Source organism: Schistocerca americana, chromosome 1 (assembly GCF_021461395.2).
Source record: "Schistocerca americana isolate TAMUIC-IGC-003095 chromosome 1, iqSchAmer2.1, whole genome shotgun sequence".
NCBI lineage: Eukaryota > Metazoa > Arthropoda > Insecta > Orthoptera > Acrididae > Schistocerca > Schistocerca americana.
In genome coordinates this window covers 1,092,740,957-1,092,813,045 of record NC_060119.1, presented here as the reverse complement: position 1 = coordinate 1,092,813,045, position 72,089 = coordinate 1,092,740,957, and positions in this window count along the sequence as shown.

Below are 72,089 nucleotides of genomic sequence, written 5' to 3'. Positions count from 1 at the left end.
AATCAATTTAATTTTAATCAATTTAATCATGATCTAATCAACTGAAAAATCCAAGCTGCTAGTTTAAGTTTTCAGCTGAGTCACAGTAGATTAAGGAATGTAAATATGATTTTGTAAATAGCTGTAAGATTCCATAAATATGTGATTTACTAGTCATTGCCGATGTACTTAGACGCTGTTTTAAGTTTCAGACTAGTACATGCGTGTGATGATGGACAGTGTTGAATTATCCACTGTGATAGTGTTTATGGACTCCTTGAGATTACTCGGGAGTGAGTTTTACCGAAAGAATTCAGTGAAACGGACGTTCTTTAAATGCTGTTACAAGGGCGAGAGCGATCAAGCGTGCCGCACAGGCGGGCGCAACAATACTGGCGGGGCGGAACCGCTGTCGGCTCTTGTGCCGCTGTCGGCTCTTGTGCCGCTGTCGGCATTGTTTGTACTTGCGAGTACGGAAGGCGGAGTTGATTTTCTTCCCGGACAGCTGATATGAAAGAATCCTGTTGTCAATATTTATGTTTTTGTCGATCTGCTGTATATTATTGTCTTCTTTAGCGTTAAGTGCACACTCATGACGAGAATATTAATTATGAAAAGTTTATATAAAATACGTATTCTATGTAATTAATTATTAATTTGCGTATTTTGATATACCTGTTTTCTATGACCATGTAATCTGATTAATTTTGTAAATAGTATTCCATTTCTTGATACTGCTAGGAATTTAGATTTCTAGAATAGCTAAACCATTTTCTATGTTATCTATGAATTTTAATATGTTGTCAACCTGTTTTATTTTGATCAAGATGACAGAGTGGAATAAGATTAGGAGTGTCTCCACTCAATTATTATCGTCTAAAAATTGGTTTATGTTTAATTAGGCGAATGCTAAATTTTGTTGATGTTTTGAGCATATGCATTTCCGCTCCTTCCTTTTTTTTTTTTTTTTTTTGGACATTTTCTGAGTCTTTTTACGTTACACGAACATCCTCAGACAATGTGGGGCAAGTGTATCGCCGGAAATGCATATTCTCCTATTTCCATCTATTGTACTATAATTTGTTTTCCTTATTTTTGTTACCTGAATATATGACATTTCTGTGTCTTTATATATTGTAATTGTTTTACTGTTTGTATATATATATATTTATGCACTTATGTCGATGTATAATTGCTTTGTTTCGTAAATATTATTTGTATTTTTACGCTGGGTCTTGCCTAGGGAAAACTGCTATCGAACGATTACATCGATGGGTCGTGTGAAGAATCAAAGTGTGTAGGATCTTTGGTAGTGTTAACTCTGCCGCGTGGAGCGCGGGCAGAGGGAGTCTGGCTGGAGTAGCGAGTGGAGCAGGTGTGTTGTGTGTAGCTACCGCGAGTTGCCGCGCTTTCGGGGTTTGGCAGCATGTAATTGCGCTCGACTTGCGATAATAGTTTCTGACATGGTGTCGCGGACGGGAAGCATTAGCTGGCGCACATCAAGAGCCCGTTTCGTCTGGTGACCGTGTTGAGAAGAACGCGCGCCAACATCCTGCTTCTGCAACAGCGACGGCCGACAATGAGTGACTGTCGCCACCTCCTCGATCGACGGCTTCAAACCTGCAATCAACCAACAAGGAAGACTGGAAGCACGTAAAGTTTTAGAACTGCATGGCAGACCTCAGCTTTTGAAATTGTTCCATTTGCCTCGCAAAATTACAGCAACTCAGCATGAACCTTTGTTGCTCATTGTCCCAATTGCATTGCCAAGCAGGGTCCCATCCTTTTCTGAAATGAACCCGAGTGTCGTTGAAATTCAAACGCCAGCATAATTCCATTTCACTGCTTTAATTTCAGAGTTCAATTTAAGAATTCATAGCTGGCTACAATAGTTAGATTACACAAGCACAAATTAAGAGTGCGAGTTTTGTTACCGTATTTTAGCTTACCTGTGACTGCAGCTCAGCTTGGTACGTACTAAATTTTACTATTGTTAATTGTTCAGAATCGTTTAATTCAAGTTCAAAGTTAAATCTCTTCTTTCTAAATTGCGTAGATTCAAGTAGCTTTAGAAATGATTGTTGAGGTAGTCCAAGACTAACTATATTTCGATGTGCTTCAGAATGAAAGCTCACTATTAACTTCAGTCACTAAATTAACTTTCGATTTTCCGGTTTCATTAATTCTTTTGCTAAATTAAGTGTAGCGAAATTTATTACTTCTGACAAACTTTCAGTTTTCACACTACACGTGTCAACCTTCAGTTGCCACGCTTCTAGTGCTAATTATATGTGTAATAACCTTTCTTTTTCAGTTATTATAGTAATTGTCCATAGGACTGGCGACCGTAATTTCCCCCAAATCTCAAATATCTAATTACCGCTATTTGATTGTTAATGTAACGGCCGCACATTTACTTTCTTTATTAACTTTATCCCTATTTCAAAATTAATTTCCACCAGTTTCACTTGCATTTTTCCTTTCATTTAGATGTAACCCTTTCCTCCCTCTTTACCGACAGGTTATCTTCGGTGACGATTGCTTTTCCAAAATTCCCATTAGGTAAACGCGGTTTCATTTTTCACTGTCATTAAGGTCGATAAGTGAGGGGCAGGTTACACTGCGATTGCCCAGTGGCGCCACCGCCAGAAACTGAGGGCGACTGCTTCACACTACGCGCTGCGGCGCGTTGTTCAAAACAGCAATTTTATGTATGGTCGGCGGTCGAACTGGAACACTACAAGACTCCAAAATACCTAGGAGTGACACTTGACAGATCTCTTACTTTCAAAAAGCACTGCATGAAATGCAAGTCGAAAGTTTCCACCAGCAACAGTCTCCTACGAAAATTCGCCGGATCACATTGGGGCAGTCAACCTGAAACAATCCGAACATCTCCATTGGCACTATGTTATGTGTGTGATGTCCTTAGGTTAGTTAGGTTCAAGTAGTTCTAAGTTCTAGGGGACTGATGACCTCAGATGTTAAGTCCCATAGTGCTCAGAGCCATTTTTTGAACCCACTCTACAACTTCTGATTACAGAACGTGCTGAATTTATATTTGCTCTCGCTATAAGCTTTTATAATTTAAAATGGCTCTGTTAATAGTAAACACTTAAATTTTACCAGTCTACTTTTCAGTGATGCACAACGATATGTCATCCACATTGGCTTCGCCTAGAAGAAATACGGGAGATGTTTGGTACCATTTTACCAAATGGAAGAAAAAGGAAAATGCCACTACTATCAGCAGATAATTGCCTTGGCTTCTGGCTCATCATCAAACCTGAAGACAAATCTACAATCGAAGCAGGCTACAATACCACTGGAAATATTTAGGTCAGGAAACAGATCACGCCCATCAATCGATGCAGAAATTCGAGAAATCATTTCTCGTGAACGTCCTCACAGATCTGCTTCTGCCTTGGGTGAAGGTATCCTCTCAGAAAGGCCAATTGAGTCTCAAGATGCGTCCAGCCCACCAATATCGTCACGTTATGGATCAAGTCCTGACTTATACCCTTTTGTGATGCCTTCACCGGCAACTGATTTTCATTTACTACAAACAATAAATATTTTTTTAATATTATAAGTCCACTCACATTAAATAAAAGTATGGCATTATATGTACAGCTTTTAAAAGTGATATGCAGACAATACCATCCTTTCTTTGTAGTGTAGAGACAGAATTATAAACGTTGTCAAACTCTCTAATGCCCAGTCTGCATCATGAGCTATCTGAAAAAATTGAAAATAATTTGACAACCGCAAAAGCAGTTTGTGTTCCATCTGTTGCGTGGACGAGTGTAAATAACATTAGTTTCTGTACACTCGCTGCACATTTCATACATAAGAGTGAACGAAGTCATACCTTTTAGAGTTCTCACTATTCAAAGACAGACACATTGCAGAAAACATCTCAAACTGGCTAAAGCCTATTATTCCAAATGAAATATCAATTTAGAAATCACTTCCAATAACGACAGAAAACGTATCAAATACGAAATTAGCTGCCATGCTTCTGAAACTTCCACATATCCCACGTTTTGCAGTCTTTAAACCTCACTGCGCAGCTTGCAATTCGGAAGTCCATACAGAAATCCGTTGACGATGTCAAATGAGTTGTTAACATTCCCTTGAGCTAACTTGCTGAAAACAAAAATTTTAAAAATAGACAGACTGAAACTGAAACAATATGTCCCAACCAGACGGAACTCCACTCACGAAATGTTGCTAACATTTGCTTTACATAAAAATCCCATACTTTCTTGTCTCGCATTTTAGGTGGAAAATGGGTCACTTTAAACTTAATAGGTACAGACTGGGAGATAATGCAACAGACTTTACAGATTTTGCAAGTTTTCGATGAGGTAATCCAAGAAGTGTACTCAGAGAAAACTGTCTCACATTTAAAAATGAAAATCTTGCCAAAATTAATGGAATGGTAATTAAAATCTTTTGAAGACAAAAATAAAGAATGTACTCAAGAAACAGAGTCATTGGTTGATAATTTGCATATAGAGTTAGCAGAGTGGTTTGGGACTATCTGCAGCAACGAACTGATTAGTCAGTCAACGTTACTGGATCCCCAATCCAAAGCCAAGGATTTTCAGACGACAAAACATTTCAAGACTTCTACATTAAGGCTACTGAATAAATGAAAACGTTGGTTGTTCTAAACAGAGGTCATTTCTCAACCAGTTACCACTGTAGCACATGAGCCTTCTTCAATCTGGGAGGAATTCAATGAGACTGTTAGCTTCAAGCAAAGTCACAACCCAGAGGGTGCAGCAATGGTCGAAGTGAACAAATGTTTAGTGAAGGGACGTTTGCCTAGAAACAGCAATTATTTAAACTGCTGGGAAACAAGAAAACTGCTTTTGTTCTACAATATTACTTTGATTGTTAACCGGCTTTTGGCTTCAGATGGCCTTGTAAGCCGAAAACAATAAAAGTAATATTGTAGAAAAAAAAGCAAACTGGGGCTTTTCATTTATTATAATGATGCTCTACCAAGAACCGACTGAAGATTCTGTTAACAAGAAAATTGCTGTGACATGCGCTGTGTTAATTGGTTCTAAAAGTATTATGTATCACAGCAACATCTGTGGCCTGTGTGGATATTTTCAAAAGCAGATAAAAGTGCACTAATAAGAGATAGAGACTTATGTCAACTACAATTGGTCAAATTTTATTTATGAATGAGAATACTGATTAATTTTCCTTTATGGGAACATATATGGTAACACTGACTGTAAATTATGACTGCTGATACCCTTCAACTGCAGCTGAAATAATGTTTATATTGATTTTTTTCAATAAAAGTATCAAAATGTAACAAGAAGCAGTCTTCAATCTAAAAACTTTCTACTTGATAAAAAATATTTGGGATTTTGTTGTAATATTTATAATTTTTAGATCAGATGAAATTTAAAACATTTGTATCTGAAAATTACTGGGGACGTAACACAAAATTATTACTCCTCTTTGTATGTTCTTTCAGAGTAGGAAAAAATTACATAAAAATACAGGTTTAGAGACCAGAATTAAAAAGGCAATGTACCTTCCATTTACTTATTTTTGTGAATGAAAGGTGAGTGCTGAGTCACGAAAAAGAGCTAGCTCATTCAGTCAATGACCAGATGTGATTTGATCTCTGAAAATAAGTTTTCCCCATCTTTAGTATTAACTGCGTCTCGCCACTGGTGTAATTTACATATGACCGTAATCTCTTGGGTTTTCTCCCAGCCGGCCAGAGTAGCCGAGCGGTTCTAGGCGCTACAGTCTGGAACCGTACGACCGCTACGGTCCCAGGTTCGAATCCTGCCTCGGGCATGGATGTGTGTGATGTCCTTAGGTTAGTTAGCTTTAAGTAGTTCTAAGATCTAGGGGTCTGATGATCTCAGCAGTTAAGTCCCATACTTCTCAGAGCCATTTGAATCATTTTTTTCCGCCAGATTTCGAGACACATTTTAGTTGTGGGAACTATTGAAAGCATATCGGACTGAAGTTCGCTCTTAATTTCGAGTTTCTGTAAAACTTGGTCACTCCTGGGGAGATGGCGTTCTTTTAAATTTGAGATGCTTTTTTCGTTGCTTTAACAACAGTGTTCTGACCCATTTGGTGTATCATGGGGAATCAGTACCATCTCTTATTAATTTATTTCGTATACACCTCTCAATTCCCATTGATCTGTTTCTTTGAATTTAAACCTCGTCTGGTTTACGCTTACACAGTCAGACTGAAAGGACTGAAGACTGTCTCTTTGGGAGGTGTCAGATTTTTATCTGCTTTCTTAAATATATGTATTTTGTGTTTGTTTTTGTTGGGTTTGGATGTAACGGTATTCACTCTAGCTACAACAATCTTGCGGTCACTAATCTCTGTGTCTGTCATGTTGCCGCTTGGACCTTGCCGTTGGTGGGGAGGCTTGCGTGCCTCAGCGATACAGATAGCCGTACAGTAGGTGCAACCACAACGGAGGGGTATCTGTTGAGAGGCCAGACAAACGTGTGGTTCCTGAAGAGGGGCAGCAGCCTTTTCAGTAGTTGCAAGGGCAACAGCCTGGATGATTGACTGATATGGCCTTGTAACAATAACCAAAACGGCCTTGCTGTGCTGATACTGCGAACGGCTGAAAGCAAGGGGAAACTACAGCCGTAATTTTTCCCGAGGGCATACAGCTTTACTGTATGATTCAATGATGATGGCGTCCTCTTGGGTAAAATATTCCGGAGGTAAAATAGTCCCCCATTCGGATCTCCGGGCGGGGACTACTCAAGAGGATGTCGTTATCAGAAGAAAGAAAACTGGCGTTCTACGGATCGGAGCGTGGAATGTCAGATCCCTTAATCGGGCAGGTAGGTTAGAAAATTTAAAAAGGGAAATGGATAGGTTGAAGTTAGATATAGTGGGAATTAGTGAAGTTCGGTGGCAGGAGGAACAAGACTTCTGGTCAGGTGACTACAGGGTTATAAACACAAAATCAAATAGGGGTAATGCAGGAGTAGGTTTAATAATGAATAGGAAAATAGGAATGCGGGTAAGCTACTACAAACAAAATAGTGAACGCATTATTGTGGCCAAGATAGATACGAAGCCCACACCTACTACAGTAGTACAAGTTTATATGCCAACTAGCTCTGCAGATGACGAAGAAATTGAAGAAATTTATGATGAAATAAAGGAAATTATTCAGATTGTGAAGGGAGACGAAAATTTAATAGTCATGGGTGACTGGAATTCGAGTGTAGGAAAAGGGAGAGAAGGAAACATAGTAGCTGAATATGGATTGGGGCTAAGAAATGAAAGAGGAAGCCGCCTGGTAGAATTTTGCACAGAGCACAACATAATCATAGCTAACACTTGGTTTAAGAATCATGACGGAAGGTTGTATACATGGAAGAACCCTGGAGATACTAAAAGGTATCAGATGGATTATATAATGGTAAGACAGAGATTTAGGAACCAGGTTTTAAATTGTAAGACATTTCCAGGGGCAGATGTGGACTCTGACCACAATCTATTGGTTATGACCTGTAGATTAAAACTGAAGAAACTGCAAAAAGGTGGGAATTTAAGGAGATGGGACCTGGATAAACTGAAAGAACCAGAGGTTGTACAGAGTTTCAGGGAGAGCATAAGGGAAGACCTGACAGGAATGGGGGAAAGAAATACAGTAGAAGAAGAATGGGTGGCTTTGAGGGATGAAGTAGCGAAGGCAGCAGAGGATCAAGTAGGTAAAAAGACGAGGGCTAGTAGAAATCCTTGGATAACAGAAGAAATATTGAGTTTAATTGATGAAAGGAGAAAATATAAAAATGCAGTAAATGAAGCAGGCAAAAAGGAATACAAACGTCTCAAAAATGAGATCGACAGGAAGTGCAAAATGGCTAAGTAGGGATGGCTAGAGGACAAATGTAAGGGTGTAGAGGCCTATCTCACTAGCGGTAAGATAGATACTGCCTACAGGAAAATTAGAGACACCTTTGGAGATAAGAGAACGACTTATATGAATATCAAGAGCTCAGATGGAAACCCAGTTCTAAGCAAAGAAGGGAAAGCAGAAAGGTGGAAGGAGTATATAGAGGGTCTATACAAGGGCGATGCACTTGAGGGCAATATTATGGAAATGGAAGAGGATGTAGATGAAGATGAAATGGGAGATATGATACTGCGTGAAGAGTTTGACAGAGCACTGAAAGAACTGAGTCGAAACAAGGGCCCCGGAGTAGACAACATTCCACTGGAACTACTGACGGTCTTGGGAGAGCCAGTCCTGACAAAACTCTACCATCTGGTGAGCAAGATGTATGAAACAGGCGAAATACCATCAGACTTCAAGAAGAATACAATATTTCGAATCCCAAAGAAAGCAGGTGTTGACAGATGTGAAAATTACCGAACTATCAGTTTAATAAGTCACAGCTGCAAAATAATAACACGAATTCTTTACATACGAATGGAAAAACTAGTAGAAGCCGACCTCGGGGAAGATCAGTTTGGATTCCGTAGAAACACTGGAACACGTGAGGCAATACTCACCTTACGACTAATCTTAGAAGAAAGATTAAGGAAAGGCAAACCTACGTTTCTAGCATTTGTAGACTTAGAGAAAGCTTTTGACAATGTTGACTGGAATACTCTCTTTCAAATTCTAAAGGTGGCAGGGGCAAAATACAGGGAGCGAAAGGATATTTACAATTTGTACAGAAACCAGATGGCAGTTATAAGAGTCGAGGGACATGAAAGGGAAGCAGTGGTTGGGAAGGGAGTAAGACAGGGTTGTAGCCTCTCCCCGATGTTGTTCAATCTGTATATTGAGCAAGCAGTAAAGGAAACAAAAGAAAAGTTTGGAGTAGGTATTAAAATTCATGGAGAAGAAATAAAAACTTTGAGGTTCGCCGATGACATTGTAATTCTGTCAGAGACAGCAAAGGACTTCGAAGACCAGTTGAATGGAATGGACAGTGTCTTGAAAGGAGGATATAAGATGAACATCAACAAAAGCAAAACAAGGATAATGGAATGTAGTCAAATTAAGTCGGGTGATGCTGAGGGAATTAGATTAGGAAATGAGACACTTAAAGTAGTAAAGGAGTTTTGCTATTTGGGGAGCAAAATAACTGATGATGGTCGAAGTAGAGAGGATATAAAATGTAGACTGGCAATGGCAAGGAAAGAGTTTCTGAAGAAGAGAAATTTGTTAACATTGAGTATAGATTTAAGTGTCAGGAAGTCATTTCTGAAAGTATTTGTATGGAGTGTAGCCATGTATGGAAGTGAAACATGGACGATAAATAGTTTGGATAAGAAGAGAATAGAAGCTTTCGAAATGTGGTGCTACAGAAGAATGCTGAAGATTAGATGAGTAGATCACATAACTAATGAGGAAGTATTGAATAGGATTGGGGAGAAGAGACGTTTGTGGCACAACTTGACCAGAAGAAGGGATCGGTTGGTAGGACATGTTCTGAGGCATCAAGGTATCACCAATTTAGTATTGGAGGGGAGCGTGGAGGGTAAAAATCGTAGAGGGAGACCAAGAGATGAATACACTAAGCAGATTCAGAAGGATGTAGGTTGCAGTAGGTACTGGGAGATGAAAAAGCTTGCACAGGATAGAGTAGCATGGAGAGCTGCATCAAACCAGTCTCAGGACTGAAGACCACAACAACAACAACAACAACAAGAGATCAGCTACGTTTTCGCAATCACTTATACTTAGAATGGACTTCTGAACTAGTTGTTCAAAATAATTTTGTGAGAAGGCATTCAGTGCGATTTCGGACGCCGTTTTATTGTTACTAGCGATTTAAAACCATTATTTTTGGCAACATATCGAGGATAGATCGAAGTAACCACTAACTATAATTATATGAGTGGGGTACTAATTTCAAATGACACTCAAGTTTTCTTTGAACTATTCAGCAGTTGTATCATCTGAGTCAGGGGGTCGGTAACAAGAACCAGTTATTAATTTATTCTGGTTGTCAACTATAGCCTCTACCCGTACTATATCACAGTAACTTACTGTCCGTTTTCCTACCTCACCGTCTCTGTATTCCTCCTCTTAAGCACTCACTCTGCCTTTGAGCCTTGTTTATTGTCATTCTGAATGAAACCTCTACTGGTAAAACAAGTCACTTAAAATGAATGGATAAACTGGTTAAGATCATTAACGTAAGGGGGAGACACTTCTCCAGCTGCTGGATCTATGTGAATAGTAGCTTCAATGACAGTATTTTGCATGGTTTTAATCTGCGAATGGGAAGGACTGCAAAGTTTCGGGAGATACAGATTGTATTCTAATCGTCATTCCATAAGCCGTAAATAGGACATTCGTCTTTCATCTTAAAACTGGTTGCGATGAGGATAACAAAAGAGCACACTATTGTGCACAAATTTTTTGTAATGTCATATACAATGAGAAAGAGTATAAGTGTGGAAGAAACAATTTGCCCAATGATAGAAATGCCGTGATATCTACGTTAAAACTGACTGTGGGGAAAAAAGGGAAAAACTCACACATCACAGCATTTTCTTTCCCGCAGTTTTAACAGATAATCTCTATATTGTTGTTTAAATGTATATATAGTCCGTCTGTCTGAATATTAGTAGAGTACTGTGTGACAAACTGCCTATTGGTTTCTGTCTCGGGTTCTTCGGCCGACATTCATCTAATGATTTTTCTGACGTTTCGCCAGCACGAGTGGCTGACATCGACTGGAGCTCCAGTTCACCACCGGCAATGGAGGGTGAAGCTTTGACGATGTCAGCCACTCGTGCTGGCGAAACGTCAGAAAAATCATTAGATGAATGTCGGCCGAAGAACTCGAGACAGAAGCCAATAGGCAGTTTGTCAACAAGTGGCCACGAAAGCCTCAACAATTTTGTAGAGTACTGTGTAAAATTTTGAAAGAAAACGCTCAAGAACGTCTCGAAATACTTGCTAACTACCTTTCCCCTTCATATATTACATAAATATGTATGTTCCATATATATTAAAATATCTTTCCTATGTCTGTCATAAGACATATTAGAGTCTGCTGTAATATTTGATGTAATTCGATCAAGAACTTTTTAGTTTCTTGCTAACATAGTTTTCCCTTTATATATATATATATATATATATATATATATATATATATATATATATATATATAAGAAATATGTAGCATATGTCCATCAGAAAGTGTATTAGATAAACCTGTAGCAATTGGAAATAAATTGGTCAAAGCCTTTCGAGATTTTTGCTAACAACTTTTCCACTTAATGTTTTAGACATATATTTATAAACCATATATACTCAAAATGAAATAGCCTATGTCCACCTGAACATTTATTACGGTAACCCTGAAAAAATTGATGTAAATTGGACAAGTGCTTTTCCAGAGTTTTTGCTGTGTTTCCCATTTATGTAGTATGTGTTTATACACCACATATAGTAAAAATATGTACTGTATGTACGTCTGATCGTTTATTACGGTATCGTGTAAAAATCTGATGTAAACTAGTCAAGAACACTTGGAAAATTTTACTAACAACATTTCACTTTTATATAGTATATATGCTTCTATATGATACATATTTTTTTTAAATAGCATGCATCTGTCTGTATATTTATTAGACGATCATGCAAAAATTTGAAATAATTTAATAAAGAACTTTTAGAGATTTCCATTTACATAGTGTATATACACTTACATGCCACATATATTTTAAAATGTGTAGTCTATATCTGTTCAAGCGATTATTAGAGAATAATTTTTAAATCTGAAGTAAATCCATGATGAACTGTTTGATATTTTTGGTAACAACGTTAAACTACAACTTCTCTCTATATAGTAACATAGATTTACGCAGATGTGCTTTCGTTTTAATACATCCGTAATTGAGGAGATCCAACAGCGTGTAGAACATGTCATAAAACAATATTACATAACTAATGTTTACAGGCAAAAAAATTCTGATCATCCACAGATCTAAACTGAAATGCTCCTCATTGATGCTGAATAAATAATAATAATAATAATAATAATAATAATAAAAGCTTAAACATATTTTCATTTAATAGGTCATATCAACGTGTCACAAAACATGTAATTATAGGATGCTTTTTAGGCTATTGCAGCCACGCTCATCAAATAAAAAATGATTTTACAACACTTACAGCAATCGCATTACTGCACTGAACTTGTACAGAAGTCATATTGTACGTAATATTTGCAGTATTTGATATTGTTAATAACAAAAACATCAGTTGGTTCTACCAAGAAATTCGTCAGTAAGTAATGCGAGTTTGGCACTACCAAATCCTCTCAGTTCTTCTTAAACTGGACTTCATTTAAGCTTTGAATTCAGAAAACCCCTAATCGGGATCGCAAATATGTTGCTAATTACTAATTTCGTCTCCTGTACAAATCATTTTCAGATCATAAAAAAAATACATTGATTAGTGTACAACTGCCGAATAGATGAGGTCAACCTGCAAGGAATCCTTGAATGTAATCACGGAATCTGCTAGACAGTTCACGCATACAAGCTGTCAACTAAAATATTATTCAGAAAAGAATGGGAAAGGTAATCGAGGATATATCGGATGAAAATCAGTTTAGCTTTAAGAAAGGTAAATGCACCAGAGAGACAGTCCCGAAATTGATGATAGAGGTAGAAGTTAAGGAAAATAGTGACACTTTGGAGCCTAGAAAATCTTTGGAAATGTTCAGAAAATACGTGTACTTTACATAGAAAATACGAGAACCACGAGAGAACATGAGGACGAAAACCATGAAAGAACAACTCGGATTAAAAAAGACGTAAGCCGAGAATGAAGTCTTTCCCCTGCATAACGAAGAAGAAATGAAGAAAATTAGAGAATTTGGACGTCAGATTAAAGCTCAGAGTGAAACAATATCAGTTATACATGTGGTATCTGTTCTGACAGACACGTCTTAGAGAACAGATACCACATCTATAATTAAGATGAGGACAACCAATTGATCACTTCAATGCAGATACAAACCACGGACATGTCTGACACAACAGATAGCATATACATATTCAAGGTGAGGTCGACCAGTTATCCACTTTAGTGCAAATGCACAACACGGTCGAACTCATAGGAATCGTCGAAACGCCGCAGGTAATGAGAATACCAGGCAATGGGCACTACAACTATAGTGTGTGAATAAGTTGAGAATTTCAGTCTCACGGAAGGCGTGCTACCGTAGTTCGTGAGTTTGCCACGAACACTGTTGTACGGATCGCGAAGTGGTCAGCGCATCTGCCTAGTAACCAGGGGACTTGGGTTTGAATCCCAGCCCAACACTAGTTTCCAAGTCTTACCACTCCCTTTAATCAATGCCCGCTAACAGCTAATGCCAATCATTTCTTTGTGTCACAGTATTAGTTATGATCGTCCTACGTTGCAGCAAAATTGTATACCCTATGACGCGCGCTCTAATTCTAACGTATTTGTGTAGCTACGAGGACATGCCAAATATGGCGACCGCGCAGTTTATGATGTAGACGAAACGCCACCAGGCAACGGACACGATCTCGTGGAATGTTCACACTCATTTGATATCTCGACACGAGAGAATTGTTTCCGTATTCCACTACATCTCATCAGGCTGTTGTGATTTTGTAGCGTACATGGATAATCATACGCGACAGTAATACAGATGTATGTATAGGAACAAATGAAATGACATGGCAGCTAAAAAAGTCGACTTTTACACTGCCAGGTTTGGTGAAAATTCTGACCTTTTTGGTATTAATTGCATCAGTGACGGAGGACTTTATCACTCTATATACAGTGTTACGCAGCAGGTTTCGGATCAAGCAGGTACAGCGTCAGTCGGGAATGATGAACAATGTCGCTTAATTTCTCTCCTGAAGAGAACATACGCTGCACGTGGCTTCACGCGGGGCGAACACGCGAATATTTGACGCTGACAAGCGAACGCTGCGGCGCTTTCATAACGTTTAATTAGTAATAGAATACAGATTAATAGCGTGAGCTATGGCCGCGCCGACAGCACACACGCCGCGGTTGCCAGGTGCTCCATAAATCGCGCCCATCCCCACCCTCCTCTCCGTACAACTGGGAGCTGCAACTTGCCCCTGGAAACCGCGTACCGCGCCGTGTTCCAGAGTCCACCGAGCCGTTTCCGGCCGGCTAACGCCGCTAATTAGTCCCTTCGGCAATTTAAACCGAAACTCGCCGTCTTTCACCGTCGCGGAACGCATTCCGCCATTTACACTGAATAAGCTTCGCCGGAAATGAGCTTCCTTTGTGCACGAGATGCCGTACAACTGGTCTGAACTCAATTTCTGCATCGCTTGTAACGAAATTGCGCAGGCAGCGTGTGATTTGTTGCCGACACTTGCAAACATTATTTTGCTCTACTACCACTTCCCCCCACTTCATTCTTAACAAAATCAGTAGATTTCAGGAGTACCACGAAGAACTGTGATAGGGCCGTTACTGTCCAGAGGGTACAAATGGTACGAGAAGGCAGTGATTGGAATATATCCAACAAGTAAATGGCACGTAGCGTGTAAGTGGTACTCTAAAAGAAAGGCAGCATCAAACAAGTCAGAGGACTGAAGGAAAAAAACCCACCTCTCCCCACCAACCTCCCATAAAAAACAATAACATGACTGTATATTTCACCTTTACATTGACGTGGACATTCGTTATACTGCAACAGTGTTTAGTTCATGTCCAACAATATTCTCAAACATTTTCGGCTCTGTCATGTCGTCCTGACATGTGAAGAAAACCCTTGTATTATAGTTGCTAGACACATCATGGTAAAGCTTACAAGAAACTTTATATTAAACCGGCTAAGAAACCTGGCGTTGCCTTAGTGCTTATTCCCGTGTTCTGTTAGTCCATCTCCTCTTCCCTCCTCTCTCCTCCTTCTGTCCATTTTGTCCTCCTCCTTCTCTCTGTCCATCTCCCTCTACACCCTCTCTCTGTAATTTTTCCTCCTATCTATGAAAGTATGTAGTTATGTAGTTCTCAATTCGTTCGAGCAATCAATCATTCATAATAGGAAACAGAGTCATAACTCAGTCACTCAAAATTATTCAGAAATTTTACTTGTTAGAATGAAATCAGGCGATGATTCTTCTTCTCTGCAGGCTCGTGCTTTGCGGCAGTCTGCTAATCTGTACAAATAAAATGCCTCGTATTTTTGGGAGCGTTGTATAATCAGTCGCGAAACCTCAGATCAAGCGTATATTTAGCTTTCATGAAGTTTAACCTTCCGAAGAAGTAATGAAGCTCTTGGATTATTAAATGCAGGTTCGTATCCAGTCTTTCGGAAGTTCCCTTCTGATTAACAACTACGCAATATATCGATGAATATCATTAATTCTCAAATGTCAAATAATGTAAATTGTTACATACCTTTTGTATGAAGGAGCAATATACATATATATATATATATATATATATATATATATATATATATATATATATATATATATATATATATATATTTCCCTTTTAATCGTACAATTTCGTATCCGTTATCTTTTGTCATAAATCTCAATATTCAGATTACAATTCTTCCAACAATGCTCAGGCTAATCGGCACGAAGACAATCTCGGAAGCTTTTTTCCTAACAACCCCCAGAGAGTGTACTCCAAAGAATAATTGTGCGCTCATGGCATAGCTATTGTATGAAACTACTTTGCGCATGGATTCTGCGAGTATGAAGATAGAAAATTAGTAAACGTCATTCAAGGGTAGAATTGTATCAGAATAATTCATCGAATATAAAGAGATATTACATCTCCATTCATCTCCCACCTCTCTACTTCCATCTCCTCCTCTCTCTCTATCCACCTCCTCTCCATCTCCTTATCCAGTCCTTTTCTATCCCCTCTTCCTCTCCATCTCTTCGCCCTCCTCCCCCTTTCTCTCTCCATCTTATCTGTGCAGTCCTCAAGCATCGACTGCACACCGATCAGAGAAACGATATCAACAGGGCGCTGACCCGCGCTCCAATTGAAACACCTCCAGGAAAACGGAGTTCAGCGCCCTCTGTCAACCTGTCAACACTGATTTAAGAGGTCGCCCATCTATGGTCGGCCCATTTCAGTGGCCGAATTCGATACCATCAGTACCGTTAGGAAGACAATGCTTAACCTGCGTTCAGCGAGTAGTAATAGCGAATAGTAATTGCTTGTAGGAGGCATAAACAGCATCTCAGGTTAAGTTATTTTTATTTTATTTTTAGGAATTAAGGGTTATATTAAGCTTCAAGTGTTGCGAACAGATGATTTGGTTCTTGCCACCAGCTGTCGCAACTTCTCTCCTTTTTTGTTTGTGTCGAAGCTGTCTCCATAGTAGCCGACACAACATTCTCCTCCCCCCTTCCCCACCCTCTGTTCAGTCTTCTTCTCCCCCTCCCCATCTTCTCTGTTCATATTCTCCTCCTCCCACTCCGCGTATATGCTCCGCTCTCCCCTCTCTGCCTCAGCATCTTCTTGTCCCCTCTTCTCTCTGTACACCCCATGCCTTAACTGCCCACGTTATTACCGCAACTTCCACACCAAATGGAGTTTGGTGGTTTTTATCCCCACAGGATTTCTTTCCAGATGGTGAGTAATATGTGTACCATGTTTGGTTGAAATCGATCGAGGAGCGTTCGAGACGCTAAAGATATGCATATGTCTAGTTCTCTGCTGCTGTTCTGTTGTGCATACGATGTTAGGTTTCTCTAGGGATGGATGATCTTAGGTCCCGAGACACGTTGACAAAATTATTATCTCACAACTGGTTGACACACCGAATAGCACAAATAGGAAACAAATTGAACTTCATTCTTCCAAACTATTCCAAGCTAGCTAAACACAGGAAATAACTGACAACAAGTCGTTTTACGTCATCCCTTCTCATTCTCACTCTCTCCCTTATTGGTAGTGCGTAATCTTACTCCCAAACTCTTTTATACATATAATAATCAATGTACTTAAAAAGTTTGGTTGAAATAGCTCAATTTGTTCCTGACTTATACTTCAATATCACTTTCATTCTCACCCCTATGGGATGTAGATACTTCTTAACCCTACAATGCTTCTTTCCAGATATTTAGTACGCAATAAACCCCAGATTCTTTAAGGAATCAGACTCTCCTGTATAAAAAAGCTTAAAACCTCAGATTACTTCACAATTGAGTTAGTACGTTACATATTTGAAGTAAAGGATGTAAGCGAGAAAAAGTTTAGAAAATATTTGAAATTATGTTTAACGTTTGTTGAAATTTGGTAAGTGCTTTCGTTTCAAAATTCACTTCAGAAAATAATTGAGATTAACTGAATAACCTTTTGATAAATTTCCATATATTCTCACATAGGTTAACAATGATAAAATCTCAGATCCTTCTCTCTATTTTTATAGAACTCTGAACCAGCTTATTTTTTACAAAATGGTGCTCAGCGATCTACAGTTATGCGCTTCTGAGTCCCATAGGTCCATACATTAGCACTTCTGTATTGCCAGTCTTTTTCCGATCGCAAAAATTTTGCTATAGACGACCGCACACCACGGAGCAACTCTATCTCTCGCTGTAAACGCATTCCTCCCGCAGGCCAAATACCCTGACTCGATGTATTTTAACAATTTTAGCTTTTCAGTGGCTCGTCAGTTGTTAATCCCAATAATAAATTGATAAACAAGTGAAATATCTCTGAGTAGCGCAGATACGGCCTGAATATCATATGGCGCCTCGTGGAAGGGTAAATATTGTGAACAAGTTTCCACGAACCCATTCTTCACTAGCTGCATCGTTTATTGTGAAACTTGCCGCAACGTTTATTGTGAACAGAACAGTAATTTAAGGAAATCTGCAGTAGTAATGTACCCTCGTCAAAAGCAAGTTCTGCGCTGCTTCTCCTCTCATATTGGATTGTGATTACCAAACACCTTTTGCAACTGGCGATTGGTATGTCCATGGCCTTGTTAAATTTCTGATCTCCCCCTGACTCCGAGGACAACCATGAAAAACCTGCGGTAAGGTCGTCCAACCTGAGTTCCGTTCACCCTTCCTTAATGATTAATCATTCTTAGTGGTTATTAAATTTTGCAACTACACCCAAATTTCACCACAGCTCAGTATAGCTCGTAATACGACTTTGCAATTGTTACAGTAGTTTGAATCTTTTGAAAAAAGATGTTATCCTCGCAGAGAAGCTGGGTGATGCAACGTCTGGGCGGTGTCGACAAATTCCTGTTATCCTCAGCAGCACTGCCACCTATAGAGCGTCGTCGATGGATGAAGATTGGGTTGGCCCTTGCACTGGACCAGGTGTCATGGACTCGCATCGGGATCAGGAATGGGGTGTGGTGGGCATGAAAAAAATGAAAAATATAACCATTTAGACCTCTTACCCATTATTCTCGTAGTCTCTTAAATAAATGGGGTTAGTGGAATGTTGTGGTTAACACGTATCTGCACTGACATGGTAGATTCAGATCGACTTTCACTTCATATCACCTGTTAGGTTTGTGTCACTCATGAAACACTAATTTGACGTCCCAAACGGCTTTTCCTTGAATTCCGTTTCCAATCACTAATATCCATTTTTTATTTATCTCAACACGACTTAACTACAAACAAAATTTCTCTTCACTAATTCGTATTGCTCATGCCCTCTCAACAATCACAGATTGACCTCGGGCACGTACAAAATACACTTCAGTCCGTAATCAACTTTTCAGGAAAAGTTACGTTTAAATGCAGTTATTTTGGTTCTGCGTATTTTTATTATTACAATACCAATTACTTGGCGGGCTTCTGTCAGAGTCCTTTCGTTAAAGTAATCTACCACTACACGTTCAATAATCATTTAAACCTGCATATCCGCCTATTAAAAGGGAAGCCAATCACAAGAATATGACATGTACACCCATGGTCTTAGTTTGTGTCAGAAATATCGACTCTTAGACAATGTGTTTAATAATGTATTTTAATACGACAGTATGCCATCATAGGCAATTTATAACACTTAAAACACTTGATAACGGCACTTTGAAGCCGAAATCAACATTGTGTTAAGTGTAAATGTAACACTGCAAATAAACAACAGTCTATTGGCGGTACTGACTTTAAAGAAATATATTACGACTGTGGCCCCGCATTATGAAAAAATTATTACTTCGGTACTTATATTCTCCAGCAGTAAAATTAACTAGCATAACTATCTTATAATTCTATAAATCTTTAGCTACATCAGTATTATCGATTTGTACAGTATACATATTTAATCTGGTTGAAAATTAATTTCTGAAAAGAAAACATGTAAATTCTACATACCTAATTATCGCCAGACTATCAGTGGTTGAATATAGTTAACGTATGAAAAAAAAAATGATTACACTGCTTAGTACCGCTACTAATCTCTACTACTAAAATAAAATCGAATTAATAAAATTCACTACACTTACTACTTAAACTTAATTTACATTAGTTCTACATTCTGGTTGTTTTTGGGGGAAGAAACCATACAGCGAGGTCTTCGGTCTCATCGGATTAGGGAAGGACGGGGAAGTCGGCCGTGCCCTTTCAAAGGAACCATCCCGGCATTTGCCTGGAGCGATTTAGAGAAATCAAGGAAAACCTAAATCAGGATGGCCGGACGCGGGATTGAACCGTCGTCCTCCCGAATGCGAGACCAGTCTACATTCTGGAACACGTCTTTAAAACATCTAACACATGTAGTGAATCAAGTTCTTACTCTGTCTCTTTGTATAGTAATTCTTTATGTCTTGGTGAGGGTAGAGTCCCTTCACTTTCTTCGTTCCTGTGTATGCTAATAAGTACGCACCAGGATGTGGAATTCTCATATCTCAAAAGGACCTAAAAACAGCATCTGCCATTTCTTACTGCGTTTCTTTGACAGTGATGCCTGTGGGTGGTTCCTTATGAGCACCATATCCCCCACATTAAAGGTATCCCTCTTCTCAAACTACTGTTGTGCTTTAGTGTCAACTTCCTGGCCTCTGCAGCCATGTTAAGTAAGGCTATTTGTATTTTTTCTTCCCAACTCGGTTTCGCATTCTGTAATTTGGGTAAACTATTGACCCACTCATTGTTTTCTTCTTTCCCAAACATTAGTTCCACAGGTGTAAATATTGTTGAGGGATGGGGTAGAATATTCACAATTTCTAAAAATCTGGTAAGTAATCTATCCACTTCGTCTGGCGATTTGAACAGCATGCCCTCATAAATCTATTGAGCTCTCGATATATCCTCACAATTGGACTTGCCTGACGGTGGTATATTGATGTTAATATCGGAATAATTTCGTTTTGGGCTAACGTTTTCCTCCAAGTATAGGAGCTAAACTTGTTGGCAGTATCTGACAAAATCTCCTGTGGCTTGCCGACTTGCGGTGCATACTATTGTACTAGCTTCCGAAGAATGGTTTTACTCGTGATTGTTTTCAATGGATATAAATTTACATATTTAGTAAATGCATCTAGGAAACCTATGATAAATATGCATCTACCTCTTGTTCTTGGTAACGGCCCGCAAACATCAGCAGATACCAAAACTCATGGCTTTTCTGGTAAAGTTGAATAGAGTAAACCCATGCTCCCTCTTTTATTTGGTGCATGATGTGATTATTCTCTGTACCTTCCCCCTCAAGTTGGGGAAATAGCAGTAAGTTTATGGTTTATTAGCACACTTAAGCATTCCGAAATGGTTCCATACCAGAAGTGTATACTGTATCTAATCAGTTTCGTAGCTTTCGGGAATACATGACCCCCAGTTATCACTTTTGGTACTCCACCTGTGGAATAATACAGGGCGCGGCAGAACCGAGTAAACCGTTTTAAGGAGCAGTAAAAAGTAATTCTGGATGTATAGAATAACTTTTTTTATTTTCTAAGTTTTTACAATATACATCTACATCTACATCTACATCTATACTCCGCGAGCCACCTTACGGTGTGTGGCGGAGGGTACTTATTGTACCACTATCTGATCCCCCCTTCCCTGTTCCATTCACGAATTGTGCGTGGGAAGAACGACTGCTTGTAAGTCTCCGTATTTGCTCTAATTTCTCGGATCTTTTCGTTGTGATCATTACGCGAGATATATGTGGGCGGTAGTAATATGTTGCCCATCTCTTCCCGGAATGTGCTCTCTCGTAATTTCGATAATAAACCTCTCCGTATTGCGTAACGCCTTTCTTGAAGTGTCCGCCACTCGAGCTTGTTCAGCATCTCCGTAACGCTCTCGCGCTGACTAAATGTCCCCATGACGAATCGCGCTGCTTTTCGCTGGATCATGTCTATCTCTTCTATTAATCCAACCTGGTAAGGGTCCCATACTGATGAGCAATACTCAAGAATCGGACGAACAAGCGTTTTGTAAGCTACTTCTTTCGTCGATGAGTCACATTTTCTTAGAATTCTTCCTATGAATCTCAACCTGGCGCCTGCTTTTCCCACTATTTGTTTTATGTGATCATTCCACTTCAGATCGCTCCGGATAGTAACTCCTAAGTATTTTACGGTCGTTACCGCTTCCAATGATTTACCACCTATGGCATAATCGTACTGGAATGGATTTCTGCCCCTATGTATGCGCATTATATTACATTTATCTACGTTTAGGGAAAGCTGCCAGCTGTCGCACCATGCATTAATCCTCTGCAGGTCCTCCTGGAGTACGTACGAGTCTTCTGATGTTGCTACTTTCTTGTAGACAACCGTGTCATCTGCAAATAGCCTCACGGAGCTACCGATGTTGTCAACTAAGTCATTTATGTATATTGTAAACAATAAAGGTCCTATCACGCTTCCCTGCGGTACTCCCGAAATTACCTCTACATCTGCAGATTTTGAACCGTTAAGAATGACATGTTGTGTTCTTTCTTCTAGGAAATCCTGAATCCAATCACAAACCTGGTCCGATATTCCGTAAGCTCGTATTTTTTTCACTAAACGTAAGTGCGGAACCGTATCAAATGCCTTCCTGAAGTCCAGGAATACGGCATCAATCTGCTCGCCAGTGTCTACGGCACTGTGAATTTCTTGGGCAAATAGGGCGAGCTGAGTTTCGCATGATCTCTGTTTGCGGAATCCATGTTGGTTATGATGAAGGAGATTTGTATTATCTAAGAACGTCATAATACGAGAACACAAAACATGTTCCATTATTCTACAACAGATTGACGTAAGCGAAATAGGCCTATAATTATTCGCATCTGATTTATGACCCTTCTTGAAAATGGGAACGACCTGCGCTTTCTTCCAGTCGCTAGGTACTTTACGTTCTTCCAGCGATCTACGATAAATTGCTGATAGAAAGGGGGCAAGTTCTTTAGCATAATCACTGTAGAATCTTAAGGGTATCTCGTCTGGTCCGGATGCTTTCCCGCTACTAAGTGATAGCAGTTGTTTTTCAATTCCGATATCGTTTATTTCGATATTTTCCATTTTGGCGTCCGTGCGACGGCTGAAGTCAGGGACCGTGTTACGATTTTCCGCAGTGAAACAGTTTCGGAACACTGAATTCAGTATTTCTGCTTTTCTTCGGTCGTCCTCTGTTTCGGTGCCATCGTGGTCAACGAGTGACTGAATAGGGGATTTAGATCCGCTTACCGATTTTACATATGACCAAAACTTTTTAGGGTTCTTGTTTAGATTGTTTGCCAATGTTTTATGTTCGAATTCGTTGAATGCTTCTCTCATTGCTCTCTTTACGCTCTTTTACGCTTCGTTCAGCTTTTCCTTATCAGCTATGATTCGACTACTCTTAAACCTATGATGAAGCTTTCTTTGTTTCCGTAGTACCTTTCGTACATGATTGTTATACCACGGTGGATCTTTCCCCTCGCTTTGGACCTTAGTCGGTACGAACTTATCTAAGGCGTACTGGACGATGTTTCTGAATTTTTTCCATTTTTGTTCCACATCCTCTTCCTCAGAAATGAACGTTTGATGGTGGTCACTCAGATATTCTGCGATTTGTGCCCTATCACTCTTGTTAAGCAAATATATTTTCCTTCCTTTCTTGGCATTTCTTATTACACTTGTAGTCATTGATGCAACCACTGACTTATGATCACTGATACCCTCTTCTACATTCACGGAGTCGAAAAGTTCCGGTCTATTTGTTGCTATGAGGTCTAAAACGTTAGCTTCACGAGTTGGTTCTCTAACTATCTGCTCGAAGTAATTCTCGGACAAGGCAGTCAGGATAATGTCACAAGAGTCTCTGTCCCTGGCTCCAGTTCTGATTGTGTGACTATCCCATTCTATACCTGGTAGATTGAAGTCTCCCCCTATTACAATAGTATGATCACGAAACTTCTTCACGACGTTCTGCAGGTTCTCTCTGAGGCGCTCAATTACTACGGTTGCTGATGCAGGTGGTCTATAAAAGCATCCGACTATCATATCTGACCCACCTTTGATACTTAACTTAACCTAGATTATTTCACATTCGCATTCGCTAATAACTTCACTGGGTATTATTGAATTCTTTACTGCTATAAATACTCCTCCACCATTGGCGTTTATCCTATCCTTGCGGTATATATTCCATTCTGTGTCTAGGATTTCGTTACTGTTCACTTCCGGTTTTAACCAACTTTCCGTTCCTAATACTATATGCGCACTATTTCCTTCAATAAGAGATACTAATTCAGGAACCTTGCCCTGGATACTCCTGCAGTTTACCAATATTACGTTGACTTTTCCTGTTTTTGGTCTCTGAGGACGGACGTTCTTTATCAACGATGATAATGTCCTCTGTGGTAAGCCGTCAGGTATTTTATCGTTTCGCCCAAGGGGGGGTCCCTCTAACCTAAAAAACCCCCGTGTGCACGCCACACGTACTCTGCTACCCTAGTAGCTGCTTCCGGTGTGTAGTGCACGCCTGACCTGTCTAGGGGGGCCCTACAGTTCTCCACCCAATAACGGAGGTCGATGAATTTGCAACCATTATAGTCGCAGAGTCGTCTGAGCATCTGGTTTAGACCCTCTACACGGCTCCAAACCAGAGGACCGCGATCGACTCTGGGCACTATGCTGCAGATATTAAGCTCAGCTTGCACTCCGCGTGCGATGCTGGTTGTCTCCACCAAATCAGCCAGCCGCCGGAAGGAACCAAGGATGGCCTCAGAACCCAAGCGGCAGGCGTCATTCGTTCCGACATGTGCTACTATCTGCAGCCGGTCACACCCAGTGCGTTCAATAGCTGCCGGAAGGGCCTCCTCCACATTACGGACGAGATCCCCCGGCAAGCACACCGAGTGCACACTGGCATTCTTCCCCGACCTACCCGCTATTTTCCTGAGGGGCTCCATAACCCGCCTAACGTTGGAGCTCCATAACTAATAGGCCCGCCCTCTGTGACTGTCGGGACCTTCATTTAGTTTAGAAAATAATGTCCTCAAGATGGCGGCCGTTAGCATCAATAGATTGTTGTAGACGATCCCTGAAGTTTCGAGCAGCTCTTGCACACATATCGCGGAGTATGGCATTTGCTTCGTCAATAATCCGCTCTTTTAACTCTGGTCACCGTGGTCTAGGGGTAGCGTCTTTGATTCATAATCAAAACGTCTTCGGTCCCGGGTTCGATCCCCGCCACTGCCTAAATTATGATAAACAATCAACATTGGCGGCCGAAGACTTCCGGCACAAGAAGTCAGCCACATTCTGCCAACGGCCTTGTCAAAGAGGGCGGAGGAGCGGATAGAGGTTCAGGGCACTCTCTTGTCCTAGGGGTGGGAAATTGCCCCTAAAGGCGGAAGAATCAGCTATGATCAAAGACATGAGGATGCAGAAGGCAATGGAAACCACTGCATTAAAGACACGTAACGTGTATCCACAGGACATGTGGCCTGTGATTGAAGAAGTGTCATGATGATCTCTCCATTGGCAAAAGATTCCGGAATAGTCCCCCATTCGGATCTCCGGGAGGGGACTGCCAAGGGGAAGGTTACCATGAGAAAAAGATTGAATAATAAACGAAAGGATAATGTTCTACAAGTCGGGGCGTGGAATGTCAGAAGCTTGAACGTGGTATGGAAACTAGAAAATCTCAAAAGGGAAATGCAAAGGCTCAATCTAGATATAGTAGGGGTCAGTGAAGTGAAGTGGAAGGAAGACAAGGATTTCTGGTCAGATGAGTATCAGGTAATATCAACAGCAGCATAAAATGGTATAACAGGTGTAGGATTCGTTATGAATGGGAAAGTAGGGCAGAGGGTGTGTTACTGTGAGCAGTTCAGTGACCGGGTTGTTCTAATCAGAATCGACAGCAGACCAACACCGACGTCGCAAGCTGAAGATGAGCAGATAGAGAAAGTGTATGAGGATATTGAAAGGGTAATGCAGTGTGTAAAGGGGGACGAAAATCTAATAGTCATGGGCGACTGGAATGCAGTTGTAGGGGAAGGAGTAGAAGAAAGGGTTACAGGAAAATATGTTCTTGGGACAAGGAATGAAAGAGGAGAATAATTGAGTTCTGTAACAAGTTTCAGCTAGTAATAGCGAATACCCTGTTCAAGAATCACAAGAGGAGGAGGTATACTTGGAAAAGGCCGGGAGATCCGGGAAGATTTCAATTAGGATACATCATGGTCAGACAGAGATTCCGAAATCAGATACTGGATTGTAAGGCGTAGCCAGGAGCAGATATAGACTCAGATCACAATATAGTAGTGATGAAGAGTAGGCTGAAATTCAAGACATTAGTCAGGAAGAATCAATACGCAAAGAAGTGGGATACGGAAGTACTAAGGAATGACGAGATACGTTTGAAGTTCTCTAACGCTATAGATACAGCAATAAGGAATAGCGCAGTAGGCAGTACTGTTGAAGAGGAATGGATATCTCTTAAAAGGGCCATTACAGAAGTTGGGAAGGAAAACATAGGTACAAAGAAGGTACCTGAAAAGAAACCATGGATAACAAAAGAAATACTTCAGTTGATTGATGAAAGGAGGAAGTACAAACACGGTCCGGGAAAATAAGAAATACAGAAATACAAGTCGCTGAGGCATGAAATAAATAGGAAGTGGCCGGCCGAAGTGGCCGAGCGGTTCTAGGCGCTACAGCCTGGAACCGCGCAACCGCTACGGTCGCAGGTTCGAATCCTGCCTCGGGCATGGATGTGTGTGATGTCCTTAGGTTAGTTAGGTTTAAGTAGTTCTAAGTTCTAGGGGAATGATGACCACAGCAGTTAAGTCCCATAGTGCTCAGAGCCATTTGAACCATTTGAAATAGGAAGTGCAGGGAAGCTAAGACGAAATGGCTGCAGGAAAAATGTGAAGACTCAGCATACAGGAAAGTCAAAACAACCTTTGGTGACATTAAAAGCAACGGTGGTAACATTAAGAGTGCAACGGGAATTCCACTGTTAAATGCAGAGGAGAGAGCAGATAAGTGGAAAGAATACATCGAAAGCCTCTATGAGGGTGAAGATTTGTCTGATGTGATAGAAGAAGAGACAGGAGTCGATTTAGAAGAGATAGGGAATTTAAAAGAGCTTTGGAGGACTTACGGTCAAATAAGGCAGAAGGGATAGATAACATTCCATCAGAATTTCTAAAATCATTTGGGGAAGTGTCAACCAAACGACTATTCACGTTGGTGTGTAGAATGTATGAGTCTGGCGATATACCATCTGACTTTCGGAAAAGCATCATCCACACAATTCTGAAGACGGCAAGGGCTGACAAGTGCGAGAATTATCGCACAATCAGCTTAACAGCTCGTGCATCGAAGCTGCTTACAAGAATAATATACAGAAGAACTGAAAAGAAAATTGAGAATGCGCTAGTTGATGATCAGTTTGGCTTTAGGAAAAGTAAAGGGACGAGAGAGGCAATTCTGACGTTACGGCTAATAATGGAAGCAAGGCTAAAGAAAAATCAAGACACTTTCATAGGATTTGTCGACCTGGAAAAAGCGTTCGACAATAAAAAAAATGGTGCAAGCTGTTCGAGATTCTGAAAAAAGTAGGGGTAAGATATAGGGTGAGACGGGTCACATACAATATGTACAACAACCAAGAGGGAGTAATAAGAGTGGACGATAAAGAACGATGTCCTCGTATTAAGAAGGGTGTAAGACAAGGCTGTAGCCTTTCGCCCCTACTCTTCAATCTGCACGTCGAGGAAGCAATGATGGAAATAAAAGAAAGGTTCAGGAGTGGAATTAAAATACAAGGTGAAAGGATATCAATGATACGATTCGCTGATGACATTGCTATCCTGAGTGAAAGTGAAGAAGAATTAAATGATCTGCTGAACGGAATGAACAGTCTAATGAGTACACAGTATGATTTGAGAGTAAATCGGAGAAAGACGAAGGTAATGAGAAGTAGTAGAAATGAGAACAGCGAGAAACTTAACATTAGGATTGATGGTCACGAAGTCAATGAAGTTAAGGAATTCTGCTACCTAGGCAGTAAAATAACCAATGGCGGACGGAGCAAGGAGGACATCAAAAGCAGTCTCGCTATGGCAAAAAAGGCATTTCTGGCCAAGAAAAGTCTACTAATATCAAATACCAGCCTTAATTTGAGGAAGAAATTTCTGAGGATGTACGTCTGGAGTACAGCATTGTATGGTAGTGAAACATGGACTGTGGGAAAACCGGAACAGAAGAGAATCGAAGCATTTGAGATGTGGTGCTATAGTCGAATGTTGAAAATTAGGTGGACTGATAAGGTAAGGAATGAGGAGGTTCTACGCAGAATCGGAGAGGAAAGGAATATGTGGAAAACACTGATAAGGAGAAGGGACAGGATGATAGGACATCTGCTAAGACATGAGGGAATGACTTTCATGGTACTAGAGGGAGCTGTAGAGGGCAAATACTGTAGAGGAAGACAGAGATTGGAATACGTCAAGCAAATAATTGAGGACGTAGGTTGCAAGTGCTACTCTGAGATGAAGAGGTTAGCACAGGAAAGGAATTCCAAAAAAAAAAAAAAAAAAAAAAAAAAAGCGTGTGAGGGTGGCTTTTGAAAACCTTTTCCTTCAGATATCCCCAAAGAAAGTAGTCACAAAGACTCAAATCTGGTGACCGCCCAGGCCACCCGACATCACCCCTCAAAGAGACAGGACATCCCGGAAACATTTATCTCAAAACATCAAGTGAAATTCGAGCTGTGTGACCAGTAGGTCCATCCTGTTGGAACAACAAGTCCCCCAGTCCATCTTCTTCAGCAGTCTCGTCCATTCTGGGTTGCAGAGAATTTCGCAACATTGAAATATAACTTGTGGAATTCACTGTCACGGTCACCCCTTCCTCTTCAAGAAAATAAGGGCCTACCACGCCAAACTGTGATATGGCACACCACATTGTCACTTTAGGAGAATGTTGCTGTCTTTCATGAATAATACGGGGGATATTTTCAGCCCAGTAGTGAACGTTTGCTTATTCACGCACTCACAAAGATGCAAATGTGCGTAGTCACTGCTGAATAAAGCTGTGTTCGGAGGGATCTGAGAAAGAACTTGTTCACACAGATTTTGACGGTAATTCTTGAGCAGTCATCATTTTGAAAGGGTGGAACTTCAAATCGTATTGCGGAATCCTTCTCAAACCGCGGTGTGAAATCCCCAACGCAACAGAATGTCTTCGAGCAGAACGCTGCGGCGATTGTTGAACTGCTGTTCTCAGCCGTTACAAATTTTCTGGCGTCGGCCATGCGTAACTATTCTTAGTGTGTTACCAGTTTCCTCCAACTGCCGAACCCAGGACCGAATTGTGTTTGCATCAGGAACGGCATTGTTGCGTGGAATGTTGAACCGTTGCCGAAAAGTTCGATGTGTAGCGAGCACAGATCTGTTGTTTTCGTAATAAGTGCGAACGGCAAAACTGCGATGTACACCGGTCCAGACTATGTTCACTACTGAAATGGAGTCAACGACTGAACAAAGGCAGACCACGTGCTACTGCCTACCCCCATCAGAGTTCCAGCGGTAATCGATGGAAACCGCTTAGTCGGTTCTGCCGCACCCCCTACTTCGTTTGATACCTCAAAATACTGCTTTAAGTCTCAATACTGGGGTGTTTACAACTTCTTTTGTATACCACGCCAGCGTTAATCCCTTTTTTTAACGATGATACATCCTGACATAGTTCTAAATAATATCTCCTTGCTGTTTGTTCCTTCATCAACAATACTGGAAATTCTCCCCGTCACTCATCCTATGTTTTTTCTTGCTCTAATCCCTCAGGAAGTCTAGACAGGGCAACTGCGATTTGATTCTCCTTTCTCTGGATATATTGTATTGATACATATACCCATACAGCGCCATTGTCCAACCTAATGGTCTCGGTGTAAGCAACTTGCACAGCTTAAGTACTAAAGGCTTGATGATCACAGTATACTATTGCCTGTTGTCCATATAATAATAATAAAAGTTCTTAAAGGCCCAGACAATTGCTAAACCCTTAAGTTCGGTACTTGTATATACCCTTTCACAGCTTGTAAAGGCTATAGGACAGGATGTTGGTTGTCCCTTAATTGTCTAAATTTGAAACAGACACGTTCCTAACCCCACATTTGATAAATCAGCCATCGAGTGAAATTCAATTTCCATATCTGAGTGATATAGCAATTTTGCATTTTCTAAAGTGTATTTAACCGCCTCAGATGCATTCTGACATTCAGTTGCCGTTGCCAAGAAATATTCTTAATACCATTTGTGTTAGCGCTGTCATGTAACATTTCTTTTTAGTCTATCGTGTGGCCCACAAATCTTCTCAATTTCATCCCAAAATGAGATTTATAAATTAGCCGTTATTCCAAATCTCCAAAAACTTTCGAACAACCGGACTAGTTAGTTCACATGCCGTTCCCAGAACGCTGCAGCTGTTGATATGTCATCCACAAGCAGTGTTTGCTGACTTCCCAGCTCCAGCCCCAAACCCGCATCCAGCGCCATTGTAAATATTCCCGTACTTACATTCAGCCCGAAAGTCCTTACTTTAAACTAATAGCTTCTTCTGGCCTATATGAAAGCTGCATATTTGCTTGATTGTTGGTCTAGCTGGATCTGCCGGTATAAGACCTGCATATCTATACTTGTGAAATACATTGCCCCATGAAACTTTTCAGTCATTTCGTAGATATTCTCTGGGTGGGTTCTCACTGATAGAATAATTATATTTATGACCCGTGCAACTAATACCAATCTTACTTTCCCTCCTGATTTATATACAACTATCATTCTATTTATTTCTTCATCTATATATTTCTTCAGTTATCACGGAATTGGAAACGATTTGTTACAATATTTCTTGTTTGGAAGTACTTCTAAATGGCTTGTAAAACCACGGATAATTTCAGGTCTTTCTTCAAAAAGCAGACTATACTTTTCCACAATTGTTGACAGCTGTTCCATTTGTTTGGTCTCTATTACATCAGCTTGCTATGCCTTCTGTTCTACCGTTCATACATCCCAAGTACCTCCCTCCCATTTCCTTTTTCTGGACTCTTCCGACATCTTTCCGCGCTGCCACGCGGGATTATCCGAGCGGTCTCAGGCGCTGCAGTCATGGACTGTGCGGCTGGTCCTGGCGGAGGTTCGAGTCCTCCCTCGGGCATGGGTGTGTGTGTTTGTCCTTAGGATAATTTAGGTTAATTAGTGTGTACGTTTAGGGACTGATGACCTTAGCAGGTAAGTCCCATAATATTTCACACACATTTCAACATTTTTTTTTAATTCCACGCTCAGGACAATACTTTCCTTGGCTTCATTCCTCACTGATAAGATCCACTTATGCTACTTTCCTCTGATAGCAAAAACTGACTTTACCCTCTGAGAAGTCTATTTTCAAGTCCTTCTCTCTCATTGTCTTCAGTCCAATGATTCAACCTTCAATTAATTTGTGCATTACCAGGAACACGCACAAAATCTACATTTCCCTTTTTCATTTCTAACATGGTCTGGATCCAGATAGTTGACAAGTGGGGACCTACAGCTCCAATGAACTTACAGTTGTGTACTGGTAACTCTGTTTTCCGGGATAATGTTTTAAAGCAAATTGTGGGATAGGGCGTTAACTGAAGCTCCAGTATCCAGTATTACTTTAACAGGGAACTTAAAGATTCCTGCATGTATAGCCAAGACCGGTAGTGTATTAGAAACAGGCTCACATGCGTTCACATCAGTAGGGTGACAAACTTTGTACGAGCCCATTTCGTTAGTGCGGGTTGCCTATATCAGGGGCAGGTATGCACTCAAGGGCAAACCAATTGTTCTCCTTTGATTGGCAGGTACTTAACCCATTGTCCTCCTTTGACTGACAGGTCCTTAAACAATTGTTCTGTTATCTGATTTTCCATGTCACTGCACTTAACCTATTGTCCCCCCCCCCCTACTCCCCTTACCACTCAGCAACCACCCTTCCTCGCTGCTACAGGTACACTTTCTGATCTGAGTTATTGAAATAGCCACTGTCACTACTATTAGTTTGATTGACTACTTAATTAACCTCTCCCATCTGGTAAACCTTTCCCCTCCCACCCTCTCCTCCTCCCCAGCAAATGGTGGGAAAAAGACTTAGTTGATCAGTCATTTGAGGGAAATCGTTTTAGCAGTTTCAAAGCAGTGTATGGAATATATGGAAAGGGTTTATTGTTTATATATAAAAAAAAATCAGTTTGTGGGGATCGTATTTCTCTTGCTCGTCATTCTCTGCTGTTTGTAAATTTGTAGAACAGTTCTGAGAGTGACAAAGGTCCACTTAGGGTGCTCTGGTCACCCAACGGGCATGGTTGACCACCGGCCTTGCTGGGAAATATGTAGTGCTGCAACAAGTATATATATATGATGCTATCTGTCTGTCTGGTATATGTATGAATGATGTAAAAGGGATGATTTTGTATGGAACAGCATAAGAATTGTATGTTTACTACATCAACATGGTGCACAATGATATATTGCTGGGCTGAAGATCGGTTTTGTGCTTCAATATTCAAGCTCCTGTCCTCAGTGGGATAGCAGTGTAATTGAGTAAGAGTCTTTCCATATTTCACGGTGTGTAGGGGCACTTTGCAAGGTTTAATTGTAGGTACAATATGGCGATCTGTGTAAAATAGTTTTTTCTCACTGAATGTCACGTCTGCAGAAAGACAGAGGCATCAGTAACTTGGCGCGTAAATTAGACAAGAGCAAATAATAACGCTCAATTCATTCACAAGACGTTATTTGTGCTGGGATACAGGAGTCTCTACATAGCGGTGGGAACCTTTATGTGTGTTGAAAGCAGAAAGGGTAACATGTGATGGACGGGGTACCATGTTAGGACAGAGAGGAAGACTGCATTCCATGTTATTCTGCGCTAGTTTCATAAACACATTCTGTTAGGGGAAGAATTTCGGTGCATACAAGCTGAGACATCAAGAAAGCGAGTCTTTACTATTTCTGGGACACTATGCAATTTCCCATAGGTCGTCGACTTGTTTCTTATTTGACATAGCCATTCGACATCAGTATAAGATTGAGAAACTTGTTAGATGCACTTCTGATGGTTTGTACCTACACGCACACACTTTGTGGCATTGTGTCAGTCACACTGAGCAGTTAAGCACAGTTAGACATGTCTCGCAGATTGCGCTAGGATCAATGCACCCGGTGGTATTCTGGGAAGCATTGCAACATCTCTCGGCACTGGACCTGCATTGCAGCTATGTGCCATCGCTCCAACAACAGTACCTAGGTGAACACGTGCTTCGACTAAGTAGTCAATCAAACTAATAGTAGACAGGAGCTATGTCAATAACTCAGACCTGAAAGTGTACCTGTAGCAGCGAGGGCGAGTTTTCCTGAGGGGTGAGGGGACTGGGATGGGGCAGAGGAACAATAGGTAAAGTGTGGTGACATGGAAAACCACTTAACAGAGTGATAGGTTATCTCAGGCCTGAAAGTGTACCTGTAGCACTGTGTGTGTGTGTGGGGGGGGGGGGGGGGTTTCGAGAGGGGGAGGGAAGTGGGGGTGGGGGACAATAGTTTAAGTGCAGTGACATGGGAAACCACTTAAAAGAACAATAAGTAATGGACCTGTCAATCAAAGGACAACAATAGGTTAAGTACCTGTCTGTGAGTGCATCCCGGCCCCTGAGTGCATACCTGCCCCTGATGTACTGCCCTACTATTCACATCCTTGGTTAAGTCTTCTATCATAGTCATATCACTGTTGTACCTAAAATAGTTTACAAGTTATTGTTCACCCCTCGTAACTTCTTCATCAACTGAATATGTGGGGTGTGACCTGGTCGTATTCAGTTTAAACTTCTGTGACTATTTGGGCCAGTGTCACCTGCTTCGGTTATTGTAGAGGTTTCCTCCCTCCTTGATCGGTTACCTGTTGGTCTAGGCTCTGGAATTATTTGGTGTCGTTATGCCTGATTATGGTTAACATTATATACGATATTGTACCTCCCTATCGTATCTTTTCTGTCTGTTGTTATTGGATCTGAAACTGTTATTGTCACCCTGCTGTTTTCGGCTGTTATTCAGCCCATTAATATAACCGTTATTACTGTTGGCCTATTAACGTTATTCTCCTTCCTCCTGATTTTTCTTCCATTACCACCATTTAACTGACTCATCTATTCTCTTGTGGGTGAAAGCCATTATAATGTATTTTCCCTCTCTGGTCTTCTTGCAAGAAATCTATTGAATACACTGCCAACATAAAGTCTTCCCAATTGTCCTCAGATACATGTAATAATCTCCCCCGTATCTCCATCAGAGAATCGGCGTTAATGATAATTATAGCACTTTCGTGATCGATCAGTTCGTTCAAATATCGTGCCTTGTTCAAATAGGTTACCATTGGCTGCCATTTTTATACGAGCATGGCTCTGGTTATGAACTTCCTTTTTCAACCTCTATTGTATCCCTCTTTACCAATAACGATTTACGGACGCCTTCTAAGATTCTTCAAATGTTCGACACTTTTCTATCACGTCCGTTACCCATAAACTAATGTCTCCGTGGATGCATTCAATATCTTGCCGGTCTGACCGTGCTCGTGGTAACAATCCCTTAAATCTCCTTATACATACCGACGAATTAAATGTTCTTTTCTCGGGGAAAACTATCTGAAACTATCTGTTTCAACATCTTTTTCTCCAAGATCGTTTTTGCTTAATCATTGGATGGCGACATACTTTCGCAAGTATGTTCGTTCGGCCTAATACATTGGTATTGCTCCGCACCTACATAGTCATAGACAGATCCGTGACTCGGGGATCGCGGTCTCCATTATTGGCTGATTTCATTCCTACCTTCCCTAGTGACCCCTCGCATTTCCTCCAAATCTTGTGTACATGATTGTATATTTTGTGTGATTTCTCCTTTCCATTTATCAGATTCTGTCCCTAATTGGTTACGTACTTCCTTCATCTCCTGATCAATTTTATTAGGTATGGGTAAGCCTACATTTGTTATATTCTCCAGGGCCTCTCTGGTTCAAAACTTGCTGCTCATTGTTTGACGCCCGGTCTTCCAACTGTTAATTAAATTTCTTGTTTTGTGCTTGAAACTTTTGTTCCATTAGCCCTTCACGTCCTGCAGCTACGCCCTTTACCGTTAATGGCAGATTCTCCCCTTCTGCCTCCATCGTCTCTTATCTTCCCTGCACAGTTTCGAATTCCTTGTTTATCCCGTTCATCTTTATCGGAAATTGTTCTTGAGTTTACTTTAAGCTCTTTATCTCCCTTTTCATTTCCGCTTCTTTATTGGTCAAAGTAGTAACTTCATCTAATATTTTGGCAAAATCTTCCTTCGCATAGAGCCCATCTACCTTTTCTGACAAATTCTTCACTTTGGTAAACCACTTTATTTGTTCTGATACTAAATTATCGACCCTGGCCACGGCTGTAGCCACAATGTTCGTTTGCTCCTTAACAATGGTGTTCTCCGTTATTACCAAATTTGCCTGCGCAGTGGCTAAATTTTTCGCTTTTGTCGAAATATTTGCGCGTGTAGCTGATATATTTGACTGTTCCGTGGCTAAATTTGTCACCGTAACCGTTAAAAGATTCACCGGATTTAATAATTCCGACAAGGATCATTGCCCTTTCCTTGTCTCGCCCCTACTAGTAGCTATAAATTGGGCTACTTGCCAGTCTACATCTACATCTACATCTACATTCATACTCCGCAAGCCACCCATCGGTGTGTGGCGGAGGGGACTTTACGTGCCACTGTCATTTCCTCCCTTTTCTGTTCCAGTCGTGTATGGTTCGCGGGAAGAACGACTGTCGGAAAGCCTCCGTGCGCGCTCGAATCTCTCTAATTTTACATTCGTGATCTCCTCGGGAGGTATAAGTAGGGGGAAGCAATATATTCGATACCTCATCCAGAAACGCACCCTCTCGAAACCTGGCGAGCAAGCTACACCGCGATGCAGAGCGCCTCTCTTGCAGAGTCTGCCACTTGAGTTTGGTAAACATCTCCGTAACGCTATCACGGTTACCAAATGACCCTGTGACGAAACGCGCCGCTCTTCTTTGGATCTTCTCTATCTCCTCCGTCAACCCGATCTGGTACGGATCCCACACTGATGAGAAGTACTCAAGTATAGGTCGAATGAGTGTTTTGTTAGCCACCTACTTTGTTGATGGACTAAATTTTCTAAGGACTCTCCCAATTAATCTCAACCTGGTACCCGCCTTACCAACAACTAATTTTATATGATCATTCCACTTAAAATCGTACCGTACGCATACTCCCAGATATATTACAGAAGTAACTGCTACCAGTTTTTGTTCCGCTATCATATAATCATACAATAAAGGGTCCTTCTTTCTATGTATTCGCAATACATTACATTTGTCTATGTTAAGGGTAAGTTGCCACTCCCTGCACCAAGTGCCTATCCGCTGTAGATCTTCCTGCATTTCGCTACAATTTTCTAATGCTGCAACTTCTCTGTATACTACAGCATCATCCGCGAAAAGCCGCAGTCGTTTGACCATTAGCTTCTCGTTTCCCCTGCATTTTAGTATATGATCTAATCTTCACCATAAGACGCAAAAGTTCTTTTAGTCCTCACCTATGTGCTCTTAGATTGCACAAAACCCCGCCTTATTGCAGAAAATAGCAGCTACACGAAGTTTCCTATATGCTATTATCCAATTTTCCAATGACCAGTGTCAAAAACTGTGTCTATGTATAACAACTTTATAACTAATTATTGAAAGCAGAACTTGCCATCTAATTCAGGCCTCGGAAAAAGTCTCTACAAAGACAAAATTGGTGTAGGTAATGAGGTAGCCTGTCATTCTTGTGCTTCCCTTAACTCCAGACTTGATCAATGTGAAATTCGATTGCGATGGACCCGCTTCGTCGTGGTTGACTGTGTGACTTGGATGCAGCTTACACACAATAAGCAGATCTCCACCTGTAAAACATGAGATTGTTCAAAGACAAGTATTAATACATACACTATTCATTCTTAAAAATAACAATGTGCAACACATATTACGATACTACAACAAATAAAATAATTTACGATAGTGAAAATAGAAATCCGCTGTTTCGAGTCCTGTGACGCCTAATCCACTTACAGTACATGCCTTATCACTTTTGTCTATTTTTTATGTGTATGTGGGGATATATTTTACTGAAGGTGCAATTAATCGTGAAAATAAAACAAACTTGAAATAATAAGTTGAAGCTAATAGAGATCCACTAACGTCTGAATCGTGTCTACTGCTCTACACTGAGAAAATTTGTGTCGTGAATAAGCAAAAATTCCTTTGCTAATGCTTAGAAGAGTCAGTTACTAGAGCACGAATTACTGTTCTTATAGTACCTCCACAGTCTTACAGAACATAACCATATATCATTAAGTCTTCGTTGAAAAATGTCCGGTGATAAGATTTTAACCTAGGAAGACTATTAAATCCGTAGTGTTGAAATCTCGTTAATCTTGCAGAGCAGAAGCAACTGCTCATATCCTTCGGTCGCCTGTAACACTTTTATTGTTCTTAAATAGGAACTTGTATCTGGTACTCGGATACTGGTTCTGTACGACTCAGTCCACATTTGGTTATATGATGCGTAGCCGCTCGTAGATTTCTATTAATAGCACGGAACACTTGTAAACTACCTTGATCGTGCTTGTTGATCCACCAGCAAACATCATCAACCAAAAGTCAGACGTTCCCATAGAAATTGTATACAATTTACTTTCTCAGGATTCACTTCATAAAATAACTGAGATCGATTGAATTACCTTTTACAGAATTTCGGAATTACTGAAGAATGGGATACAACCCGTCGGCTTTGTAAACTGACGTCAGAAGTTAACAGAAATGCTGTATTGCACAGATTTAACAGCAAAGATGAATGTTGAGAAACAAAGGAATGCGGTTCAGAGAAATCAGATGGTAGACGTATCACGTACATCCACACTTCGAACATAATGTTAAGTATATCGCTTCTTTTAGTCCTGTTCTGCAGTTGACCTATATAGCTTAACTGAAGAATGAGGTACTAGTGCAAAAAAGAAAGAAGAGAAAAAACGAAGTAAGGGTAGCATAGAATACCTCAGTTGACGTAAATTACTTGTATCCCCAACTTCAGTTGATCTGTACAGGTTAAATGCAGTAAGGGATACAGGTTTAATGTATGTCGACTTTTTCACCTTCGCTAACACTAGTGTCCTATTCCTCAGTTGACTTATATCGGTAAACTAAAGTAGGGGAAACAAATTTTCGTATGTTACTCTTTTCCTATTCGATAGTACTAGCACGGACTGAAGAATATCTTAGTAATATTAGTTCTAGCGAAGGCGAAAGAAATTGACAACTATAAGTATTCCCTGCTGCTTCAGACGAACCATACTTCAAGTCTTCCATATTCATGGGAATAGGTAAATCCACGCCTACAAACGAAAATCAGAAAGTAAAAATTGTACAGAATGAAAAAATTCTTGAAAAACTTCTAAAACTCACTAAGAATGAAGATAACTACCGAACGAATTGGAATAAACAAATGATTTAAATTAATACAACCGACAAAAGACGTAGACAGTGCCTAGCCCTGTATTTTGAAAAACATATTCATTTATTTCAGTTGACACTGAGACACCTCGCCGCAGATGATAACAGATTTATTATATGTTGTTGTTGTGGTCTTCAGTCCAGAGACTGGTATGATGCAGCTCTCCACGCTACTCTATCCTGTGCAAGCTTCTTCATCTCCCAGTACCTACTGCAGTCTATATCCTTCAAAATCTGCTTAGTGTATTCATCTCTTGGCCTCCCTCTAGGATTTTTACCCTCCACGCTGCCCTCCAACACTAAACTGGTGACCCCTTGATGCCTCAGAACGTGTCCTACAAACCGATCCCTTCTTCTAGTCAAGTTGTACCACAAACTCCTCTTCTCCCCAATTGTATTCATTAGCTCCTCATTAGTTATGTGACCTACCCACCTAATCCTCAGCATTCTTCTATAGCACCACATTTCAAAAGCTTCTATTCTCTTCTTGTCCAAACTATTTATCGTCCATGTTTCGCTTCCATACATGGCTACACTGCATACAAATACTTTCAGAAACGACTGCCTGACACTCTGACACTTAAATCTATACTCGATGTTAACAAATTTCTCTTCTTCAAAAACGCTTTCCTTGCCATTGCCAGTCTACATTTTATATCCTCTCTACTTCGACCATGATCAGCTATTTTGCTCCCCAAGTAGCAAAACTCCTTTACTGCTTTAAGTGTCTCATTTCCTAATCTAATTCCCTCAGCATCACCCGACTTAATTCGACTACATTCCATTATCCTCGTTTTGCTTTTGTTGATGTTCATCTTATAGCCTCATTTCAAGACACTGTCCATTTCGTTTAACTGCTCTTGCAAGTCCTTTGCTGTCTCTGACAGAATTACAATGTCATCGGCGAACCTCAAAGTTTTTATTTCTTCGTCATGGATTTTAATACCTACTCCGAATTTTTCTTTTGTTTCCTTTACAGCTTGTCAATATACGGATTGTATAACGTCGGGGAGAGGCTATAGCCCTGCCTCACTCCCTTCCTAACCACTGCTTCCCTTTCATGTCCCTGGACATGACTGCCATCTGGTTTCTGTACAAATTGTAAATAGCCTTTCGCTCCCTGTTTTTGATCCCAGCCACCTTTAGAATTTGAAAGAGAGTGTTCCAGTCAACATTGTCAAAAGCTTTCTCTATGTCTACAAATGCTAGAAATGTTGGTTAGCCTTTCCTTAATCTACTTTCTAAGATAAGTCGTAGGGTCAGTATTGCCTCACGTATTCCAATATTTCTACGGAATCCCAACTGATCTTCCCCGCGGTCGGCTTCTACCAGATTTTCCATTCGTCTGTAAAGAATTCGCTTTAGTATTTTGCAGCCGTGACTTATTAAACTGATAGTTCGGTAATTTTCACATCTGTCAAAACCTGCTTTCTTTGGGATTGGGATTATTACATTCTTCTTGAAGTCTGAAGGTATTTCGCCTGTCTCATACATCTTGCTTACCAAAGGGTAGAGTTTTGACAGGACTGGCACTCCAAAGGCTGCCAGCAGTTCTAATGGAATGTTGTCTACTCTCGGGGGCCTTTTTTCGACTCAGGTCTTTCAGTGCTCTGTCAAACTCTTCACGCAGTATCGAATCTCCCATTTCATCTTCATCTACATCCTCTTTCATTTCCATAATATTGTCTTCAGGTATATCGCCCTTGTATAGACCCTCTATATACTCCTTTCGCCTTTCTGCTTTCCCTTCTTTGCTTAGAACTGGGTTTCCATCTGAGCTCTTGATATTCATACAAGTGGTTCTCTTTTCTCCAAAGGTCTCTTTAATTTTCCTTTACGCAGTATCTGTCTTACCCCTAGTGAGATAAGCCTCTACACCCTGACATTTGTCCTCTAGCCTTCCCTGCTTAGCCATTTTGCACTTCGATCTTATTTTTGAGATGTTTGTATTCCTTTTTGCCTGCTTCATTTACTGATTTATTATATATGGCTCGAAAATAAAGACATTAATATCTATGAGTTACCTACGACGGCATTGGTCAAAGCCGAAGGGTTATATCCCATTCTTCAGTTGACCCGAATGATGTGCAATACCAATTACTTGCACAATAGACAGCCAAATAAACAAAAAAAAAACAAAGAGAAGTTGGCAGCTTCCAGCTCCTCTCTTACACATGCATTAATGTTCCTTTCTCTGCCAATACTCCGGTAATCCTACCATTTACTGCGTTAGTTATGTACTGTGTCAAAACTGCCGAACCGTAGTTTCGGTAGAGCGCAAATCTGTTACCCATTTTAATAATTAACTACTCAATTTATGGACGTTTTCGATTTGATGGTTCAGCGCTTGCTATATTTCAACCATAGGTGCATAAGTTTAATTCAGACGGCTCTGTCCTGCCGACTGTTTTACTTGTACCACATCTGCATTTTACTCCAGAGTACACCTTTTTATCACGTGGTTTTAACGCTTCAGAGTAAAAATAGACAAGGCTGAACAGTCAGAACTCAGTCACCAACTCGCCTTAAAGATGGCACTAATGTGATCAGCCGAAATATCTGACGATGCTTCGAGATGATGGAATATTCGATCCGCCGGGAAAATTTTAAGAGCAACATGAGTCCTGCTATGATGATTAATTTACCACTTGGTAACATCTTGTAGGCTACAGCATGTTATAAAAATAATGAAATCTGGGCTCGCAGGACAGAGCGGATCAGGTTATAGTTGTGGAAGGGGACAAAATCCGTTATTGTTAGTTGTACAAAACACACAAACTTCATTTTCCTAAAAACACTTAATCACACATGCCCTTAAAAGGATTAAAAAACAATATGGGTGAAAGCCAGAACACAAGTGATTAAAATTTCTTTAAGGAATACACGCGGCTGAAGGCCTTACTTAAAATAAATTTTATATAAATACTCGGCTAAAGGCCACACACTAGACATAGAAGAACTGAGGCTTAAGGCCTGGATAACAAGAATTTCAAAAAGAAAAGAAAATTTAAAAAGGTTTTAACTTAAGACGGCTGAGGGCCCTATTTTAAAATTATAACAAACTAAATTAATAGATGGCTGAAAGCCTCGCACAGTACTTGGGACAAACATCACAATGTAAAAACAACAGAACAATGGTGCTCAGAACTGTTCCAAGGGTCGGCCTGAGCAGGTAACTCTAACGTCAGGTTGGGTGAGATAGGCAGCCAAGAATAAGATTAAGTAATCAGATGGCAACCCACCCACGGACGGCTGAAGGATCGACCAACAACCTAATCAAATCCCTTCCGCCGACCAACGCCGCGGGCGAAGGTACCAGCAGCACTACGTCTTCAAAATTCGCCTAGGCACAATAACCACTCAAAAATACGAACAACGCCAAAGGCTGTCGAACTACACGCGGTACCGGACAGCATCATCACGGCGAGGAAAAGCACACTGCGGAGCACTACGCTAATGATCTCGCCGAGGAGACTTACACGGTGCTCTGTCCCAACCGACCGACTGCCCACTCCAGTACGCATACAGCATTAACATAACTTCTCAGTCGAAATTACACAAGCTAGACGCAGTTCCACGAAAACACTTCCACAAGAACTCGAACAACCGCAAAAGAAATCACTGTGGAACAACAAGGTCGAATGATAGTCGATACACACAGAAAACCCGAAGCGGTCGGCGACGAAATATGTACGTCGGCCGATGAGACGGCCGTCCGAACGAAAGACCAAGATCGTCCCCACTCAAGTCACGTGTGTCGGCAACGGTCGGGCCGGCCGATGTGGCCGAGCGGTTTTAGGCGCTTCAGTTTGGAACCACGCGACCGCTACAGTCGCAGGTTCAAATGCTGCCGCGGTAATGGATGTGTGTGATATCCTTGGGTTAGTTAGGTTTAAGTAGTTCTAAGTTCTAGGGGACTGATGACCTCCGATGTTAAGTCCCATAGTGCTCAGAGCCATTTGAACCATTTTAGCAGCTGTCGGACGAGTCTTGGCTTTCCGGAGCTCCCTGCAGCTCCATCCCGACTCAACTCCATGTCCGTTCGGAAGTCGGAGACACGACGACCCGAGTACACTGGCTGGGGCCCAACCATGCAGAGGTAACACAATTTGCCCATTGTCCACCCGGCGTATCTGCACAAGGAAGGAACCGACTCACATCCGGCACGGTGACCAACTGACGAGGCCCAGGAACGGTCAAAAGACCAAATACACGTCGCCCGACCGAACTACCGACCAACGGTCGTTCCCGCTCCAGTCTCCTTACGTCGGGCAGCATACGTGTGTCGCCAACGGTCGGCCAGTACTGGCTGTCCGGAGGTCACTGGCGCTGCGTCCCGACTGAACTCTGACAGACGACGACCCGGAAATACTAGCGGTCACTCCAAAGACAGTGCGATAGTGCACTTACCGATAAGCGCTACTGCTGCCACTCACGGGCAAGCAAACCAGCAACTTAGCGACGCCAGTAACTCGAATAAGAAACGAGGCGACAGTACCGTAAAGACAAGATAACAAACAATAAACAGCATGAACACGAGCCGTGAACGGCTCAAATACATACATCTTATGCAACTGAGACGCCTGTTTAACCATGACAGAAAATGAAGCTCCCAGAAGGGGAGGAGAGAACGGAATGAAACTTCATGAGTTGAGAGGGTACGCCGGCCGCGGTGGTCTCGCGGTTCTAGGCGCGCAGTCCGGAACCTCGCGACTGCTACGGTCGCAGGTTCGAATCCTGCCTCGGGCATGGATGTGTGTGATGTCCTTAGGTTAGTTAGGTTTAACTAGTTCTAAGTTCTAGGGGACTGATGACCTAAGATGTTAAGTCCCATAGTGCTCAGAGCCATTTGAACCATTAGTTAAGAGGGTACGTGATGTTATTTCAGTGGTTATATAATAAAATTTACAGAGAATCTGGCAATGTTAAGCCACGTATAAGAACGGCACTGCATCCCTTCTTTCCGGTACGTATGCACTGATCTGACTGAGGATTGTGTCGTAAGGCGGTTGTGTCTTTTCTTGTGACTAGCAGGCACGCAACTGTTGCAACACGACTTTGATGCTCTGCATACTGGCACTGCGGCAATAGTTGATGTCCGAATTGATCCCACACGTGTTCTATTGAGGACAGGTCTGGAGTCTTGTTGCCCATGAGAGCACGTCAAAATCGCGCCCTGTATAGATGAGCATTGTCCTATTGGAAAATGACAGCACAATGCTGTCACGTGAGAGGTAACACGCTGGATATCCGTCACGTACCGCTGTTGCGTCAGTGTTCCCTCAGCCACAATCAGTCGCGACTCGAAGTTTTACCTGACTGCTCCCCACACCACGACACTGAGAATAAGACCAGCGAACCTCTCTAAAAAAATTGGAAGAAGGGAACCTCTCCCTAGTTCGCCGCTATAATCCCCGATGATAGTGATCTGGGGCAGTGAAGAATGGCCATTCATTACTTACTAGAAGTCGGTGGCATGCGCGATCATGCCACCACTCCAAATGCAGCGGTGTGAATACGCGCCTACGTACTGGGTGATAATTCACTAGTCTCCGACCAACGGAATGGTAGGCGCAAATGTGAAGAGTTATGATGTGCTTGGTTCAGAATACAGTGATCAACACTTGAGGTGGTCAGACTTTGTCGACGAGAATGTTGACTACGAATATCCCTGCCTTCACGTTCCCATGCAGTCCAGCATCGAGCCACTGTCACATCGGAATGCTAAACAAATCTGGTTATAAGCGATTCGACGAGTCAGTCAAATGGCGACCCACAATGAGGCCTCTTCCAAACTCTACCAGCTGCTGATAACGCTGCATCACACAGGTACACAGGAACTCTGCATCCTTCACAATGATCACGCAGCATCTGACGCTGGTCATGTCCGTTACATACCCCATCATGCTTGGTAAAAACACTAAAAACAAAAAACAGCAATGCACTTCGATGGGCGTCCTGCTTGTCATAGACGATTGCAACACTAATCATTGACATACATACCTAAGGTGTGTATGTTGCAATACACCACTTCATAAAGTCTGTACAATGATGTGTCCACTGACAGATGTTCGTCATTATTCTCATGCAAGTGTCATTGAAGGGAACGTTCTCTTTAGTAAAACATGACTATTTTTACCTGTCTGATTGTCTTGAAGCTGGCCTCATTGTCTTCTTATCAGGAGTGTGACTATGGTCATACGTCTTGAATGCGAGAAGAGTATATGCGTTATAGTAAGGTTGAAAAATCATATTCATGCTAAGAATCTTAGACTACAAAATATAGAGGAGAAGAACTGTATATTGTAAGAAACATAATATAATACATGTAAGGACTTAAATAATGTGGAGGTTTATGAATATTGCTAAGAAAAAGTTCCACCTATCATCCAAAGAAAAGTCTCAACAATACCAATATGAAATTTACTACAATAAGACCCCAACATTACGTCTGACTAGGCCCTGACGTGCCAAAATCAGTAGGGGTTATTCTAGCTGAAACGGCGCTATACTTATGAGATCGTCCCAAAGGAATACAGTGAGTCGCTGCAAAATTATATGTCTCACTCAACGAACCGACCACATCAAGGTGAAACTCCTTGAAAACCTAGTATCGGAGAACATGTATCGTCAAAGAAATGATGGAAGGGTAAACAGTTGACAGCTATCTAGGTATTCAAAACCAAACTAACCGAGGTTTTCTGTACAAGAGAACAATGGTACTTTGAACTGTATTCAACCTGAAAAGGAATAACTGTTTTGTTTTCATATACACTGCTGGCCACCGTAAATGCAACACCCTGAAGGAAGCATCCGAATCAAGTGAAATTTACTCCATGGGCTTGCAGCGATGAGATATGCAACCGATTAGAATTTCAGCGCAGACGCACATCACACGCGCCTGTGGCGCCACCTCATAGCGCCATTTAAGGCTTGGCGATTTCGACGAGTGTACGTTCGGCACGTGTGTTTACCTTCTGGTTGTTTCACAAGACGATCAGTTATGCCTCGTAGACAACAGCGAACATCGTTTTATCAAGTATCCGAGTTCGACAGAGGAAGGATAGTGGCTTACCGAGATTTTGGATTATCATACAGAGAAATCGCTAGTCGTGTTGGACAAAACCAAACAACTGTAATGCAGATATGTGACCGTTGGATGCAGGAGGGTACGACGGACCGACGTGGTCGATCGCATTCACCTCGGTGCACCACTGCACATGCTGATAGGCAAATTGTGCGCATGGCAGTGACGGATCGCTCAGTGACATCCCGAACCATAGCACAGCACATTGTGTCTGTAACGCATCATCCAGTGTCTGCGCGTACCATTCGACGCCGTTTACAGCAGAGTGGTCTGTCCGCAAGACATCCATTGCTTCGTCTACCATTGACGCAGAACCACAGACGCCTCCGTCGCCAATGGTGTGATGACAGACGGATGTGGACGGCAGAATGGAATGACGTTGTCTTTACTGACGAGGCACGCTTCTGTCTGCAGCACCACGATGGTCGGATTCGAGTGTGGAGACACAGTGGAGAGAGGATGCTGGACAGCTGCATTATGCACCGCCACACTGGTCTTGCACCGGGTATTATGGTATGGGGCGGTATTGGATATTACTCTCGCACGCCTCTAGTACGCATTGCCGGTACTTTAAATAGCCGGCGCTACATATCCGAGGTGCTGGAGCCAGTTGTCCTTCCTTAACTTCAGGGCTCGGCCACAGCCATATTTCAACAGGATAATGCGCGACGACACGTGGCACGCATTGTCCAAAGGTTCTTCGTCAATAACCAGATTGAAGTGCTTCCCTGACCGGCTCGCTCTCCGGATCTTTCGCCGATAGAAAACATGTGGTCCATGGTTGCTCAACGAGTGACCCAGATTACATCCCCAGCTGCTACACCAGATGATCTTTGACAACGTGTGGAAGCTGCTTGCTGCTGTACCCCAGGAACACATCCAACGTCTCTTTGACTCAATGCCGAGACTTGTGGCAGCGGTGATCTCCAACAATGGCGGCTACTTTGGCTACTGATTCTGGCAGGAACCACATGTCACAGACGTCTGTAAACGTAATCATGTGATACTTGGTCAACATGTTATCCACAAAATAAATTTTGTTGTGCTACCTCTTGTCTTTCTTGGTGTTGCATTTACGGTGGCCAGCAGTGTAAGTACTAGCTTCTATCACTATAAAAATCTTTGGTTTAAATCATTGAAACAATAACGACGTTGATTTCTAGATACAACAATAAACACAAGAGATAAGAATTATCATTATACACTACTGGCCATTAAAACTGCTACACCACGAAGATGACGTGTTTCAGACGCGACATTTAACCAACAGGAAGAAGATGATGTGATACGGAAATGATCGGCTTTTCAGAGCATTCACAAAAGGATGGCGCCGGTGGCGACACCCACAACATGCTGACATGAGGAGAGTTTCCAACCGATTTCTCAAACACAAACGGCAGTTGACCGGCGTTGCCTGGTGAAACTTTGTTGTGAAGGCTCTTGTAAGGAGGAGAAATGCTTACCATCAGGGTCCCGACTTTGATAAAGGTCGGATTGTAGCCTATCACGATTGCGGTTTATCGTATCGCGACATTGCTGCTCGCGTTGGTCGAGATCCAATGGCGGTTAGCAGGATATGGAATCGGTATGTTCAGGAGGATAATACGGAACGCCGTGCTGGATCCCACCGGCCTCGAATCACTAAGAGTCGAGGTGACAGGCATCTTATCCGCTTGGCTGCAACGGATGGTGCAGCCACGTCTCGATCCCTGAGTCAACAGATGGGGACCTTGGCAAGACAACAGCCATCTGCACGAACAGTTCGACGACGACGTTTGCAGCAGCATGGTCTCGGAGACCATGGCTGAGGTTAATCTTGACGCTGCATCACAGACAGGAGCACCTGCGATGGTGTACTCAACGACGAACTTGGGTGCACGAATGGCAAAACGTCATTTTTTTCTGATGAATCCAGGTTCTGTTTACAGCATCGTGAGGGTCGCATCCGTGTTTGGCGACATTGCGGTAAACGCACAATAGAAGCGTGTATTCGTCATCGCCAGGCTGGCATATCACCCGGCGTGATGGTATGTGGTGCCATTGGCTACACGTTTCGGTCACCTCTTGTTCGCATTGACGGCACTTTGAACAGAGGACGTTACATTTCAGATGTGTTACGAGCCGTGGCTCTACCCTTCATTCGATCCCTGCGAAAACCTACATTTCAGCAGGATAACGCACGACCGCATGTTGCAGGTCCTGTACGGGCCTTTCTGGATACAGAAAATGTTCGATTGCTGCGCTGGCCAGCGCATTCTCCAGATCTCTCACCAATTGAAAACGTCTGGTCAGTGGTGACCGAGCAACTGGCTCATCACAATACGCCAGTCGCTACTCTTGATGAACAGTGGTATCGTGTTGAAGCTGCATGGGCAGCTGTACCTGTACATGCCATCCAGGCTCTGTTTGACTCAATGCCCAGGCGTATCAAGGCCGTTATTACGGCCAGAGGTGGTTATTCTGGGTACTGATTTCTCAGGATCTATGCACCCAAATTGCGTGAAAATGTAATCACATGTCAGTTCTGGTGTAATAATTTGTCCAATTAATACCCGTTTATCATGTGGATTTCTTCTTGGTGTAGCAATTTTAATGGCCAGTAGTGTAAATAACCAGTATATTATCACTCAACCTTTAGTTCCAATTAGGTCACGGCTTTTACACGTTTTGCTAACATGCATTCGCTACTCGAAGTCCACATTACGTTGTAGCTCAGACAAAATAAGAGTGTTACATGTTGTAGCACAGACCAAATTAAACTTCAGTTTCACGTGATGGCGAGCTATGTCCAAGTCTATTTAACAAACGCTACTGAAATGTGACGGTGCAGCTTACTACTTGTGGCTGTGCATGCTGCAGGGTCTTCAGTTGTACTCGTAGCCAGCAACATGCCTCTTGCAGCTCCCAGAGCGCCGTGATCCACAATGCAACTGGCCTCTTACTACACAATTAGTCAGAGCAAACCTCTTCATCCATAACAAACAACTTAGCGGCAGTTTTTATAAAATAGCAGCACCATCCAGCAGTCCTCAGAGGCTAATTTACCAGTGCTAAAGCTTCACCACGCAAACACCATACACGTGTACTGTGCTCACTCTACTACTGACAACTTACAATTCGACAATCTTTCTTCGAGAACTGTAGCTTCTCAAAACGTGAGGGAAACCGAGGCTCAGATTAATAAGCGGGAATTCCTTTAACAATTATTACTTGTTTCTAAATCAATGAAAGTTTACAAAACACAATACAGGATTTTACAATCTTTTTAACGCTCTAGGCTTTTTTACAAAGTAAGCAGATATTTAATTATTTCTCCATTTTTTGGGGGAGTCGTCAGTCTTCTGACAGATTTGATGAAGCCCTCCACGAATTCCTCTCCTGTACCAAACTCTTCATCTCAGAGTAACATTTGCAACGTACGTCCTCAATTATTTCCTAGATGTGTTCCAATCTCTGTCGTCCTCTACAGTTTTTTCCCTCTACAGCTCCCTCTAATACCATGGATGTTGGGGTTGGGTTATTTGGGAGAGGAGACCAAACTGCGAGGTCATCGGTTTCATCGGATTAGGGAAGGATCAGGAAGGAAGTCGGCCGTGCCCTTTCGAAGGAACCAGCGATTTAGGGAAATCACAGAAAACCTAAAACAGAATGGCCGGACGCGGGATTGAACCGTCGTCCTCCCGAATGCGAGTGCAGTATGACCATGGATGTCATTCCCTGAAATCTTAACAGATGTCCTATCATCCTGTCCATTCCTTCTCCTTGTGAGTGTTTTCCACATATTTCTTTCCTCTTCGATTCTACGCAGAACCTTCTTGTTCCTTACCTTATCAGCACACCTCATTTTCAACATTCCTCTGTAGCACCACATCTCAAATGCTTCGAATCTCTTCTGTTCCGGTTTTCCCACAGACCATGTTTCACTACTATACAACGCTGTACTCCAGAAGTACATTCTCGGGAATTTCTTCCTTAAATTAAGGCCTATGTTTGATACTAGTAAACTACTTTTGGCCAGGAATGTCCTTTTTGCCAGTGCTAGTCTGCTTTTAATGTCCTCCTTGCTCCGTCCGTCACTGGTTATTTTGCTGCCTAGATAGCAGAATTCCTTAATTTCAGCTACTTCATGACCATCAATTTTCTCGCTGAAACTTCCTGGCAGATTGAAACTGTGTACCAGACCGAGACTCGAACTCGGGAACTTTGCCTTTCGCGGGCAAGAAGTTAGGCTGTGAGGACGCGACGTGAGTTGGTACGCCGGCACGGTAGCTCAACGTGTTCGGTCAGAGGGTTAGCTGCCCTCTGTAATAAAAAAAAAACTGAGTGAATGCATCAATAACGAACTTCAATGGGCGTCAGGGGACATCCGCCACGAACAATTGCAACGAACTACAACGAACAAAATGAGAATAATAATTTTAAAAAAAATTGGTATAGCACTTGCCCGCGAAAGGCAAAGGTCCCGAGTTCGAGTCTCGGTCCTGCAAACAGTTTTAATCTGCCGGGAAGTTTCATATCAGTGCACACTCCGCTGCAGAGTGAAAATCTCATTCTGGAATTTTCTCGCTGTTCTCATTTGTGCTATTTCTCATTACTTTCCTCTTTCTTCGATTTTTTCTCAATCCATATTCAGTACTCATTAGGTTGTTCATTTCATTCAGAAGATCGTGTAATTCTTCTTCACTTTCACTCAGGATGGCAATGTCATCAGCGAGTAGTATCATTGATACCGTTTACCCTTGAATTTTAATTCCACTCTTGAATCTTCCTTTTATGCCCATCATTGCTTCTTTGATGTACAGACTGAACACTAGGGGCGAAAGACTATATCCCTGTCTTACACCCTCTTTAATCCGAGCAGTTCGCTCTCGGTCGTCCACTCTTATTATTCCCTCTTGGTTCTTGTACATATTGTGTATTACCCGTCTTCCCCTATAGCTTACCCCTATTTTTCTCAGAATTTTGAACATCTTGCAGCATTTTACATTGTCGAACGCTTTTTACAGGTCGACAAATGCTATGACTGTGTCTTGTTTTTTCTTTATTCTTGCTTCCGTTATCAACTGCAACGTCAGAATTGCCTCTCTGGTGCCTTTACCTTTCCTAAAGCCAAGCTGATCATCATCGAACACGTTCTCAGTTTTCTTTTCCATTCTTCTGTATATTATTCTTGTATGTATCTTTGATTCATGAGCCGATTCTGCGATAATTCTCGCACTTGTCAGCTCTTGCAGTTACCGGAACTGTGGGGATGATATTCTTTCGAATGTCAGATGATACATCGCCAGACTCGTACATTCTACACACCGACGTGAGTAGTCGTTTTCTTGCCCCTTCCCCCCAATGATTTTAAAAATTCTGATGGAATGTTGTCAGTCCCTTCTGCCTTATTTGATCGTAAGCCCTCCGAAGCTCTCTTAAACTGTGTTTCTTATACTGAATTCACTATCTCTTCTAAACCGACTTTCTTCTTCTATCACATCAGACAAATCTTCCCCCTCATAGAGGCTAACAATGCATTCTTTCCACCTATCCGCTCTCTCCTCTGCATTTAACAGTGGAAATCCCATTGCTCTCTTAGTGTTACCACCCTTGCTATTAATGCCACCGAAGGTTGTTTTTGACTTTCCTGTATGCTGAGTCAGTCCTTCCGACAATCATTTCTTTTACGATTTTTCATGCAGCCATTTCTCCTTAGCTTCCCTGCACTTCCTCTTTATCTCATTGAATTTCCATGAACATTTTTGTACTTCCTCCTTTTATTAATCAACTGAAGTATTTCTCCTGCTAACTATGGTTTCTTCATAGTTACCTTCTTTGTACCTATGTTCTTTTTTCGAACTTCTGTGGTGGCCCTTTTTAGAGATGTTCGTTCCTCTTCAACTGTATTGCCTACTGAGCTAATTCTTATTGTTGTATCTATAACCTTAGAGAGCTTCAAGCGTATCTCGTCATTCCTTAGTACTTCCGTATCCCACTTCTTTGCGTATTGATTCTTCGTGGCTAATGTCTTAAACGTCAGTCTACTCTTCATCACTACTATATTGTGATCTGAGTCTATATCTGCTCCTGGGTACGCCTTACAATCCAGTATCTGATTTCGGAATCTCTGTCTGACCATGATGTAAACTTATCTGAATTATTCTTCTATCACCTGCCCTTTTCCAAGTATACCTTCTTCTCTTGTGATTCTTGAACAATGACTTCGCTTTTACTATTTGAAATTTATTACAGAACTTAATTAGTCTTTTTCCTCTCTCATTCTTGTCCCAAGTCCATATTATCCGGTAAACTTTTCTACTCCTCCTTCCCCTACAACTGATTTTCATCTCCCTTTATGTCCTGTACTGACCTTTCAATATCCTCATATACTTTCTCTCTCTTCATCAGCTTGCGGCGTCGGCATCCATATTCGAACTATCGTTGTCGCTGTTGGTTTGCTGTCGATTCTGATAAGAACGACCCTATCTCTGAACTGTTCACAGTTACACTCTTTGCCCTACCTTCCTATTCGTAACAAATCCTACTCCCTTCATACCATTTCCTGCTGCTGTTCATACTACCCTATACTCATCTGACTAGAAATCCTTGTCTTCTTCCCTTTCACTTCACTGACCCCTACTATATCTGTACTGAGCCTTTGCATTTTCCTTTTCAGATTTTCTAGCTTCCCTACCAGATTCAAGCTTCTGACATTCCACATCCCGACTCGTAGAACATCACCCTTTCTTTCATTCCTCCCCCTTGGCAGTCCCCTCCCAGATATCCGAATGGGGGACTATTCCGGAATCTTTTGCCAATGGAGAGATCATCATGACACTTTTTCAATTTTAGACCAGATGTCCTGTGGATACACGTCACCTGCCTTTATTGCAGTGGTTTCCATTGCCATCTGCACCCTTATGATAATTGCTGATTCTTCTGCCTTCAGGGGCAGTTTCCCACCCCTTGGACAGGAGAGTGCCCTGAACCTCTGTCCGCGCCTCCGCCTTCTCTGACAAGGCGGCAGAATGAGAGTGACTTTTTGTACAGGAAGTCTTCGGCCGCCAATGCTGATAATTAATTAAAATTTAAAGCGCCGGGCGGTTTCGAACCTGCGACCGAGAACGTTTTGGTAATTAATTAAAGACGTTACCGCTTTTTTTTTCATGTTCATTTTTGTTCGGCATCGTTCTATGTGTTTGGTCTGGGCGGACGTAATAGGACATCCGTTCATGTTGATCGGTGTTTCCTTTACTCAATTTTTTATTACAGACGGCTACCGCCTCTCTGACCAAACACGCTGAGCTACCGTGTCGGCATGTGTAACTTGGGTTGATGGCCATTTCCGCCATAAGATGGCAGCACATTACGGTGGTTCATAACCCAGCGCCCTCGCTTCCTCCAATTTTACAACCGGATTGTGTCATTGCAACCGCTAGATGCCATGACCCTCTACATTAGGCGTGTCTCATACAACGCCACTTTCAGTGCCAGGGACCACTGCTTCAGCGGTGCCAAATGATATTTTTCGAAGTTATGATGTATAAAGCCAAACAAACTACCTGATCGATAATCGCTAATACAGTTAATGAAGATATTGTTTAGTATTGTAATGATATCTGCATATATATATATATATATATATATATATATATATATATATATATATATATATATATGTAGGGTGAGTCACCTAACGTTACCGCTGGATATATTTCGTAAACCACATCAAATACTGACGAATCGATTCCACAGACCGAACGTGAGGAGAGGGGCTGTGTAATTGGTTAATACAAACCATAAAGAAATGCACGGAAGTATGTTTTTTAACACAAACCTACGTTTTTTTAAATGGAACCCCGTTAGTTTTGTTAGCACATCTGAACATATAAACAAATACGTAATCAGTGCCGTTTGTTGCATTGTAAAATGTTAATTACATCCGGAGATATTGTAACCTAAAGTTGGCACTTGAGTACCACTTCTCCGTTGTTCGATCGTGTTTTTCGGAGAGCACCGAATTACGTAGGGATCCAAAGGGAACGGTGATGGACCTTAGGTACAGAAGAGACTGGAACAGCACATTACCTCCACATGCTAACAACTTTTTATTGGTCTTTTTCACTGACGCACATGTACATTACCATGAGGGGTGAGGTAAACGTACACACGTGGTTTCCGTTTTCAGTTACGAAGTGGAATATAGTGTGGCCCACTGGAAACGCGTCGACGTATGTGGTATCAGCATGATGGTGCACCTGCACATTCCGCAATTAACACTAGGCTGGCCCTTGACAGGATGTTCGACGGGCGTTTCATAGGACGTGGAGGACGCATAAATTGGCCAGCCCGTTCTCCTGATCTTACACCTCTGGACTTCTTTCTGTGGGGTACGTTAAAGGACAATGTGTACCGTGATGTGCCTACAACCCCAGAGGATATGAAACAACGTATTGTGGCAGCCTGTGGCGACATTACACCAGATGTACTGCGGCGTGTACGACATTCATTACGCCAGAGATTGCAATTGTGTGCAGCAAATGATGGCCACCACATTGAACATCTATTGTCCTGACATGTCGGGACACACTCTATTCCACTCCGTAATTGAAAACGGAAATCACGTGTGTACGTGTACGTCACCCCTCATGGTAATGTACATGTGCGTCAGTGAAAAAGACCAATAAAAAGGTGTTAGCATGTGGAGGTAATGTGCTGTTCCAGTCTCTTCTGTACCTAAGGTCCATCACCGTTCCCTTTGGATCCCTACGTAATTCGGTGCTCTCCGATACACACGATCGAACAACGGAGGAGTGGTACTCAAGCGTCAACTTTAGGTTACAATATCTCCGGATGTAATTAACATTTTACAATGCAACAAACGGCACTGATTACGTATTTCTTTATACGTTCAGATGTGCTAACAAAACTAACGGGGTTCCATTTAAAAAAGCTGGTTTGTGTTAAAAAACATACTTCCGTGCATTTTTTTATGGTTTGTATTAACCAATTACACAGCCCCTCTCCTCACGTTCGGTCTGTGGAATCGATTCGTCAGTATTTGATGTGGTTTACGAAATATATCCAGCGGTAATGTTAGGTGACTGACCCTGTGTATATATATATATATATATATATATATATATATATATATTCTCAAAATTCATCGTAAATACACATAAACAGTTACGAGTGGATTAATGAATTTTAGAGAACCTATATTATACGAATTTTTCTACTTGTAAATGCAATTACCAACACCCACTGGTATATAAGGTATCAGAATGTGCATGAAGTTTGATTATGTCACGACATTTTCGAAGTTCTATTGACATCCGACTGCGAGCATGTCTTCGGGTGCTTCTTGCTTTCTGTCAGGCAGTATAATTCCAGTTTAGTGGAAAAAATGGTTATCATCCTCCCTCTCACTACATGCTCACAATTATAAGTTAACCCACCACGAGGTGCTCTTCATTAATGGAAGGAAATGGCATTATTCTCAATGCACTTCAAGGACGTTTTCCCTTCTAATTTTTGCATCTTTTTTGAGTTATCGTTGCTCCTTAATTCGATCGTATCAAAAAGCTCTAGTTACGAATACGAAATTCTCCTCTCGCAGAAGCACGTTACGTACCCTGGTTGATGTAACCATAGTGGGGAACGTTCTTCGCTACCTAGTGCCACAGTGTACACTAGTTGTTTCTCGGTTCCCCTTCGACCTCGTCCCTCGCGTTAGGCGCCCGCTGCGAGGTAAGCGTTCTATTTTTCCTGCTCATTCTTCGCGATGTACTCGCGCGCGGGCCGTATTCAGTGCGAGAGCGAGCGACACCTATTTTCCCCGGCACGTTCCAATTTAAAGTTTCTGCTTTTGTTGAGCGGCGCCGCTCATCCAGTGTCGGGCATTCAGGACTGGCGGACGACCTCGTGCGTCTGCCGCTGGCACCCCGCCCGGCTGTGCTGGGGCTGTTTTGTGGGGCCGACATCGCCCCTCCCCCACCCTGCCACGTCACCAGCGACTTCTGCGCCCGCGCTGAGTGCTTGTTAGCGGACGGGCCTGCGATGCGCCGCGCCGCGCCGCGCCGCTCGACGCCAACTTGTTCGCCACAAACGAAACGCGGGCGCTCCGGGCTGGTGTAGGCTACACGCAGATGCCATTAGCGTAATCTGCGCGCCCGCTTAAGTGTGTCTCCGGGCTGCAAGGTCGTCCCGGCGGCGAAAAGCGGGGTGCCGCCTGCTTCCGCTCCCACGGGCAGCGATAACTTTGCCAATATCGCTGTCCGGAGCCACACCGCACAAAAAGAGCCAGGCGACCGGACGTAAGACGGCCGTACAGCAAGAAACTACGAAATTGTTATACATTGCCAGCTTACGACACTTTATGTTGTTCGTTGTTACTTCCATCCCATCGCCACACAGGGGCGAGGCTGAGCTGTCAGTGATTGCCGTACTTCAGCCAAACAATTTTAAATACACTAACGGAAAATGAAATCGCGACACAAAGAAGAAATTGTGCGATATAAACGAAAGTTGGTAGGCAATTTCTACATCGGAAAGATGATGCCTATTAAAATTTCGCGCCACTCGCACAAGAGGATGCAAATCAGGTTCGTTTTAAAGTCACTCTGTAACAGTCCGGAGCGTTAGTTATCTCTGAGAGTGAACGTGATGAGTTGATGTTCGTCAAAAATGCCTTTAAGGGGGCAAAGACGCAATTACTGATTCCTCAGTAAGTTTCTACATCTACCTTTGTGGCGGAGGGTACCTTGAGTACCTCTATAAGTTCTCCCTTCTATTCCAGTCTCGTATTGTTTGTGGAAAGAGAGATTGTCGGTATGCCTCTGGGTGGGCTCTCATCTCTCTGATTTTATCCTCTTCGCGAGATATACGTAGGAGGGAGCAATATACTGCTTGACTCCTCGGTGAAGGTATGTTCTCGAAACTTCAACGAAAGCCCGTACCGAGCTACTGAGCGTCTCTCTTGCAGAGCCTTCCCCTGGAGTTTATCTATCCTTGCCGTAACGCTTTCCCGATTACTAAATGATCCTGTAACGAAGCGCGCTGCTCTCCGTTGGATCTTCTCTAGCTCTTCTATCTACAATATCTGGTACGGATCCCACACAGGTGAGCAGTATTCAAGCAGTGGGCGAACAAGTGTACTGTAACCTACTTCCATGTGGTTCTACGCGCTCAGTCCGGAACCGCGCGACTGCTACGGTCGCAGGTTCGAATCCTGCCTCGGGCATGGATGTGTGTGATGTGCATGGGTTAGTCAGGTTTAAGTAGTTCTAAATTCTAGGGGACTGATGACCACAGATGTTAAGTCCCATAGTGCTCAGAGCCATTTGAACCATTTTTGTAACCTACTTCCTTTGTTTTCCGACTGCATTTCCTCAGGATTCTTCCAATGAAACTCAGTCTGGCATCTGCATTTTTTTTTTTTTTTTTTTTTTTTTTTGGTCATCAGTCTACTGACTGGTTTGATGCAGCCCGCCACGAATTCCTTTCCTGTGCTAACCTCTTCATCTCAGAGTAGCACTTGCAACCTACGTCCTCAATTATTTGCTTGACGTATTCCAATCTCTGTCTTCCTCTACAGTTTTTGTCCTCTACAGCTCCCTCTAGTACCATGGAATTCATTCCCTCATGTCTTAGCAGATGTCCTATCATTCTGTCCCATCTCCTTGTCAGTGTTTTCCACATATTCCTTTCCTCTCCGATTCTGCTTAGAACCTCCACATCCCTTACCTTATCAGTCCACCTAATTTTCAACATTCGTCTATAGCACTACATCTCAAATGCTTCGATTCTCTTCAGTTCCGGTTTTCCCACAGACCATGTTTCACTACCATACAATGCTGTACTCCAGACGTACATCCTCAGAAATTTCTTCCTCAAATTAAGGCCGGTATTTGATATTAGTAGACTTCTCTTGGCCAGAAATGCCTTCTTTGCCATAGCGAGTCTGCTTTTGATGTCCTCCTTGCTCCGTCCGTCATTGGTTATTTTACTGCCTAGGTAGCAGAATTCCTTAACTTCACTGACTTCGTGACCATCAATCCTGATGTTAAGTTTCTCGCTGTTCTCATTTCTACTACTTCTCATTAACTGCGTCTTTCTCCGATTTACTCTCAAACCATACTGTGTACTCATTAGACTGTTCATTCCGTTCAGCAGATCATATAATTCTTCTTCACTTTCACTCAGGATAGCAATGTCATCAGCGAATCGTATCATTGATATCCTTTCACCTCGTATTTTAATTCCACTCCTGAACGTTTCTTTTATTTGCATCATTGCTTCCTCGATGTACAGATTGAAGAGTAGGGGCGAAAGGCTACAGCCTTGTCTTACACCCTTCTTAATACGAGCACTTCGTTCTTGATCGTCCACTCTTATTATTCCCTCTTGGTTGTTGAACATACTGTATATGACCCGTCTCTCCCTATAGCTTACCCCTACTTTTTTCAGAATCTCGAACAGCTTGCACCATTTTATATTGTCGAACGCTTTTTCCAGGTCGACAAATCCTATTAAAGTGTCTTGATTTTTCTTTAGCCTTGCTTCCATTATTAGCCGTAGCGTCAGAATTGCCTCTCCCGTCCCTTTACTTTTCCTAAAGCCAAACTGATCGTCACCTAGCCCATTCTCAATTTTCTTTTCCATTCTTCTGTATATTATTCTTGTAAGCAGCTTCGATGCATGAGCTGTTAAGCTGATTGTGCGATAATTCTCGCACTTGTCAGCTCTTGCCGTCTTCGGAATTGTGTGGATGATGCTTTTCCGAAAGACAGATGGTATATCGCCAGACTCATATATTCTACATACCAACGTGAATAGTCGTTTTGTTGCCACTTCCCCCAATGATTTTAGAAATTCTGATGGAATGTTATCTATCCCTTCTGCCTTATTTGGCCGTAAGCCCACCAAAGCTCTTTTAAATTCCGATTCTAATACTGGATCCCCTATCTCTTCTAAATCGAATCCTGTTTCTTCTTCTATCACATCAGACAAATCTTCACCCTCATAGAGGCTTTCAATGTATTCTTTCCACCTATCTGCTCTCTCCTCTGCATTTAACAGTGGAATTCCCGTTGCACTCTTAATGTTACCACCGTTGCTTTTAATGTCACTAAAGGTTGTTTTGATTTTCCTGTATGCTGAGACTGTCCTTCCGACTATCATATCTTTTTCGATGTCTTCACATTTTTCCTGCAGCCATTTCGTCTTAGCTTCCCTGCACTTCCTATTTATTTCATTCCTCAGCGACTTGTATTTCTGTATCCCTGATTTTCTCGGAACAAGTTTGCACTTCCTCCTTTCATCAATCAACTGAAGTATTTCTTCTGTTATCCATGGTTTCTTCACCGCTACCTTCTTTGTACCTATGTTTTCCTTCCCAATTTCTGTAATGGCCCTTTTTAGAGATGTCCATTCCTCTTCAACTGTGCTGCCTACTGCGCTATTCCTTATTGCTGTATCTATAGCGTTAGAGAACTTCAAACGTATCTCGTCATTCCTTAGTACTTCCGTATCCCATTTCTTTGCGTACTGATTCTTCCTGCCTAATGTCTTGAACTGCAGCCTACTCTTCATCACTACTATATTGTGATCTGAGTCTATATCTGCTACTGGGTACGCCTTACAATCCAGTGTCTGATTTCGAAATCTCTGTCTGACCATGATGTAATCTAATTGAAATCTTCCCGTGTCTCCCGGCCTTTTCCAAGTATACCTCCTCCTATTGTGATTCTTGAACAGGGAATTCGCTATTACTAGCTGAAACTTGTTACAGAACTCAATTAGTCTTTCTCCTCTTTCATTCCTTGTCCCAAGCCCATATTCTCCTGTAGCCTTTTCTTCTACTCCTTCCCCTACAACTGCATTCCAGTCGCCCATGACTATTAGATTTTCGTCCCCCTTTACATACTGCATTACCCTTTCAATATCCTCATACACTTTCTCTGTCTGTTCATCTTCAGCTTGCGACGTCGGCACGTATACCTGAACTATCGTTGTCGGTGTTGGTCTGCTGTCGATTCTGGTTAGAACAATCCGGTCACTGAACTGTTCACAGTAACACACCTTCTGCCATACTTTCCTATTCATAACGAATCCTACACCTGTTATACCATTTTCTGCTGCTGTTGATATTACCCGATACTCATCTGACCAGAAATCCTTGTCTTCCTTCCACTTCACTTCACTGACCCCTACTATATCTAGATTGAGCCTTTGCATTTCCCTTTTCACATTTTCTAGTTTCCCTACCACGTTCAAGCTTCTCACATTCCACGCCCCGACTCGTAGAACGTTATCCTTTCGTTGATTATTCAATATTTTTCTCATGGTAACCTCCGCCTTGGCAGTCCCCTCCCGGAGATCCGAATGGGGGACTATTCCAGAATCTTTTGCCAATGGAGAGATCATCCTGACACTTCTTCAATTACAGGCCACATGTCCTGTGGATACACGTTACGTGTCTTTAATGCAGTGGTTTCCATTGCCTTCTGCATCCTCATGTCGTTGATCATTGCTGATTATTATGCCTTTAGGGGCAATTTCCCACCCCTAGGACAAGAGAATGCCCTGAACCTCTATCCGCTCCTCCACCCTCTTTGAAAAGGCCGTTGGCAGAATGAGGCTGACTTCTTATGCCGAAAGTCTTCGGCCGCCAATGCAGATTATTTATCAAAATGTAGGCAGTGGCGGGGATCGAACCCGGGACCGAAGAGGTTGCGAATATGAATCAAAGACGCTACCCCTCGACCACGGGTACCACTCCATTTGTCTTCCCGACGATTAATTTTATATGGTCATTCCATTTTAAATCACTTCTAATGCCTACTCCCAGATAGTTTACGGAATTAACTGCTTCCAGTTGCTGACCTCCTATATTGTAGCTAAATGATAAAGGATCTTTCTTTCTATGTATTCGCAGCATATTACACTTGTCTACATTGAGATTCAATTGCCATTCCCTGCAACATGCGTCAACTCGTTGCAGATCCTCCTGGATTTCAGTACAATTTTCCATTGTTACAGCCTATCGATATACTACAGCATCATCTGCAAAAAGCCTCAGTGAACTTCCGACGTTATCTACAAGGTCATTTATGTATATTGTGAATAGCAACGGTCCTACGACACTTCTCTGCGGCACACCTGAAAATACTCTTACTTCGGGAGACTTCTTTCCACTGAGAATGACGTGCTGCGTTTTGTTATCTAGGAACTCTTCAATCCAATCACACAATTCGTCTGATAGTCGATATGCTCTTACTTTGTTCATTAAACGACTGTGGGGAACTGTATCAAACGCCTTGCGGATGTCAAAAAACACGGCACCTACCCGGGAACCCATGTCTATGGCCATCTGAGTCTCGTAGAAGAATAGCTCGAGCGAGTTCATGTAACAGGGCGACGGGAATTTGGATCTTCTTCCTGCGGTACCGCAGAAAGACTTGCCATCTATATAGACACAGTACATGGTTGCTCGCAACGGTGGTAACGAAAATATGCGGTCGAAAGAAGACCGGGTTCCCGACGGCCACGTGGCACCCCTGAGAGGGAAGGCCATCGTGTTCGGCGGATGGTTCTGCCGCATCAAATTGCATCTGCAGCAGCAATTTGATCAGCACTCGGAACCATAGTGACACAACGAACTGTTACAAATCTCTTAGTTTGAGGATAGTTCCAGGCCAGACGCCTTGTAGAGCGCAGTCCACTGATCCCAAACCACCACTATTTCCGATTTCAGTTGTGTCAGGCTCACTAGAAGGCACGGCGTAGATCTGTTGTGTTTTCTGATAAAAGCTGGTTCTGCCTCGGTGCCACTGATGTGTTGGTTGAAGGAGGCCAGATGAGCACCTGCAACCCATCTATCTGCGAACTAGACACGCTGGACGTGTACCTCGAGTTATGGTCTGGGGTGCTATTTCGTATCACAGCAGAAGCAGTCTCGTGATTATACCACGCAGCCTGGGTGCAAAATTGTATGTCAGACTGGTCATTGAACTTGGTAGGATAGTTATGCTGCCATTGAAAAATTGCAAAATTATTATACATTGGCACCTTACGACAATTTTGCTGTCACCCAGCAGCCTAGTGCAGTGGTAAGGACATTGGATTGGCATTCGGAAGGACTATGGTTCAAACCCTCGCCTGGACATCCTGATTTAGATTTTCCGTGTTAAAAGGAGGCTTACTATCTTTTGACTCAAAAAATCGATTTTTTAAAACTGCGTTTTAGGATCCATAAAGGTGTTTAGAATCCACCCCTGAAACGCTTTTTCCGAATACGGAACGTAAATGTTTGTTATTCGCAGTTGAACAAAAAAATGCACCTGCCTGAAATCGGCCTTTTTCACGCACCAGATTTTTTCTTTCGGAGGACGAGTTATTGTACCGGTGTATGGCAGGAAACACACAAAATTCAAATGAAAGTTTGAACGCGAGTGTTTGGAAGTTAGCTCCTAAGCATTTGCATTCTGGTGCGTAGAATGTGGAGATTGCGACTTTCCTGACAGTTAGCAGCTTCAACGAAGGGTATTCAGCAATTCTGAATTCCTGACGACGATGGACGTCACCCTGGGACTCTACTCGACGCAGTTCGCCAAGCATTCGGACGACCACCGGATTCAAGCGGCAGAAAACCGATTGTCACCGGCCGTACGAGCGGCTCTGGAGCAGCGCAGAATGGCCCATATCGAGCATAACGCCCTCTATAAGGAAGAGGAAGAACTAGTTTACGGACCGGGAATAGCAGATTGAACGGAAGGTGCATAATATTGCATTTTATGTAGTCAAAACTTCAAACGCGTTTTTCTCGAAATGATTTTTTTTATCGCGCTGTATGGTAACTTCAAATCTATTGAACCGATTGGCATGATTCTTTGTTTCCGACAAAGGTAACTAAATTGTCTAGAAATTGTACCACTTTTATTCCGATCCATCAACTATAAATATTTTTAGTTGGCCGACAAAGTCGAAAAATCGATGAAAAAACCCTATTTTTTCAAATGGCCGCCATTTTGTTTCCTATGGTTCAAATAACTTAAGCAAGGTACAGCTCCTAACGAATTCTATGTACTTCGCTAACGTCAACTCAATTTTGATTTCTGACGAGCCAGCTGACCTGTGACATACCGCGCGTGGAGATCCACATCGAAATTTTCTTTCGTTCCGACGGCACTTCCGCCTTTGCTCTTCGACATTTCCGGTCGAAAAAATTCCAATTTGTAGAGGAAATATCAATAAACATTTTGATCAAATTTGACATTGATATCTATACCACATGCTGAGAGAAAAATTCTCAAGGAACATGCTTTTTTCGGGCCAAAGATAGTAAACCTCCGCTTAAGGCAAACGCTAAGATTGTTCCCTCGATAGGGCACGGCTGCTTTCCTTCTCTATCCTTCCATAGGCCGAGCTCGTGATCTGTCTAATGATTGCGCTCTCGACGGTACGTTAAACACTAATCTCCTCTCTCCTCCACCACTTTTTGTTCTATATTGTAATTTCTATCTCATTGCCCCACAGAGGCGAGGATAAGATGTCAGCGGTTGCAGTTCGCCATTCTTCAGCCAACCGATTTTAAATATACAGGATGTTTCAAAAATGACCGGTATATTTGAAACGGCAATAAAAACTAAACGAGCAGCGATAGAAATACACCGTTTGTTGCCATATGCTTGGGACAACAGTACATTTTCAGGCGGACAAACTTTCGAAATTACAGTAGTTACAATTTTCAACAACAGATGGCGCTGCAAGTGATGTGAAAGATATAGAAGACAACGCAGTCTGTGGGTGCGCCATTCTGTACGTTGTCTTTCTGCTGTAAGCGTGTGCTGTTCACATCGTGCAAGTGTGCTGTGGACAACATGGTTTATTCCTTAGAACAGAGGATTTTTCTGGTGTTGGAATTCCACCGCCTAGAACACAGTGTTGTTGCAACAAAACGAAGTTTTCAACGGAGGTTTAATGTAACCAAAGGACCGAAAAGCGATACAATAAAGGATCTGTTTGAAAAATTTCAACGGGCTGGGAACGTGACGGATGAACGTGCTGGAAAGGTAGGGCGACCGCGTACGGCAACCACAGAGGGCAACGCGCAGCTAGTGCAGCAGGTGATCCAACAGCAGCCTCGGGTTTCCGTTCGCCGTGTTGCAGCTGCGGTCCAAATGACGCCAACGTCCACGTATCGTCTCATGCGCCAGAGTTTACAACTCTATCCATACAAAATTCAAACGCGGCAACCCCTCAGCGCCGCTACCATTGCTGCACGAGGGACATTCGCTAACGATATAGTGCACAGGATTGATGACGGCGATATGCATGTGGGCAGCATTTGGTTTACTGACGAAGCTTATTTTTACCTGGATGGCTTGGTCAATAAACAGAACTGGCGCATATGGGGAACCGAAAAGCCCCATGTTGCAGTCCCATCGTCCCTGCATCCTCAAAAAGTACTGGTCTGGGCCGCCATTTCTTCCAAAGGAATCATAGGCCCATTTTTCAGATCCGAAACGATTACTGCATCACGCTATCTGAACATTCTTCGTGAATTTGTGGCGGTACAAACTGCCTTAGACGACACTGCGAACACATCGTGGTTTATGCAAGATGGTGCCCGGCCACATCGCACGGCCGATGTCTTTAATTTCCTGAATGAATATTTCGATGATCGTGTGATTGCTTTGGGCTATCCGAAACATACAGGAGGCGGCGTGGATTGGCCTCCCTATTCGCCAGACATGAACCCCTGTGACTTCTTTCTGTGGGGACACTTGAAAGACCAGGTGTACCGCCAGAATCCAGAAACAATTGAACAGCTGAAGCAGTACATCTCATCTGCATGTGAAGCCATTCCGCCAGACACGTTGTCAAAGGTTTCGGGTAATTTCATTCAGAGACTACGCCATATTATTGCTACGCATGGTGGATATGTGGAAAATATCGTACTATAGAGGTTCCCAGACCGCAGCGCCATCTGTTGTTGACAATTGTAACTACTGTAATTTCGAAAGTTTGTCTGCCTGAAAATGTACTGTTGTCCCAAGCATATTGCAACAAACGGTGTATTTCTATCGCTGCTCGTTTAGGTTTTATTTCCGTTTCAAATATACCGGTAATTTTTGAAACACCATGTACTTACTGGAAAAGACCCTGGTGATTCTATCTGTTGTGCTGCCATTCATGAACAGCAGTCCAGGGGACATTTTCCAGCAGGATAATGCTCGCCCACATACCGCTATTGCAACTCATCTTGTTCTACAGAGTGTCGACATGTTGCTTTGGCCGGCTCGATCACCAGATCTGTCTTAAATCGAGCACACATGGGGCATCATCGCACAACTCCAGTGTCATCCACAAACAGCATTAACCGTTCCTGTACTGACAGACCAAGTGTAACAGGCATGGAACTCCATCCTGCCGGCCGGTGTGGCCGTGCGGTTCTAGGCGCTTCAGTCTGGAACCGCGTGACCGCTACGGTCGCAGGTTCGAATCCTGCCTCGGGCATGGATGTGTGTGATGTACTTAGGTTAGGTAGGTTTAATTAGTTCTAAGTTCTAGGTGACTGATGTCCTCGGGAGTTAAGACGCATAGTGCTCAGAGCCATTTGAACCATTTTGAACTCCATTCCACAAACTGACATCCGGCACCTGTGCAACACAATGCATACACGATTGCATGGTTGCATTCAAAATTCTTGTGGTTACAGCGCATATAATGTACCAGCATTTCACATTTGCAATGACTTTTCTTGTGCTTACATTAACCTGTGATCTTGCGATGTTACTCTCTTAAATATGTTATCTGGAGAAGTGTACTGCACATTAATTAATTTTTGGTGCTGTGATTTATTCCGTCAGTGCATTTCAAGCGCATTAAAATTTTTACATGGCACCAAAACATTTTTTTTTTTTCATGTAATAAGATGCACATGGTGAGTTGCATTGGTTGAAAGGTAAAGGGCTCATTTGTTGACTGTTTAAGATATTTATACAGATGAATGAAGTGAAAATGAGTTTATGTAGGCTGTCAAGGTGTAAGGGTACCTTGGGATTTGTGTTTGTTTTATGGCGTGTATGATGGTCTTTCCGTGTGTGGATTTTTGTTTGAAGGGTAGGATGACGATGGATGAGGTTCCAAAAAAAGCCTTACGATGTTCTCAGAGGGCCGTGGTGAGGACTGGAGCCCTGACAAGGGGAGGAGAGGTGGATTCTGTTAGGTCTGAAATCTGCTAGGACGGATATGCAGCAGGAAGGATTTCATGGTCAAGTATGCGTAGTTTTGTTAGGAGACGATGTGGAAACTGTGGAGGTATAGTGTTGAGGAATGGGGTAGTATAGGCGCAGCGAAGTATGTAGTATATATGAAGTCTTCACGGGTTGTCAGCCGAGTAGCGTCGTCGTCTCGTAGCAACGTTTCGATGGAATGCGTCTCCATCATCTTGAGGCTCATATACTAAATTAGCCGAGAAAGCCTGCACTCACATAAAAGTATGTAGTGTCGGGGAATGGGGTGGTATAGGTGTAGCTGAGTGCCATGATCGGAGAGCAGGGGTGGGAACAAGAGGGTGGTCAGTGTCGAGTTTGCGGGTAACGAAAGATATTTTGAGGTTTTCAATATGCAAGGGGAGGAAGGGGAATTTAATGAACTAATAGAGATTTTGATTGCTTAACAGACGCTTCTGGCCCCTCCACTCATTTGAAAGGCTCGTCAGGTCGTTTCCTATTCATTTGTTTTTTTTTCTTTTCTTTTTTTTCGTAGTTCAGCATGCAAACAGGTAGAAATTTACATGTTGCTATTATATTTTTGCTGTGGAATGCGAGGCCCCGAATTAGTGTTTGAGCACACAGCATCAGTATGTCTGGGAAATGTCATCTGTGAGGAGATGGATTTCTTTTCTCACTACCATATATCTGCGGGACGCCCACCAGAGTGACGCCACATGTAACCAGCAAATTTACATGTTCGGTCGTTACACCCCACGTTTGAGTTGTCCCGCGCGTAGACTTGGCGGGGTCTGTAATTGCTGAGTGGACTGTGACGTCTGTCCATATTCAAAGCCGCCTTTTGGTTTCGGAGGGACGCCTTCAGATTGGGGCAGGGCGTTTTTATGTTCGTATAGTGGTAGCAAAGAGTGTCTGGTTCAGGGTCATGATTGGTGCCAGTTTTGTTCCAATGCCAGGACCGATAATTTTGGAGAAAATCAGCACTGACTCCTGGACGGTCGTAGAGTAAAGCCATTCGATGTCTTCCGTATCCATGGAGAGATTCGCGCAGAGCTGTGCTCGTCCAGACACGTGGTCGAAAATTAACTTTTCACTTGACGGTGAATTAATCGTGTTCCACCTTGTAGAAAGGCAGACGGGACGCTGCGCTTCTGATGGCTCTTGCAACTTGGATATCGTCACCATACATCCATCTGCTTCAGATCGTACATCTGCGGTTATGGTAAAATGTCGCAGCACCATCAGATAGGGAATTCTAATCTACACTACCACCACTTGCTACCTTGTTGCAATCCACAGTAGCCGCACTCAACAGGTCTCCGTTTGCATGCAATGTCAAGTCTTTTCATGTGTGGTCAGTCACCTACTGGAGGTAGCCGAGTGCTACGTCAGTTTTAACGGTCCTCCAATCACACTATAACCCATAGCACGTTTTCTGTAGTCATACTAGGAATACAGACGTATATTTTTAGCAAACCAGCAGCAATTCATCCTCATGTTCGTGATTTTTGTAATATCTGCCACTCTAATATTCTGTATCAACACCCAAGTTTTACTTTTGTCCTTAAGGAATTAAATCGATATGTTATAGTTTAGCACATTGTCTTGTTGGTTAATGATCATAACTTAACTTCCTTTCCCATCTCATGGATTATGAAGGGTTTTTCACATTATTTCTTTTAGCAGTTGTATTTATGAGAAATTAGCCACCTCATTAGTACATGTAGGAGTGCCAAAGTAAATTAGCGTTCGGTAACCCTTGCGCTACAGTATCAAACTGAATTCTCTTGAGGGTACTCTATATCAAAACCCTTCCCTTTTGACATTGACGAATGTGTATCTGCCATCCATTAACAGCACACACCACAGGCTAACTTCCATGCATAGTAAGTGGGGTCCCATCTTAGCTGGCAATCAAACTTCAGGTACGACACTACGAACCATCAAATTTTGTAGCAAAAATACACAGTGTAACAACATAGTACAAGTGTGTTCACTTTCTAAGTTCTCTGCCTTCTTTCTTTAAGACAGGTAACAGAATCATCTTTCAAATGGTTCAAATGGCTCGGAGCACTATGGGACTCAACTGCTGAGGTCATTAGTCCCCTACAACTTAGAACTAGTTAAACCTAACTAACCTAAGGACATCACAAACATCCATGCCCGAGGCAGGATTCGAACCTGCGACCGTAGCGGTCTTGCGGTTCCAGACTGCAGCGCCTTTAACCGCACGGCCACTTCGGCTGGCAATCATCTTTCAAATGGTTTCTCATGCATCTTACTCACCTTTCTTGGATGGATCCTAGCGATTTTTGGGTTCTACCGACGATGAAGACATACTCCTCGACTACACGTTCTCCAGTATTGCCACCTAGTAGTTTTCCTATGCACAAAACAGATTTCTAAAGATGTGTTAGCAGCGGGTACCGAATTATGATGTCGTTGTGAAAGGTGTAAACGTCTTCAGGAGATTACTTCGAGACATTACACAAGTTTACATTTAAAAATATTATGAAAATGATAAATCGCTACTCACCATATAGAGTGGCAAAACGGAAAGGCTGCTATATGAGGTATCTTTCAGTTTTCGTCCAAAAGGTCTTCTAAAACAGAAAAAACACACGCATTCACTCAAGCACAGCTAACACACACATGATCACTGCCTCTGGTCACAGCGGCCACAGACAGTATTCATGTATGTGTGAATTGTCCATGTATGAATGTATGTATGTTTTGTACTTCAGAAGAAGGTCTTTTGGCCGAAAGCAAAAATGTATTGCAGTCTTTAGACGTGCCTGTCAGCGACTCAACGTCTCATTTATATGGTTAGTAGCAATTTGTCTTTTTCATAATAATATCATTCCATCCAGGATTTCCTGTTGTTTGACATATTATATACACTCTTGTGCATGTGTGACACAGTTGACAGCCCCGTACTTCACACAGAACTCCAGCGGCCTCGGTTAAAATGAACACTTCTGATAACGTTTCTCACAAGCGACCTCTAATCAACTTGTGTGCTCGTGGAGTATCGCCGTAGCTGTACATATGGATTCGTGATTTTCTGTCAGAAAGGTCGTAGTTCGTGGTTTACTGACGGAGTGTCATCGAGTAAAACAGAACTTATATCTGGCGTTCCTCAGGGAAGTACTACAGGCCCTCTGATATTCCTAATCTGTATGAATGTTTTAGGCAACTATCTGAGCAGCCGTCTTGTTTGCAGAAGATGTTGTTTTGACCGTCTGATAAAGCCATCAGAACTATTTGCAAAATGACTTAGAAAAGATATGTGTATGGTGCCAAATGTGGGAACTAGCTCGAAATAATAAAAGGTGTGAGATCATCAGCTTGAGTGCTAAAAGGCGGGAGTCAGTTAATCTTTTCTTCTGCGCTTATTTTAGAACATAATTTTTTGTGTTTAAAATTGTTCAAAGAGGTCAGGAAATGTTTTGAAAAGAGTAATACATTCTTAATTCTGGAAAAAAGTATTTTTTTTAAACTCTGCATTTATGCAGAACTGTGTGAAACTTCTCACATTCACTAATAAGTGAAACTTCGCACTAATGCAAAACCATCTGAAACTTACGTCATCAACAAACATATGTTAAGTATAAAGAGAAAGTTTTAAACTGCAGATTAACAAGAGATATGACAGAATTATTGGCATTATCGAAATTGATGCGAGGGTATCTGTCTTTAGGTACTATGTATTGCAAGAAACCAGTTTTTGTCTTTATTTAAACATAAATTAGCCTTGCGCTTCTCATATATCAGATAGGTGTAGCGATACAGAGTCTGCATGTTGTTCTCTTCACATTCCACTCTAGCCAGTGATGATAGGGACTGATCTTATATCCTTTGGAGGTAACGATGTCCCTTGTGTTGAAGTCTGGTGAACTTTATTGGATCTTTGTTAGCTTCTCTACCTCGCTTTACTGCTGCAGGACTAATCTGGCAAATAGACTGAGCAACTTCAGTTCCATACTTCTTCTGTTTCATTGTGAAATATGTTATTCTTTTTTCAGTGGGTACCTGTCTAGACAGAATCCACGAATTTATTACAATTACATCAGTCAGGTGGAAAAACAAACATAAATACCATCATTTGGATCTAATCTCTGTATAACCACTGCCAATGTTGCTATCTGATAAACCTAAATTTCCCATATGTGAATTCCAAACAGAAACACCAGGACATAGTGCCATTCAGTATTCTCTCTTATTTCTGTCAAAAGCTTTCACTTCAGATTTTGACAACTTGGCGACAAAAGTTGACAGGAATCAGACAACACTGTTGTTTTTATACAGAAACGAGGGAATATCCACTTTATCAATGGCAGTAATGCGTTGCTCAGAATACCCACGTACTTCTTCCTTCAGCTCCTTTTATTTTGAAATTTACAGTTTGGTAGTATATATATCTTTGGATCGTTCCTACACAATGAATCCCTAGCTTGAATAGGTGTACAACTAAACTACCATCTCTGTAAAAATAGATCTTTAATTATGGTCCCCCCTTACGAGACGAATCAGAACGTTTCCACACGCTCCAATATCTGGGTCACTATCAGTTCTGAATTTTGTATTATTTTCTTGTACATTGTAGATTTTAGTTTTGTGTGTAAACCGCATTTCTTCGCAGAAAATATAAAGTTTACACTCTTACTTATAAGGTTTTCTTTCATATACATCTTTAAGTGGTGCCTTGCTTTGGCAGAGCAAATTTGTTCATCAACTGACAAACGCTCAGTCATTGCAGTTGAAAGACATTTTTTTATTCATATGATCAGTTATATATCTAAGTTTTTACCAATTGTCATGATCTCGACTCTCAGGGTCAGGTAGTTCCCTATCGTCTTTGAAATGCAAAATGGTCATTAGTACCTTAAATAATCTCTGAGACATTCCCTGTTTTATGAGCTTAGCACCAATAACGTCATTCCAGAGATCCCGTAGGACGAGCCAAGGAGAATAACGCTTTTGTTTGGGTTCTCATGTGTGCCACAAAAATCATTTCCATCTTCAAGTTTTGCGATTAATGTACCAGTAAAAAATGTTTTAAAAAATTGATGCAGCGTAGACCACTATGGCATTGATTGTGAAAGTATTTCCTTTGAATCTAGAAAGGTAATTTACAAATGAGCCACTTTGCTTTTTTTCAAATGATTCGATTTTCTGTACCTTTGGGTATTTTCCAGAAGGTTGCAGTACCAGTATACCAGCAAGAAGTTTATTATTAACTTCCCCCAACAAATTATTTGAATTCTGTATAGTCTCTATAGTAATATCAGGCTTGCTATCACTATCTGCAGATTACTGATCGTTTGCAGTTAAAGTAGCATCTTCATCCGAATCGTCAAAATCTAACACATTTCCACTGTCATACGGACAATCGACGTTGATAAAGTCATCATAAGTCATCACTTTACGTCGTCCATTTGTGGGGCAGCGGATTAATAATAAAAAATTAATATGTCAGTCACAAATCGTAGTAAATTGGAATATTGTTGTTCGCCGTCTTTTTCGAGAGCCTGGAAACTATTTCTGTGGCAAGCCAGAAAGCGATGGAGAACATACTGACTGTAGTTCCCAGTCTGCAAGTCCACATTCTTGTGCAGCCCACTGAAAGAAATATTTCTATTCTCTCTTTGCTGAGCAGGATCTGGACTAAGATTATAAATGAAGATTTTGAGTTCTAATCCAATGATATATTTGGCAAAGCTTCACATGCACAACATTGTAATATCCACTATGTTGATACTAATAATAAATCTCTCTATCCTAAACAGCACTATGAGGAGTACAGAGGCGACCGCTAAAGTAAGTTCCTATTAAGTTGTATTTCGTCCTGATTTCTGAAAATCAAAATAATTGCTCGCCACAACAGTGGAAAATAACTGTCACCACTTACCAAGCGGATTTGTTAACATTACGGGTGGCAAACTAAAAGTTACTTCCGCGAAATATAAGCGATTCAGGACGGTGTACAGTCCTTGCGATTTCACTTCCTATTTGTACCGAAAACATGAGTTTAGTTGCAGTCTGGGTGAGACGTCATCCGAGGCATCGCGTACCCCGCCATTTGACTGACGCGGTTAGTATGGTGGCTGGGTGCGAAGTGAAGACCAGTCTTGCCCCTCGGGCTGTATTTATATGTGGGCGCAGCGGACGGCCAAGGGAACACCTGCTGTCATCTGCCCTATACCCACTGCAGTAGCCTCTAAATGGCCGCATTCTCGACCGAACACATAACATTTTATAACACTATTGTGCATTAATTTAGAATCTCCGTAATTTTTGTATCAATGTAGTTAAGTTGGATAAAATCACAGGTAAAGTTTTAGTTCGCCTGTGTTTGAACTTTGCTGTCTTGAATTTCTAGAACACAACTGACAGTAGAACATGACCTATGAAGTACAACTTTATGCGACATTGTACTTGTTATTATTTACATCCCGGCCTTGAAACTTGTTATAGCTATATTATTTAATAGGTTTCATCACGTACTGTAACCAAAACTTTCTAGCATTAATATAACAGATACTTAATCTACTACAACTAAGGACGTTTTTGTTCCAAATTTAGTTTTCAGCAAATTACTCGAAAACTATTAGAGGTAGCTCAGTGGAGTTACATAATTAATGTTTTTATATAAACTGAAGCTTGATCCATATTTTCATATTTCTAAGTCTAATATTCAGCGCCTTCAATTTTTCTTAAAAACTTGGATTCTGACCAAAATATTGCTTTAATCACTTTGACACTTGTACTAGTTAATT